This window comes from Azolla caroliniana, unplaced genomic scaffold (assembly GCF_043228905.1).
Source record: "Azolla caroliniana isolate FFs.n. ecotype wild unplaced genomic scaffold, voAzoCaro1.0.p SCAF_16, whole genome shotgun sequence".
NCBI lineage: Eukaryota > Viridiplantae > Streptophyta > Polypodiopsida > Salviniales > Salviniaceae > Azolla > Azolla caroliniana.
Genome location: NW_028230451.1, coordinates 12,798,800 through 12,859,747, shown reverse-complemented (window position 1 = coordinate 12,859,747; position 60,948 = coordinate 12,798,800). Strand labels below are relative to the sequence as shown.

General features: G+C 41.7%; 3 non-coding genes across 3 annotated transcripts; all 3 read left to right on the top strand.

Annotated features, from left to right (window-relative positions):
- Positions 1 to 8,080: 8,080 nt before the first annotated feature.
- On the top strand, positions 8,081 to 8,154 carry TRNAV-UAC (transfer RNA valine (anticodon UAC)). Its single transcript has one exon. It is a non-coding gene; the product is annotated as a tRNA-Val (tRNA).
- Positions 8,155 to 28,432: 20,278 nt separating this feature from the next.
- On the top strand, positions 28,433 to 28,506 carry TRNAV-CAC (transfer RNA valine (anticodon CAC)). Its single transcript has one exon. It is a non-coding gene; the product is annotated as a tRNA-Val (tRNA).
- Positions 28,507 to 45,314: 16,808 nt separating this feature from the next.
- TRNAV-UAC (transfer RNA valine (anticodon UAC)) lies at positions 45,315 to 45,388 on the top strand. Its single transcript has one exon. It is a non-coding gene; the product is annotated as a tRNA-Val (tRNA).
- The last annotated feature ends 15,560 nt before the right edge of the window (positions 45,389 to 60,948 follow it).

The window sequence follows — 60,948 nt, the reverse complement described above, 5'->3', positions numbered from 1 at the left end:
ACGACTATAGCCGGCACACGTGGATCTACCTCATCGAAAGGAAGAGCGAAGTCTTCGAATGTTTCCGGAACTTTCAAAGCTTAGTTGAACGGGAAACGAAGAGGAAGGACAAATGCTTACGGTCGGATGGTGGAAAAGAATACTTACCGGCCAATTCAACAGTTATCTGCAACAGAACGGAATTCGGAGAGAATTCAGCTGCAGATACACGCCGAAGCAAAACGGTGTGGCCGAAAGGAAGAACCGGTCGATTGTCGACGCGGCAAGGGAAATACTGGAGGAGAAGAGCATGCCCCAATTCTACTTGGCTAAGGCGGTCTGGATGGCTATGTACATCCAAAACCGGATTGGAGACAAGGTTTCATCACATGAGCTGTATTTTGGGCGGAAGCCAAATTTGAGACACCTTCGGATATTCGGTAGCATAGCATATGTGCATGTACGGGATGAGAAGCGGAAGAAGCTAGATCCGAAGTCGGAGAAATGCATCCTAGTCAGCTACTTGCATGAGCAGAAGGGGTATAAGTGCTATAACCCCCGGACTAAGTAGGTTTGAGCAAGCCGAGATGTCGGGTTTGATGAGAGGGCATCAAGGTACTCCTTACCGACTCCAACTCCCGACGAAGACTTGATTCCGGAAGATGAGGCTAGTGAGCCCGAAGAGTTCCAAGTAGAAAATGAAGACTTTGGCACTCTAGAAGAGAGTCTGACATCATTCCGGCTCAGTGGACCGAATGAGAGGCTGAGTCGAGATGACTAGTCGGATGAAGAACTGGCGAGTAGTGGAAACTCTGTCGTGCTCTCCCCACGCAAGGAACCGAGGAGACGGTTCACGCGCAAAGACAAGGGGCAGAAGAAGATGCCGGAATACGAAACTGGCAATGTTGAGTCGGATCGGAGCGAATCCAACTCTAGAAAGGATGAAGGCGGATCTTCAGGAATGAAATCTGAACCAGCCAAGAAGGGCCCCAAACCGGGTGATGACAAGTTACGCTGGTCTTCCCGCCTGAAGAACCCTGTTACGCGGTACGGGTACAATGAGTACATAGCGCATCACTATGTGTACATGACCAATGTGGCGGAAGTGCGTAAGCTGGAGAGCTACGTAGAAGCGGCAAAGGACGCAAATTGGCGTGCCTCTATTGAAGAAGAAATGCAGGCAATCGATGCCAACAACACATGGGACCTCGTTCACCCTCCTTGACACTGTAAACCGATAGGTTGCAAATGGGTTCACAAGGTAAAAGTACAATGCCGACGGTTCAGTTAATGTTACCCGTAAGAATATAAGGGGAGCCATTCTAGGCTTCACCCCCCACCCCGACAACACTTTTGGCACGCTTGAACAGACGACCCTCCTTTGAGAAGAGGTCATTCTAGCGCTCCCTCACTCCCCATCTTTGTATGTCTATTAGTCTCTGTGTTAGAGAGTGTGTTCTTGTGTGTGGACTCATTGTATAGTGAGCCATTTTGATTAGATGTTTTTGGTGAAAGACTCTCTACATGATACGATGAGAGGTTTTTGATGAGATCAGAGACTTTTGATGAAGACATGGAGAACATCCTATCATAGAAGAGTGAGAGGATTGAAGTTGAAAGGAAATCTACAGCCATGGCTGAATATCGTCTTCAATCCATCAGCTCTATGGTGGAAGATCTACAGAATACTATCGGTCTTCTTGCAGCTAAAGCAACTAAACTAAGAGGGGAAGCAGAAGTTTCCATGGGTGAGAAGAAAAATTGATGCATATGATTCTGGGAGAAAAGGATTCTAGAAGATGTGGCCCAGAGTTGGGCCTTGGTGAAAAGGCTATCAATAGAGGTCTCGCAGAAACAGACGCAGAGAAAAATGATTTGGAAGCAGACAACTAACCTTCTCCCTCTCTCTCCTGCCTTCCTCATTCCCTTTGCCCTTGGTGGAGGTAGTGACTCGTGGGCGGTTTTACAGATACTCAGACACACCCACAGGATGACAGAGAATCAACAGTAGGAGGGGGAGGAACGTGATGGTGACCTTGCATATGCTTGTGATGCCTTTACCATCGCATCTCCAACCATCATCAGCCCCTCTCTACATTCATCATCCCCTCCTCTCTGCATGTCTGTTTTTCTGTCCCAAGGACTCTTCACAGCTATGACAACTATCATCACTCCCCATTCCATCGCTTCCATCCAAGCTTTCCTATAGCAACTCTGAGCTCGAGTCAGAATCTAAATTAGAGCTATGGTGGGATGAGTAGCAATGCGAACCAGGGATCACATGGCTCTAGAAGTAATGTGCCTTGTGGAAATGTATCTCCATCTACAATGAGCGCTTATGGGAACTCTACATCTGGCTCAAATATTGGGGTGAGACCTAGTTCACCAGTACCACCATCTCCTCACCCTGATGCTGCCAATACTGGATATGGTGGTTATTTGGATCCAAGTTATGGTGGTGGCTCAATCCCAAGTGGGGCCAATCGAAGCTATTTCGTTCCTGGTTCAGGACCGTAGATGGCGCTGAACAAACACCAATCGGTGGATGACAGAGACAGTCGACGGCCAACCAAACAACCAATGAACAGAGCTGGCTATCGGACAGCCAACCGAGACACGGCCAGCCGGTGGAAGTACAGCCAAACAGACGGCAGACGTCCGACAAAGCCGACAAACGGCAACAGACGGTCCGACAGAGCCCGAATGGACAATCGGCCATCAACGAACGGCGACGGACGACGTCCGACATTTGTCCTGCGAACAGACATGGCCGGCTGACAGATGGACGACGACGGCCAACCGGACAAAGACGGCCAAGTGAGTGACAACCGTAGGAAAGAGCCGGTTTGACAACCGACAGACGGCGGCAGCCGGACAGAGCTGGCCAGACGACTGGGTTGAGAATCGACTGAGACAGAAGCATCAGCCAAGAGCCTGTCCTTCGACATCCGACGGAGCGGATGAACGAAGATCGATGGCGGTAGAACCCGCCTAACAGTAGCGGCCGAGCCGACGACCGATAGAGTCGGCCGGACAGATGATGACAAATAGCGACCATACAAAGAAATGGCTAACAAATGGCTGGTTCAGCAGCCGACCGACAGCCAAGAGATGGCGACGGCCGAGAACGGAGATGGCCGGGGACACGAGAGACTCGGCCCAGCACAAAGGCACGGAGATGACTGATGTCGCTACAGACGCGCGACCGAGAGCACCGCCGAGATGCGTGGCCGAGAGCACGACCGAGACGCGTGGCCAAGAATACAGCCGAGACGCGTGGTCAAGAGTACAGCCGAGAAGCACGGTTGAGATGCATGGTCGAGACTACGACCGAGATGCGTGGTCGAAAAGACAGCTGAGACACGCAGCCAAGACGTGGAGTCGAGAGTGCGGCCCAAATACGCGACCAAGAGTACGACCAAGTGAGAACCAAGCAAAAGACGAAGACATAAGAAGGAAACGAAGGAAACGAAGGAAGAGAAGAGGGGTATGAAGAGAAAACTTCAGAAACATAAGGGTAGAAGAGAGAATTTCGAAAACACAAGGGCCAAAAATAAAATTTCAAAAAATTTGAGGGTAAAAATTGTAAAGACCAAAGGGTAAAAAATATAAAACTCACTTCACATGATGAGAGGAAGAATACACAAATGCACAACACGATTTCAAGACCCATGCCACATTGAACTAGTTGATTGGTGTATGATCCAATCATGACTTGTGTTGACCGAACGAGAAGGTTCGAGTCAAGCAAAGCTCCGATCGAAGTTATCAATCGTAGAGCAGTGATCCGGTCGAGGGATTTCCGACCGTTGAGAAGACCGATTAGAGTTCCGGTCGAGAAGAGTTGCCATGGCGAGTGGGTTCACCATGCATAGCACTGTCCCATTGGCATGCCATGTGTTACCCGTAAGAATATACGGGGAAGCATAAGGGTATGTGTAATGATGTGGTTGATGTGTATGTGTAAAGTAAACGAGTATGTGAGGATGAGTATGTGTGAGCACATGCAAAATTATGTGCATGTGACAAGAATGTAACGGTCTTCTTTTTGTAACAGTCATATTATTAACCATTACACTATGTACTATATAAACCCCCTAATGGGGCGTGTAATCGAATAAACATTTTTCCCCTCTCATTTTGTGTCATTTTCAATTTGTCTTTCTCTCTAGCTCTCTCACTATCGTAAGCCATTCTAGGCTTCACCCCCCACCCCGACAATAGTTAACCGGTACAAGGCCCGGTTAGTGGTGAAGGGATACGGACAGACCCACGGAATCGACTACGACGAGACCTTCGCTCCGGTAGCGAAGATGATGACGGTTCGCGTGGTACTGGCAGTTGTTGCGGCAAGGGGATGGAATCTTCACCAAATGGACATGATGAATCCGTTTGTTCAAGGTGACGTTGAAGAACAGGTCTATATGATCCAGCCCCCCGGTTTTCAGTCGGAGATGAACAAGTCGGCGGTGTCGGCTTAAGAAGTCACTTTATGGTCTAAAACAAACCCCCCAAGCTTGGAATGCGAAGATGACGCATCAGTTGTGTAAGATGGGGTTTGTGACCTCTAAATCCGACTCCTTGTTCTTCATCCGGCAAGGTCCGTACGGTCCGGTTTGCATCTTACTTTATGTAGATGATTTAGTCATCACCGGATCCGGCCTCGTTGAAATCGGCTGAGTGAAGTCCCAACTGTCGGATGCATTTGAAATGAAGAACCTGGGGGACCTTCATTATTTTCTTGGGATCGAGGTGATCCAAACCCACGACGGCATATTGCTCTCACAATGACACTATGTGTTGAATATGTTGTACAAGTTCAACATGACGGAATGCCGACCTGTCTCCACACCCCTGGACCAGAACCAAAAGCTCTGTCCCAACTCCGAACCGACCTGCGATGAGAAATAGTTCTGACAAATTGTCAGAAGCCTCATATACCTGACAATCAGTCGACCCGACCTCAGTTATTCGGTCAGAGTGATCAGCCAGTTCATGTAGAAGTCGACCGTCGAGCACCTTCAGTGCACACATCGGATACTCCGATATGTTAGCGGCATGAATGATCGAGGACTATTATACCGACACGGTACAGCTGGGAAGCTAATCGGATATAACGATGCGAACTGGGCTGGTGATGCATCAGATCACCGATCCACCTCTGGTTACATGTTTTCTCTGTAGCACGGCTGTTGCGTGGAGCAGCAAGAAGCGGCCAACAATAGCTTTGTCGAGCACTGAGGCTGAATACCAGGGCGCTACCAATGCCACCTGAACAAGGTAACTTGGAAGTGATAGCTGGAGATTGGCTTTTTGAGATCAATGCATGTAAGGAAGCATTGGTAAGTGCCAAGTTGCAGTGTATGAAGTTGTTCGTGCAAGATTTGTGTTTTGGATTTGCATTGAGTAGCAACAAAGTTATGTGGGCATCAACTCTTCAACAACAATTTGATCAAGAGCCAAGACAATTACTTGTAATGCATGATTGGAGTATCATGAACTTATCACCGTCAAAGGATTCACCACAACTAATCAAATGTATAAAGGAGAAGGAATCATCTATCGACAATGGCAAGCAAGAAGAGGAAAGCGTAACAATTGATGAATATTCGTGGGATAGGGAGAACAAATCATTAGTGGGATAGGGAGAACAAATCTAAGGAGGAAGAAGAAGTCATTGATGAGAAAAGTATCATCACCCGAAAGGGAAAAAAGAAGACGCTTTCTAACGATGTCCAAGGAGAAGAGGATCTAAGGTTTATTTCTCTTTTTCTTAAGTTTCCAAAGTTATTCATAAATGACTATTCACAAATAAGAGTAGAAGGCATCATGCACCACATCAAGTTAGAGGATTTGAAGTTTGTCTCACCTACTATTGTGGTTCCAAAGGAGAAAGACATCAACTTCCAAACCTTGAATGATTCAACCAAACGAGATATACTTTTGCTTCCTTTTCGAGATGAGATTATAGATGAAATGGTCAAACATACAAAACAAGCTAGTGTGGAGAATGTCATGTGCCAAGAAGGAATTCACGTGGAATCAAAGATCAAAGTAATTCAAAAGGTGACAACTCCAACAAGTCTCAAAGCTTTAAAGGTGTTTGTGCGAAAGGTTCGCTCGCTCAAAAGGTTTATTCATATGTTGACATGCGTACTTGTGTTTTGAGAGTTGACAAAGACATAGTAATTGTGGTAACCTCTTTCTTTGTGCTGACCAGGAGAAAGATGCCGGTGGCAATTATCAATGTGTATGTGGGTGTGTGTCTAGGAGTGTGATGTTTTTCCTAGTGACTAGCTGGGGTTTTACTCACATAATTTGTTTTATTTATTCTCTCCTTCTTTGTCTATAGCCATGAATAAGGCGAAGGAGAATTTTTGGTTTTATTAGTAGCTTAGGGTTCACCAAAAAGCAAGGGGGAGGGCTAAATGTGAAAGTGTTTTTAGAATTCAAGGTATTTAAGTCTACAAGAATATAATTTATGGTGTATTCATATCCGGAGAGCAAGATCACGAACCAAGGTTTCAAGGATAAGTCAAACTAAAAGGAAGAAAGATGGAGAAAAGTAAAAGAAGAAAAAAAGGGGTCACCAAAACACAGTCTACAACAAACGCTCATAACTCATTCTTTTGGAAGACAAATATCATGTTCAAATTTGGGTTAGAAAGCTTGCGAATCGATCCATATAATTTTAAAGCTCTAAATTTGGAGCTTGGACCAGGGAGATATGACAATTTGAAGATTGCTATGTCATAGATAAGAATAGGATTGGATGGAAAAACTCTAATAAAATAATAAAAAAGAAAGCAAGGGAAATTTATCTAGTGGAAGAGAACTTTATATAAAGCAAGAAAAGTAAGGTGGTAAGGGGTCTCTTTCTTGTGGTGATTTCTTTACAATTTATGGAGTGTTGGTTATATCATTAGATACTTGTAGTTGTATCTTCTTTCTATCTTCCTTCTTTCATGATCAATAGATCTTTGTAGTTTTAGATTTATATATATTCTTTATCTTTTCTTTCTGTCTTCACTCTATCAATAAGATATATCGATCCAAAACAACATAGATTTATTGATAACAAATGATTATGGTATAATGAATGAGTTATGAGTGTTCGTTTCAGACTGTATTTTGTTCTTTTACTTTTATCCATCCTTCTTGCTTTCAGTTTGACTTATTCTTGAAACCTTGCTTCGTGACAAATGGGTCCAGAGGGTGGAGTTGATTATCACACTAGTCTCACACACTAGAATAATAGATATCGTTGATATGTTTAGATGGTGTAGTTGATTTCCGTAGCACTCTAACACATTAGAGGTCTCCGGTTACAGTCTACGTTTGGACAAGAGAAGTGCTATTTAGACTAACAAAAATTATAACTATTATTCTTTGCATGGTTGCCTGATTGTAATGATGTCGATATAGTCAAGTATTATGTTAAACTAAATACAAGTCTTGCACATGTATTATGCAAAGCAGAAAGAATTCTTCATCTCTTGCTTACATTGGTGCTATCTTTTATAATTTAAATCGTATGTAGTCGTCAGAAAGACTTCTATAAGGTAAATCTTACTACCACTTGGAAAACTTACATTGTTGTTATGCCAATGTCAGTGTTACATGCCAATCACTTGGTCTAATTAAGAAATACATGTCAAACTATTAAACTAGTAATGGCAAGTCGGTCCAATGGTGTAGTTGGTTATCACGCTAGTCTCACACACTAGAGGTGTCCGGTTCGAGTTTGGGTTTGGACAAGAAAACATGCTAGTTATTCTCAATATTTCCAAATAATGTAGTTGGTTATCACGCAAGTCTAACACACCAGAGGTCTCCGGTTCAAGTCCGGTTTGGACAAGAAAAGATGCTACATTGAATGAGTAGAATAATGGGTATCCTTCTTGAGAAAAATACAATATAACCAAGAAAATAAACATCTACATTTTTGAGTCAAATAGTGCTATCTGTTTCTGACATGTTTGACCTAAATCACATTACCACATGGGGTACGTTGAAACGCGTGATGTCCATGTGGGTGTGACATCACATCCGTCAAAGTAACAAATTCCTTTGAATCTATGAAATTGGATTTTACAACTATGTCCAAATAGTGTAGTTGGTTATCACACTAGTCTTACACACTAGAGGTCTTCGGTTCGACTCCGTGTTTGGACAACAAAAATTGTTACATAGAATGAGTTGAAGAATTAGTATATATGAATATATTTAGTTGAACTAAGTGGATCTTATGCGCATACCTTAAGATAAGAATATCGACGTGTTCATTTCTTGTGTCAATTACGGCTCTATGTTTCTTTCTAGAGACTTGTTTGAGCTTAATGCCACTACCACATGGGATACAGTGAAACTCAACTCGTAATAGCCATGTAGTTTTGACATCGGTTCAGTGAAAGTATCCAATTCATTTATATCTATGAAATTGATCTTCACAATTAGGTCTAGATAATGTAGTTAGTTGGTTATCACGCTAGTCTTACACACTAGAGGTCTTCGGTTCGACTTCGGGTTTGGACCATAGAAAATGTTACATAGAATGAGTAGAAGAATTAGTATATATATGAATATATTTAGTGGAACTAAGTGAATCTCATGCACATACCTTAAGCCAAGAAAATGGACGTGTTCATTTCTTGTTTCAATTACGGCTATATGTTTCTTTCTAGAGTTTTGTTTGAGCTAAACGCTACTACCACATGGGATGCATTGAAACTCATAATAACATGTAGTTTTGACATCAGTTCAGTGAAGTATCCAATTCATCTAAATCCATGAAATTGATCTTCACCATTAGGTCCAGATAATGTAGTTGGTTATCACGCTAGTCTTACACATTAGAGATCTTCGGGTCGAGTCCGGGTTTGGACAATAAAAATGTTACATAGAATGACTAGAAGAGTTGGTATCTAGAATATATTTAGTGAAACTAAGTGGAATTCATGCGTGTACCTTAAGCCAAGAAAATATACGTGCTGATTTCTTTTGTCAATTAGTGATGGTTCTTTCTAGAGACTTTTTTCACCTAAATGCGACAACTACATGGGATGCATTGAAACTTATGATGGCCATGTAGTTGTGACATCGTTTCAATGAGAGTATCAAATTTATCAGAATGCATGACATTGAGCGATGTTCACAATCTCTTTTAGATAGTGTAGATGGTTATAACCCTAGACCTCCAGACTAAAGGTCTTCAGTTTGAGTCCAGGTTTATTTATATGTTTTGAACTATACTTTTACGCAGAAATGATATGTTGAAATTCCTCTAAGAACACTCCATTCTTCAATCGTTATTGCACCAAGATTAATTAAGATAGACAAATATATATCGTTGATATGTTTAGATGGTGTAGTTTATTTTCATGCTACTCTAAGACATTAGAAGTCTCCGGTTACTGTCTACGTTTGGACAAGAGAAGTGTTATTTAGACTAACTAAAATTATAACTATTGTTCTATCTATGGTTGGCTAATTGTATTGATGTCAATATAGTCAAGTATTATGTTAAACTAACTGCAAGTCCTGCACATATATTATTTCGAAGTGAAAAGAATTATTTATCTCTTGCTTACATTGGTGCTATCTTTTAGAATTGAAATCATATGTAGTCAGAAAGACTTCTATAAGGTAAATCTTACTACCACTTGGAAAACTTACATTGTCGTTATTGCAATGTTAGTGTTACATTCCAATCGCTTGGTCTAATTAACAAATACATGTTAAACTATTAAATTAGTAATGGCAAATCGATCCAGATGGTGTACTTGGCTATCCCGCTAGTCTCACACACTAGCGGTCCCCGGTTTGAATCCGGCTTTGGACACATAATATTGTCGATTACAACAACAATAATGTTTCCTACTTATTCTTTTCGAATTGACATATGGAATTTCCATCGAGCTTAGTCCTTTATTAATTGATCCAAGCTTATTTTTCTTAATATGTCCAGATGGTGTAGTTGGTTATAACGCTAGTCTAATACACTAGAGGTCTCCGGTTCAAGTATTGGTATGAACAGGAAAAGAAGCTACATAGAATGAATAGAATACTTGGTATTCGTCTTTAGAAAAATACAATATACGCCAGAAAATCAACGTCTACATAGTTCAGGAAAAGAAGCTACATAGAATGAATAGAATACTTGGTATTCGTCTTTAGAAAAATACAATATACGCCAGAAAATCAACGTCTACATAGTTCGTGAAATAGTGTTATCTGCTTCTGACATGTTTCAACTAAATGCCACTACCACATGGGCTATATTAAAACTCGTGATGGTCATTTTTTGTAACATAATTTTAATCCTTTGACCTTTAATTAAGGGGAAAGTACTTGGATACCCCTGGAAGTTCGTCTATTTACCAGAATACCCCTGGAAGTTCCAAATTTACCAAACTACCCCTATGTCCAAAAAATTACACTTTATAAAGTAATTATACACTCAAATCTACAAGCCCTATTTACCAAATATGGAAGAAATGGACCCGAACTAGCCCTATTTACCAAAAATTTGAGCGTATAATTACTTTATATAGTGTAATTTTTTGAACGTTGTCGCGAAAATACGACGAGGATATGTGAACGTTGAGGCAAGACCCCAGGGCCTTTGACTAGAGGATATCAAATTCGTGTATTTATGTACTAAGAATTAACCGAAATGAAAAAGATTAACAAATTTCATAAACAAGTAGAAAGAAAGATTACAATTAATCCCGAGATTGGGATTACAAAAAGTTTGCTAATGGAGATGGCTAGAGTAATAGATTAGAGGAAATTAAGATATAAATTCTATAGAAAATTAGGGTTTTTGGCTTTGATAACAGATTATGGTTTTATGAGTTGATTAGCTTCCGTATGGAAATTTAGAGTTATGAGTAAGATATGGCTTCCATAAGGAAATTCGGGTTTTACTTGAGAGATATGGCTTCGATAAGATAGGGGAGCTCAAAGAAAAGAAAAAAAATTAAGATCATATGGAGAGTGAGTCCTCGTGTAGGAAAAAAAATCGAATATATATGGAGTTCTCCCTTGATCATAGCCTTTCCACTTTTTGTTGCATGGCCTCTACTTTTAGTTGCTTAGCTTTTTCTTTTAGTTGCATCTATTTTTAGTTGCATGGCTTTTTCTTTTAGTTGCATGTGACTGTCCACATGACCTTTACTTTTTGTATGCACTCAAACTTTAGTTGCTTGCGTCCACATGGCCTTTACTTTAGTTCTCTTCACTTTACTTTAGTTTGTTGCATGATCCAATCTTCTGTCTGTCCGCGTTGTCGTGCCTTTCGGCTCCGGATCGTTTCGTGAGTCGGGTGGGAACCGCTGGGGTTTTGGACTAGGAAGAGGAGAGTTTTAAGGCTAATAAGAATATAAATATGTTGTAAGAAAGAGTTATAGCAAACTCGTGAATCCCACGAGTGTATTGTATTAGATTAATCAATATGAATATAAGAATATAAACTTCGGTTGAAAGAGAATGATATAGAATTCTCATGAATCCCACGAGTATAGTTTATTAATTGGTGTTTTTTAGAAACATATCTAGTTTCCAAATATTTTTCACACACAATTACATTGTGCTTCCCATCCTTATGTAGTGATGAAGAAGTCTTAGTAATCCATGCTTTTTCTCTAACTATAGACCCCATGCTTTTCCTATAGATAGACTATATGCTTTATCTAAAGTGATCATGCTTTTTCTAACTTGTGCGTTTTTTTATCATGCACGCTAGATGTGTATGTGTAGCTTTTTCTTTTGTTATGCGTTTTTCTAATGTTTATCCTAGCGTGAATTTACCTTTCTATGTGGGACATCTATGCTTTAACACTAATGAAATGTTAGTGTAATGGTAAGACATTACATTATTAACATGGAGGTGCAAGGTTCGAATCTTGCCCTATGCATGTTCCATTTATTTTGCTATTTTCTTCTATTTCTTCATTTTTTATTGAATCTAATACTATATACGTTTTTCACGTAGTGTACAAAATACACTACGACACTCACCCCCTCCAAACCCGCACATCCTCCGGTATGTGCCGAAGTTGTTGGTGTTTGTTAGTCTCCTCCTTCATCCTCCGTTTGTCCCGCTATGTCAACTTTGTCTCTCCATTTTGAGTAGACCCATTCTTTCCACCCGAACCATTGTCGACATCCGATCCACCATAGTCTTCGTTCGCTTTTTGCATGGCCCGCTTGGTCCTTGTCATCCGCGGTAGTATCTTTTCTTGCCCTCTTTCTTTTCTTCATCAATCTCGACTTCTTTTCGGATTTTCGGTTTAGTCGGATTAGCTTACTTCCGATTCGGTCTCGTCGGATCGTCTTTCGTTTAGTTCGGCTTCCTTTCCGATTTGTATTCGGTCGATCCGGACTCGGTTGATCGGTTTTTACCGATTCAGTGCTCTTTCGGGTCGGTTTCTTTTCTTTTCTTTTCGTCCGGATTTGCTTTCTTTTCTTCGTTTTCACCTGCCTTGTCCGGTTCGACTTTCGGCACTTCTTTCCGTTGTTCGCTACGTAGGTCCTCCGATATGTGCTCGTTGTTCGGTCCTCGTGTGGTTGTAATGCATGCTTCTTTTCTCGCCGTAGCGCGTGCTTCTTTATTCGCCATAACACGCGTTTCTTTATTTGCCGTAGAGCGTGCTCTGTATTACGCGCTTCTCCCGTCGTAGACCCGACCTCCGCATTGTCGCACTTTCTTTTAGATTGGAATTTCGGATGGATCATTTTCCATCCGAACCGACTTCCGACTTTACTTTCCTCGCCGCCATCTCCCGTCTCTTCGGTCTCACGTTGGTTCTCGGACACAACCGCCGAAGTCTCTAGATATTGTTGGCATGAATCCTCGGTATTACCTTCTTTCGTAGTTTCACCCTTAGCATTCTTCTCGGCTATCTCTTCATCATATTCGTCGGCTTCGACATTCGTTTTCTCTCCGCCACCTTCCGTCTCTTCGGTCTCACGTTGCCTTTCGATCGCAACCGCCGGAGTCTCTAGAATTAGTGGTGGGGAAGTCTCGATATGGCCATCCGCCATTGATTCGTCCATAGCCACCTCCGATTCGATTTTGTCTTTTGTGGCTACCTCCTTAATCACATCCGCTTCACACTCTTTATCTGCATCAATTATGCAAACATCTATTATGCTTACCCCTTTTTGACCCGATGTCTCGGGCACTTGTATCCCGAAATTTCCTTCTACACTTGAATTATCGGCCTTATCCTTCGCCATCGTTCTTTCACAAGACGAGTGGGTGTCTTGTTCCACTCTTTCTCCCGTGGTACCATCATGTTGTATTTCGGCCTTCATATTGGCTTCATCGTTTTTCCTCAATCGACCATCCTTCATCGGCCATGTCGTTGTTGACGAGATTCTTAGCTTCCTTTCATCATGTCTTCGGCATACCCTTTCGACTTTGGCCCAATCCTCGGTAAGGCCGTTCGCACCGTCATCATCTTCGAGTTCGATCCCAATGTCCATCCTTTCTTTCCGATCGATCGATCTTACGAACATTAAGACTTTATCTTCTCCCACCAATCTTCGTTCCCGCTCCGAGAGTCGAGCAAAACGATGCTCGAACTCTAGGAACGCTTGCGTTGCACTTCGGTGAGTCTTCTCCGACGCCACCCATTCGTCGAATTCTCGTCGATCTCGTCCCGTCCATCTCTCATAGTCATATGCCTCCCGTAAAGCTTCTTCAAAGGACTCCCATGTCGAGTTTTGTTGTTGTATCTTGTGGATTCTCTCTTGTAGTTCGTCCGAGGCCACCCGACTAAAGGATATCACTTGCAATCCTTCCGGTATCCGATATTGCATCATCTCCGCCTTATATTCACGTAGGTAGCGTGACACACCCTTACCGTTGAATTCCCCGTTTCGTCGCAGAAGCCGCTCTACTGCCGCCTTCATCTCCGACATCGCACGTTGTTCTTGTTGCATCCGCTCAAACATTATCATCATCATGTTCATCGCCTCTTGTTGATTCTCCATCTCCTTGCCACCCGTCTTCACGTCGGGTTCACCAACTGTGTCGTGCCTTTCGGCTTCGGATCGTTGCGTGAGTCGGGTGGGAACCGCAGAGGTTTTGGACTAGGAGGAAGAAAAATACAAATAAGGCTAGTAAAGAATAGGTATAAAGAGTTATAAGATAAGAATCTCGTGAATCCCACGAGTTTAGTATATTTAGTCAATATTTAGGTTGTAAGAGAGAATTATTTTTAGCAAATTCGTGAATCCCACGAATATTTTAGATTGATTGATCATTATAGAAAAATAATCAACAAAAACTACAATGTGCTCCCCATCCTTATATAGTGATGGGAGAGACTAAGCATAGCTACATGCTTTTTCTAATACGTTCATGCACACTAAATGTGCATGTAATGCTTTTCTAATCCTTGCTTTTATTTGCTAAATATAGTGCTCATGCACGCTAGATGTGCATGAGTCACTTTTTAGTTGCTTGCGTTTTTCTATAAAATATTCACGCACTCTAAAAATACATGATTTACCTTTTAATAAAGGTAGGCGCAAATAAAGCACTTATAGTTATTAAATCTATTTATAGAACACTAAGGATAAGGTAGCATAATGGTAAAGTTGAGGTTTGGCTACGTGGAGGTACAAGGTTCGAATCTTGCCCTATGCACGTGATAAATATCTTGATATTCTTATTTTATTTATTTATATGTAATTAAATCGGTTATATTATTTTTACTTTTTCACGTAGTGTACGAAATACACTACGACAGCGTCCAACCTCGTCTGGTAGCCGGTTCCGCCCGATCGCCGAATCCCTCGCCGGTCTGTTCCATTTTGCTTGTCGGTTGCGGTTCCGGTTTTGCTTGCCGGACGGTTCCGGTTCCGGTTCCGGTTCCGGTTTTGCTTGCCGGCCGGTTCTAGTTCCGGTTTGCTTACCGATTCCGGTTTGCTTGCCGATTCCGATTTCCAGTTTTGTTTGCCGACCGGTTTTGGTTTTGCTTACCGGCCGGTTCCGGTGCCGGTTTGCTTGCCAGTTCCGGTTCCAGTTTTGCTTACCAGCCGGTTTCTGGTTTGCATACCAGCCAGTTTCCGGATTTGCTTAACAGACCGGTTTCCGGATTTGCTTACCAGCCAGTTTCCGAATTTGCTTACCGGCCGGTTTTCGGTTTTAGGGAATCTGGCCACCATCATCCATTAAGACAAAGTGGCCAAAGTGCTCTTAGCACAAATGAAAAATGAGGGAGCTCAAGGTGCTTATATAGCCAGGGCCTTATCTTTCCTATCTATGTGGGATAGTTCTAATTTCCCTATCTTCTCAAACTTTATTTTCACATAACTTGATATGTATTTCTCCATTTTGTATATAGTAAAATACGTTTTGAAGCTCTTGAGTATATCCATCTTTCTATAGTAAGCTACTAATCTAATCTATAATAATTATTTCATTATTTTTTACATAGTGTGTGAAGATTCACACGACAACGTAGGGGTAGTTTGGTAAATTTGGAACTTCCAGGGGCATTCTGGTAAATAGATGAACTTCCAAGGGTATCCTGGTACTTTTCCCTTTAATTTATAAGGAATCCTGTTTGAAAAGTATTTCTCTTACTAATAAAGTTAATTTGAACTACTATTTTACTTCTTTTCGAGGGTGGTTTCACACTATGTGTGGAAAACATCACGACATCGACATGTCCACACGTACTTCCGCACACATACTCATCAACTAGTTATCCACCCATCATTTTTTGGCATGAAACTGACACAACAAAAGTCGACAATGTGTTCGTGACCGTTGCCCATTTACAACAATCTAAGATTGATGGTTTGTTGCAACCACATTATTTATGGCATTATATGATGTCCAACATTTATCAATCACTATCACATTTGGCCTCACCATAGGCATCCTTGCAAACATGACTCTCAAGCAAGTTTCTAATGCAACTTGCTTATGGTTTGATCCCTTATTATAACTACAAAGTATGTACCATAAGGGCATCCCAATTCCCATGTGTTGGGGGAAACAACTGCATATAATGATAGCCAAATTGATTTGTTTTATATGTTGAGTCGATTGCCCAAGAGTTGTTTAGAGTCAACTGCTCACACATTTCCAACATCCATTGATCTTGAAGTATCAAGATAAATGGTTGTCTAGTGGGAGATCCTGGTGCACCAGGTAGGTAAGGTTGAACATGATCCACTTTCCAAAGATCTCAGAGTGCATAGGCATCTTACATCATCAAAGATCAATCAACCTCTGACATGGCGCTGCTGATTTTTAACTTATTTGTCATGTTATGGACCTCCTTTGGTATTGTAAACGATTACTTGCGGACGCGTTAGAAGCATTAGAAAATAGAGAAGGTAGGGAATACACAGAGTACACGTGAGAGACAGAGAGAGCAGAACCTCAAATCTATATTCAAAAATATATAAAAACACTCTGTACATACAACTATGCTTAGTAGCATCATTTATACAAGTCCTCGTGGGACTGACATAAGTACCGCGTATTTCAATGCTCACACGAGCATCTGACACTTACTACAAGACTATAATTGCCTAGTAGTCTACACTAATACTAGGCTTCCGGTTATTGATTGGATCCGGCTAACCGGCTCCCCAGCTCACCGGCTCTGTTGCTTGCCGGTTCGGTTGCTCACAACTTACCGATCTGTCTCGCTTGCCGGCTTAGGCTTATTCAGCCAATCCAGCTCCAGTTGAGCTTGCCGCTCTACACTCCCCCTCAAGCTCAACTTGAGGTTGGATCCTAGTGTCAGCCTCTGTGGCAGTCGGTTTTTCCAACCGACTTCTCCTGGCGTCGCTCCGCATTGCTCGCGCTCCTCGTCCGATCCGGTTTTGTTTGCCGCGACCCCTCTTGTTCTGCGCGCCTCAATCTTCTTGGTCGGTATGTCTACTCAATAGGCCCCTCTCAGCTCCTTCGCTGCTATGACTCCGGTGCTTGCCGATCTGTCGGTTCCTCCGCGATGGCATCGACTCCCACTGCATCCGTGTCTGCTTGGCCTTGAATTGATCCGGTTCTTCCGAATCTACTATCTCCGATTCGTTCCAGCTCTTGTCCGAATCGGTTGCTCCGGATTCGTCTTTTGGTTCCAAGCCCTTCACCACATCGGACCATGTTCGGGTCTTGGCCTTCTTCCTTCGGTCGGCTCTGTCCTTGTTGACTCTGCCACCCCCTGTTCTTCCCTCACCGACGCAATCGGCAGTCTCTTTGCCTTTGCCCATTCCAGTGTCTTTGCTCGTTCTCCCCCTCAAGTGTGGCACGTCAAGATGCTGAACACCAAGAATTTCGGTGAAGTGTTGCAACTTGTCCGATCCGAGCGGCTTGGTGAAGATATCGGCAATTTGCCGATCTGTGTGAACATACCGTAGTTCGACTTCACCGCTCAGGACCCACTCACGCACAAAGTGATAGTGCACTTCGATGTGCTTTGTGCGAGCATGGAATACGGGGTTCTTGGCGAGTTGCATACTGCTTATGTTGTTGCAGTAGACCAGAATCGGGGTCGGTACCTCGATCTGTAGGTCTTGTAGCAGTCGCCGAAGCCAAATGGCTTCACAGGTGGCGCCAAATGGTAGCGCCTTGATACTCAACCTCAGTGCTCGATAAAGCAATTGTTGGCTGCTTTTTGCAGCTCCACGCCACAACCGCGCTACCTAGGGAAAACATGTAACCGGAGGTTGATCGGCGATCTGATGCATCGCCGGCCCAGTCGGCATCCGTGTAACCGGCGAGCTCTTCGGGTATACCACGCCGGTATAACAGTCCCCAGTCCTTCGTGCTGCTGACATACCGCAATATCCTTTGCGCGCACTGACGGTGCTCCACGGTCGGCTTCTGCAGGAACTGACTTATCATTCCGACTGGATAGCTGATGTCGGGTCGCGTGATAGTCAAGTAAATAAGGCTTCTGACAATTTGTCGGAACCGTTGCTCGTTGCAGGCCGGTCCGGAGTTGGGACGAAGCTTCTAGTTTCGGTCCAAGGGTGTGGATACAGGTCGGCATTTTGTCATGCCGAACTTGTACAACATATTCAAGAAGTAATGTCGTTGTGAGAGCAATATGCCGTTCGGGGTTCGGATCACCTCGATCCCTAGAAGATAATGAAGGTCCCCTAGATCCTTCATCTCAAATGCGTCCGACAACTGGGACTTGACGCGGTTGATTTCGGGAACACCCGGTCCGGTGATGACTAGATCATCAACATACAACAGTATACATACCGGGCCAACGGAGCCTTTCCGGATGAACAACGAAGAGTCCGATTTGGAGGCCACAAACCCCATCTTACGCAACCGGTGCGTGATCTTCGCATTCCAAGCTCGAGGGGCTTGCTTCAAGCCGTACAACGATTTCTTCAGCCGGCATACCGCCGACTTGTTCATATCCGATTGAAAGCTAGGGGGCTGAGTCATAAAGACTTCTTCTTCAAGATCACCTTGAAGAAACGCATTCTTCACATCCATCTGGTGAAGATGCCACCCCCTTGTTGCAGCAACCGCCAGCACCACACGAACCGTCGTCATCTTCGCTACCGGAGCGAAGGTCTCGTCGTAGTCGATTCCGTGGGTCTACGCGTATCCCTTCACCACTACCCAGGCTTTATACCGGTTAACAGAACCGTCGGCGTTGTACTTTACCTTGTATATCCACTTGCATCCGATCGGTTTACAGTGACGAGGAGGGTCAACTAGGTCCCATGTCTTGTTGAAATCAAGTGCCCACATTTCTTCTTTCATAGCGGCACGCCAATTTGCGTCCTTGGCCGCTTCTGCGTTGCTCTCTGGCTCACGCATTTCCGCCACCTTAGTCATGTACGCATAGTGATGGACCATGTACTCATTGTACCCGTACCGCTTGACGGGATCCTTCTAGCGGGTGGACCGACGTAACTCATTGTTACCCAGTTTGAGGCCCTTCTCCTTGCCGGAGTTGGATGCACACTGATCCGACTCATCGTTGCCGGTTTCGAATTCCGGCATCTTCTTCTTCCCCTTCTCTTTCCGCGTGAACCGTCACCTCGGTTCATCGCGTGGGGAGTGCACGACAGAGTCTCTACTACTCGCCGGTTCCTCATCAGACTGGTCAGATTGACTCAATCTCCCGTTTGGCCTGCTCAACTGAAACGATTTCGGACTCTCATCCTGAGTCCACGTTTCATCATCCTCTACCTAGGCCGGTTGAAGCTCACTAGCCTCCTCCACTGGCACCAGGTCGGATTCGGAAGTCGGAGCCGGTAAGGAGTACCACGATGCCGATTCATCCAACCCGACATCTTGACTAACTTGGACCTGCTTTGTCCGGGGGTTATAACACTTATAACCCTTCAGCTCTTGACCATAGCCGATTAGGATGCATTTTTCTTATTTTGCATCTAGCTTCCTCCGCTTGTCTTCTGGTACATGCACATATGCAATGCTACCGAAGATCTTAAGGTGTCTCAAATTCGACTTGCGTCCGAAATATAGCTCGTGAGCTGACACCTTCTCACCGATCCGGTTCTAGATGTAGACAGTTGTTCGGACTGCCTCTGCCCAGTAGAATTTGGGCATGCTCTTCTCCTCCAGCATTGCCCTTGTCGCATCAATAAGCGACCGGTTCTTCCTTTCGGCAACACCTTTTTGTTGCGGTGTGTATCTGCAGCTGAGCTCTTGCCGAATTCCCTTTTGCTACAGATAACTATTGAATTGGCTGGAAAAGTACTCTTTTCCGCCATCCAACTGCAGGCATTTGATCTTTCTCTCCGATTCCCGTTCCGACGATCACGATCTGTCCGACCGACACCAGGTTCTTCGTGATCGTCGGAACGTGTGATACGTTCATCAGCTTCCCTTTCTGTCTGACGTGACTCAAAGGGACTTCTCCGACGTGCACAATTGGGTGAGGAGTGTCGTCTCCGGTTTCGACTACTCCTGGTTGATCCAGTTTCTCCAAAAAGGAGAACCACTCTTTGTGGTTCGTCATGTGGTTCGACGCACCGGAATCAACATACCACACTTCCTCCGATTTGGAAGTGTTCTTCTTCATCAAGTTCGCCTCGTGCTTTAGCACCAAGGCTGGCCCGTTACCGTTCTTGGATCCTCCTGATCCCTTCCCGTAGTGTGAGCTTTGCCGGCCATCCTTGTCGGCCTTGCCGGATCCGGATTTGTCCGAATTGGCGCGTTTTCTCCAACACTTGCTTTCTCTGTGGCCCTTTTTGCCACAGTACCAACATTCCATTGCCGATTTGTCTTGCCGGCCTCCGGCACCGCCTTGACTCCCCCTGCCTGTGGAATTCCCAGAACTGTTGTCGGCACGTTCTCTGTGCCTTCGTTCTTGCTCTTGCCGGCCACCTCCATTGCGTGCCGACCCGCCTCATCAACCACGCCCACAGGACCGATCCGCTTCCGTGTACAGCATCCGGCTGTCAATGGGTGCGCTAGTTGACGCACCGGCGTGGTTCTCCTCTACAAGGAGCATCGATTGTAAGTCGAAAAATGATGGCATATTCTCCCTTGTACATACCGTCGTTCGGAATGCTCTGAACTTAGACGCCAGGCCCCCAAGACAGACCTATACCATCTCATCTTCCTCTACGGTAACGTTGATAGAGGCAAGCGAGTCACAAATCTCTTTGATCCGGGCCGTGTAATCCGCCACGGACATGTCCTTCTGTCGGACATTGCTTAACTCCTGTCGGAGTTGCAGCTTCCGGGCTGTAGTGCTCGCGGCGAAAGCCTTCTTCAGGTTTCCCCAAGCCTCCTTCGGCGTCTTGGCATCTCGGATTTGGCTCAGCAACTGGTCTCCGACACTGGACGCGAAGTAGTACATCACTCTGCTTGCCGATTGTTCCCACACTGGGAAGTCCTTATGTGCCGCATCAGGTGTTGTTTCGTTGGCTCCTTCGACGAAACTCCAGTAGCCATGCCCAAGCAGGTACTGGTGCATCTTATATGACCAAGATGCATAGTTGGATCAATCGAGTTTCTCCACAGGGAGCGAGTTACCGATCCTTCTATCCATCACTTCTCTGTCTTCTGTTTTACGACCTGTTGGGGTTTGCTTTCAAGCGTTTGTCGGTTGCAGAGGAGGTTCTCAACCCTCGCGCTCTAATATCATGTAAACGATTACTTGCGGAAGCGTTAGAAGCGTTAGAAAATAGAGAAGGTAGGGAATCCATAGAGTACACGGGAGAGACAAAGAGAGCAGAACCTCAAATCTATATTCAAAAATATATAAAAACACTCTGTACATACAATTATGCTCAGTAGCATCATTTATACAAGTCCTCGTGGGACTGATAGAAGTACCGCGTACTTCAATGCTCACACGAGCATCTGACACTTACTACAAGACTATAATTACCTAGTAGTCTACACTAATACTTGGCTTCCGGTTACTGATTGGATCCGGCTAACCAGCTTCCCAGCTCGGTTGCTCACAGCTTACCGATCTGTCTTGCTTGCCGGCTCAAGCTTATTCAGCCGATCCGGCTCCAGTTGAGCTTGCCGCTCAACAAGTATCATAAAGAACCTATAGCTAACAAGCTCTAATGGACTAGCCTTGGACTTATGATATGCTTCCTTTAGGCATGCTCATTCATGCCACATGCATTGCACACCCAACATCAAATAGGTTATCTTTGCAACAACTTATGACATTGGGGTGTGTTGGCAAATGGTACACATCCGATGTACTACCTAGTACTTGACCACTATGAGGTCCATATATTGAAATGATCAGTGTCTCATTATCAACCCTGTCATTCATTCTAATGTCCACATGGAATGTACACCCACATCGGGGTGTGCCCCTGTGTCGTCGAGTGGAATTAGACATAAGTCGAGATGTCACCGCATGATGACAACTATACCTAGTCACACACATACCCACATTGACTCCTTTCCTTGTGTGTGAAACTTGGTTTGCAAATCCTGAGCGCATCATCTAACTGGTGGGTTTCTACCTTGATCACTTCTATGGGTGGGGTCTTCTTATATTTGGCCATGCTCACTCCCAACACGTTGTTTGGGTCAAGCTTTAACACCATTCGGCAACCACAACTTCTAATGAGTGCTTTTGCGTACTCCGGTGTAATGCCATAATCACATACATCAGTCGGGTAACCCCGCTTTAACTCTTTAAGAGTCTTTCAAAATGTGTGATGGGTTGCGTCACCATGTGATGCTAACACTACCTCCCGCCATTTCTTGACATATATTACTTGAAGATTAGGTAATGACTTAAGGTAAATTGCACTTTCATTCTTGAGTATGAGATGACTCTTCATGCGCCTCCATGCATGTAGATTTAGAAATGCACCCCTTGTGAGATCACGTAATGCTTCCAATGTACCTTTGTTTTTCCAAAACAAAATATCCTTCCATTAGTTGTATAGAAAGGGTCATAACGGCTACAACATACAAAGTTTTCCCCCCCGAGCCTGTCTTGTGTAAGACACTGGTTGTGGAAACAAATCCTAAGTAGAGAAAAAAATCCACTAATTGCAACCTATTCCTTAGACACAATGCAAGGTATCATATCCATAGACAACAACCAAAGTACTTATATTCGGAAACAACCCTCGCAAGTCATAGTTATGAACCTTTCAATACTTCTTCAACCTGCTCTTGTTCAACATAATCTTTATCCAAAAAACCCCTAATGCTACTAGAAACCTTCAAAGTAGATAACAGTGTATTCCATGCCTGTATATCATAGATTTGAAGGCAATCCAATACATTATACTATCAACTCAACAAATATGCTTCCTCTTTCCACATCAACCATCTCGCGGGTTACCACCAACTTCCTATACATCACAGATTTGAAGGCGATCCAAAACATTATATTGTCAACTCAACAACTATGCTTCCTCTTTCCACATCAACCATCTCACCAGTTACCACCAACTTCCTATACATCGGAGATTTGAAGGCGATCCAATACATTATACTGTCAACTCAACAAATATGCTTAATCTTTCCACATCCACCATATCACCGGTTACCACCAACTTCCTATCATACACCAACACATTCAAACAATTTTCTCCTTTCCTCATGAGCTTATGCTTCGGCCCCACACAATCATCACTCATCCTTATAAAAGACATACAAATTGCTTCGTGAAGTCCACATCAACCATCTCGCCGATTACCACCAAATTGTTAGGAAACAGGTCCCTCCGGATGGGAAGTGAGAAGAACCGTGTTGATGAGAAATCGTGGAGATAGCCAACACGGAAGGCTAAGTTTGTAAATAGTCGAAAGGTTACATTGGTATATAAGTACTTAGGGCAATCATGTTAGAGGTGTGCGTGTTTGTAAAGTTATTGTTGACGAGGTTGTTGCCTCTGTAACTGTGAGAGTGAACGAGTGTGAGTGGAAGCGTGTAAGCCCCATAGCCGCTTGTTGGCGAAGCAGGATCTTGAGGTCGTTGCCTCTAAGATCTCTAATTGTATTCCTTTCTCTCATAGTGTTCTGTTTCGGAGTTTGTGGACTCCACGTGGTTTTTTCCAAGTTTGGGTTTCCACAATAAAATCTCTGTCATTCTCAGTTTTTGTATTTTGTTTTTCCTTTCCATTAGATTGACTAATATTCCGCACATGTACAACCAGTTGTGGCCGGCAACGATTTTTAACTTCACAAATTCCTCCACATAGACAATAACATGAGTTTAAATTCCTCATCTTCTCATGAGAATATGCTTCGGCCTCCACACCATCATCACTCATCCTTATCCAAACCATCTTCGTTAAGTCCACATCAATCATCTCGCTGAATACCACCAAAATCGTGCACATACAACAATACAATGAGTCTTGTTTCCTCATCTCCTCTTGAGAATTTGCTTCACCTCCCACACCCTCATCACTCATCCTTATAAAAAACATACATTCTTCTTCATCAAGTCCACATCAAACATCTCGCCGATTATCACCAAAATCGTCTACATACAAACAATAAATGAGTTCACTGTTCTCAAGAGATTATGCTTCAAACCCCACACCACCATCACTAATCCTTATAAAAAAAATGAATTGTCCTTCATAAATCGACATCAACCATCTCACTCACGCTGATTTACCACCAAAATCGTGTACATACAAAAAGAAAGTGACACTACTCTCCTCGTCTGCTCATTAAATCTTGTTCCAACCCTCAACACTTTCATCACTCTTCCTTATCCAAAATTAGAAGATGCTTCATATTCCACATCCAACATCTCATCGCTATCACTCCACATGATTGCCCTATCAAATCTGCCTCTTTTATGTCCTTCCTGTCAAACTGTTAAGCTCAAAATTCCTGACAATTATCTTTAAAATAAGAAAGGACTAGGAAAAGGGAATAGCCAACGTGGTAGAGCATAATTCCAATGATCTTCATGTGATTCATCTAGCTAGAGAGGTATTGGCCACCATATTTTACGAAGTTTTCGTCTTTTCTTATGCACCTTTTCCGGGGTTCAACACCGTGTCATTTGGAATAGGTAATATGTCGCAATTTAAGAATAGTCTGTCAAAAAAATACACAAATTCTGTCATTTCACAAAAAGAACCATCGCATGCGTAAAGGTTTTTGAAAATTGAATCAAAATATATTCATTTATACCATGTCTAAAAACTAAGGGCTTTTAAAAAATGTCTAAATAATTGACAGGTGAAATTGAGAAGAAAACATACAAAATTTACAAAATGACTAACACCTATATTTATACATATTTGTGAATTGCCATATTCATGTAACAAACAACATTTACATTTCCTATATGACATCAATCACTACCTAGAGATACGCCTTTACCATCAAACCTAGTCTAACACAGAAGAGGTCTCGAGTTCAAGTCTGGGTTTGGACAAGAAAAGATGATGCATAGAATGAGTAGAATAATTGGTATTTATTTTTAGAAAAATACAATATAACCAAGAAAATCAACGTCTACATTATTGCGTCAAATAGTGTTATCTGTTTCTGACATGTTTGACTCTAGTCTTACACACTAGAGGTCTTCGGTTTGACTCCATGTTTGGAAAACTAAAAATGTTACATAGAATGAGTAGAAGAATTACTACATATAAATATATTTAGTGGAACTAAGTGGATGTCATGCATATACATTAAGCCAAGAAAATCGACATGTTCATTTCTTGTGTCAATTACGGCTATATGTTTCTTTCTAGAGACTTGTTTGACCTAAATGCCACTACCACATGGGATACATTGAAACTCGTAATAGCCATGTCGTTTTGATGTCGGTTCACTGACAGTATCCAATTCATCTAAATCCATGAAATTAATCTTCAGAATTGGGTCTCGATAATGTAGTTGGCTATCACGTTAGTCTTACACACTAAAGGTCTTCGGGTCGGGTCCGGGTTTGGACAACAAAAAATGTTACATAGAATGACTAGAAGAATTCCTTGCTATGTTTATAGAACTAGAATATATTTAGTGAAACTAAGTGGAACTCATGCATGTACCTTAAAATCGTCATCTTGATTGTGTGAATTAGTGCTATTTCTTTCTAGAGACTTGTTTCACCTAAATGCCACAACGACATGGGATACATTGAAACTCGTGATGGCCATGTAGTTGTGACATCATTTCAGTGAGAGTATCAAATTCATCAGAATGCATGAAATTGAGCGATATTCACAATCTCTTCTAGATAGTGTAGATGGTTATAACGCTGGATTTCCACACGAGAGGTCTTCAGTTTGAGTCCGGGTTTATTTGTATATTTTGAACTATTTTTTTACGAAGAAATGATATCTTGAAATTCCTCTAAGAACTCTCCATTCTTCAATCGTTATTGCACCAAGATTAATTACGATAGACAAACAGATATCGTTGATACGTTTAGATGTTGTAGTTGATTTGCATACTACTCTAACACATTAGAGGTCTCCAGTTCCAGTCTATGTTTGCACAAGAGAAGTGTTATTTAGACTGACTAAAATTATAACTGTTGTTCTTTGCATGGTTGGCTGATTGCATTGATGTCGATATAGTCAAGTATTATGTTAAACAAACTGCATGTCCTGCACATATATTATGCAAAGCAAAAAGAATTCTTCATCTCTTGCTTACATTGGTACTATCTTTTATAATTTAAATCGTATGTAGTCAAAAAGATTTCTATAAGGTAAATCTTACTACCACTTGGAAAACTTACATTGTCATTAGTACAATGTCAATGTTATATGCCAATCGCTTGGTCTAATTAACAAATACCTGTCAGATATTAAATTAGTAATGCCTAATCGTCCAGATGGTGTAGGTGGTTATCACGTTAGTTTCACACACTAGAGGTCTCCGGTTCGAGTTCGGCTTTGCACACATAATCTTGTTGACTACAACAACTATAATGTTTTAAATTACTCTTTTCAAATTGGCATATGGAATTTCCATCGAGATTAGTCTTTTACTCATCCATCCAAGCTAGTCATTCTCAATATTTGCAGATAGTGTAGTTGGTTATCACACTAGTCTAACACACTAGAGGTCTCTGGTTCAAGTTTGGGTTTGGAATAGAAAAGATGCTAAATAGAATGAGTAGAATAATTGGTATCTGTCTTTAGAAAAATACAATCTACCAAGAAAATAAACGTGTACATTTATGCGTCAAATAGTACTATCTGTTTTGGACATGTTTGACCTGAATCACACTGCCACATCGGCTACGTTGAAACTCGAGATGGTCATGTGGCTATGACATCACATCCGTCAAAGTAACAAATTCCTTTGATTCCATGAAATTGGTTTTTATAATTGTGTCCAAATTTTGTAGTTGGTTATCACGCTAGTCTTACACACTAGAGGTCTTCGGTTCGACTTAGTGTTTGGACAACAAAAATGTTACATAGAATGAGTAGAAGAATTAGTATATATATGAGTATGTTTAGTGGAACTAAGTGGATCTCATGCACATACCTTAAGCCAAGAGAATCGACGTGTTCATTTCTTGTGTCAATTGCGGATATATGTTTCTTTCTAGAGACTTGTTTGAGCTTAATGTCACTACCACATGGGATACATTAATACTCAACTCGTAATAGCCATGTAATTTGGACATCGGTTCAGTGAAAGTATCCAATTCATCTCTATCTATGAAATAGATCTTTACAATTAGCTCCAAATAGTGTAGTTGGTTATAACGGTAGTCTTACATACTAGACGTCTTCGGTTTGACTCCATGTTTGGAAAATGAAAAATATTACAGAGAATTAGTAGAACAATTAGTATATATAAATATATTTAGTGGAACTAAGTGGATCTCATGCATGTACATTAAGCCAAGAAAATCAACGTGTTCATTTCTTGTTTCAATTACGGCTATATGTTTCTTTCTAGAGACTTGTTTGAGCTTAATGCCACTACCACATGGGATACATTGAAACTCAACTCGTAAGAGCCATGTAGTTTTGACATTGGTTTAGTGAAAGTATCCAATTCCTCTATATCTATGAAATTGATCTTCACAATTAGGTCCAGATAATGTAGTTGTTTATCATGCTAGTCTTACACACTAGAGATCTTCGCATCGGGTCCGAGTTTGGACAACAAAAAATGTTACATAGAATGACTAGAAGAATTGGTATCTATCTTTATAGAACTAGAATATATTTAGTGAAACTCAGTGGAACTCATCCATGTACCTTAAGCCAAGAACATCGTCATTTTTATTGTGTCCATTAGTGCTATTTCTTTCTAGAAACTTGTTTCACCTAAATGCCACAACCACAGGGGATACATTAAAACTCATGATGCCCATGTAGTTGTGACATCATTTCAGTGAGAGTATCAAATTCATCAGAATGCATGAAATTGAGCGATATTCACAATTTCTTCTAGATAGTGTTGGTTATAACGATGGACTTCCACACTAGAGGTCTTTAGTTTGAGTCTAGGTTTATTTGTATGTTTTGAACTATTCTTTTACGAAGAAATGATATCTTGAAATTCCTCTAAGAACACTCTATTCTTCAATGGTTATTGCATGAAGATTAATTAACAAAGACAAATAGATATCGCTGATATGTTAAGATGGTGTAGTTGATTTTCATGGTACTCTAACACATTAGAGGTCTCCGGTTGCAGTCTATGTTTGGACAAGAGAGTGTTATTTAGACTCACTAAAATTATCACTATTGTTCTTTGGATGGTTGCTTGATTGTAATGATGTGGATATAGTCAAGTATTATGTTAAACTAACTACAAGTCCTGCACATATATTATGCAAAGCAAAAAGAATTCTTCATCTCTTGCTTACATTGGTGCTATCTTTTATAGCTTAAATCATATGTAGTCAGAAAGACGTCTATAAGGTAAATCTTACTACCACTTGGAAAACTTTCATTGTCGTTACGGCAATGTCAGTGTTACATGCCAATCACTTGGTCTAATTAACAAATGCATGTCGAACTATTAAATTAGTAATGGCAAATCGGTCCAGATGGTGTAGTTGGTTATCACGCTAGTCTCACACACTAGAGGTCTCCGGTTCGAGTCCGGGTTTGGACACATAATCTTGTTGACTACAACAACAATATTGTTTTAAGTTACTCTTTTTGAATTGGCATATAGCATTTCTACTGAGATTAGTCTTTTATTCATCGATCCAAACTAGTTATTTTTAATATTTGCAGATAGTGTAGTTGGTTATCACTGTAGTCTAAGACAGTTTTCGGTTCAAGTCCAGGTTGGGACAAGAAAAGATGCTACATAGAATTAGTAGAATAATTGGTATCCGTCTTTAGAAAAAAACAATATTAAACAAGAAAATAAATTTCTACATTTTTGCTTTAAATAGTGTTATCTGGTTTATGACATGTTTGACCTAAATCACACTACCACCTGGACTACGTTGAAACTCATGATATCCATGTGGTTGTGACATCGCATCCGTCAAAGTAACAAATTCCTCTGAATCCATGAAATTGGTATTTACAATTGTGTCCAAATAGTGTAGTTGGTTATCATGCTAGTCTTACACAGGAGAGCTCTTCGGTTCGACTCTGTGTTTGGACAACAAAAATTGTTACATTGAATGAGTAGAAGAATTAGCATATATGAATATATTTAGTGGAACTAAGTGCATCTCATGCACATACCTTAAGCCAAGAAAATCGACGTGTTCATTTCTTGTGTCAATTACGACTCTATGTTTCTTGCTAGAGATTTGTTTGAGCTTAATGCCACTACCACATGGGATACATTGAAACTCAACTCGTAATAACTATGTAGTTTTGACATCGGTTCAGTGAAAGTATCCAATTCATCTAAATCCATGAAATTGATCTTCACAATTAGGTCCAGATAATGTAGTTGGTTATGACGCTAGTTTTACAAAGTAGAGATCTTTGCATCGCGTCCAGGTTTGGACAACAAAAAATGTTACATAGAATGACTGGAAGAATTGGTATCTATCTGTATAGAACTAGAATATATTTAGTGAAACTAAGTGGAACTCATGCATGTACCTTAAGCCAAGAAAATCGTCATTTTTATTGTGTCAATCAGTGTCATTTCTTTCTAGAGACTTGTTTTTACAATTGTGTTCAAAGAGTGTAGTTGGTTATCACTCTAGTCTTACACACTAGAGGTCTTCGGTTTGACTCCATGTTTGGACAACAAAAATTGTTACATAGATATGAATATATTTAGTGGAACTCAGTGGATCTCATGCACATACCTTAAGCCAAGAAAATCAACATGTTCATTTCTTGTGTCAATTACGGCTATATGTTTCTTTAAGCCAAGAAAATCAACATGTTCATTTCTTGTGTCAATTACGGCTATATGTTTCTTTCTAGAGTCTTGTTTGAGCTAAATGCCACTACGACAAGGGATACATTGAGACTTGTAATACCTATGTAGTTTTGACATCGGTTCAGTGAAAGTATCAAATTCATCTAAATCCATGAAATTGATCTTCAGAATTGGGTCTAGATAATGTAGTTGGTTATCACGCTAGTTTTACACACTAGAGGTCTTCGTTTCGAGTCTGTGTTTAGGCAACAAAAAATGTGACATAGCATGAGTAGAAGAATTCTTATGTGTCTTTAGCGAACTAGAATATAATTATAGAAGCTAGGTGGAACTCATGCATGTACATTAATCCAAGAAAATCGTCGTGTTGATTACTAGTGTCAATTAGGGCGATATGTTTCTTCCTAGAGACTTGTTTGAACTAAATGCCACAAGCAAATGGGATATACTGAAACTAATGATTCCCAAGTTGACATCACTTCAGTGAAAGTATCAAATTCATCAGAATGCATGAAATTGAGCAATATTTACAATTGTATTTAGATAGTGTAGTTGGTTATCACGCAAGACTTCCAGACTAGAGGTCTTCGGTCTGAGTTCTAGTTTATTTGCATATTTTGAACTATTCTTTTATGAATAAATGATATCTTCAAATTCATCTAAGAACACTCTATTTTTCAATCGTTATTGCACCAAGATTAATTAAGATAGACAAATAGATATCATTCATATGTTTAGATGCTGTAGATGATTTTCATGCTTCTCTAACACATTAGAGGTCTCCGGTTATAGTCTACATTTGGACAAGAGAAGTGCTATTTAGACCAACTAGAATCATAGCTATTCTTCTTTGCATGGTTGCCTGATTGTAATTATGTTGATATAGTCAAGTATTATGTTTAACTTAAACTAACTGTAACTCCTCGTCAATATAGTGTATTTGGTTATCACGTTAGTCTCACACACTCGAGGTCTCTGGTTTGAATCAGGGTTTGGACACATAATCTTGTCGATTTCAACAACAATAATGTTTTAACTTATTCTTTTCGAATTGACATATGGAATTTCCACTGAGATTAGTCTTTTATTCATCGATCCAAGCTAGTTATTTTTAATAATTGCAGATAGTGTAGTTGGTTATCACGCTAGTCTAATACAATATATGTCCACAATTCAAGTCCGGGTTTGGACAAAAAAAGATGCTACGTAGAATGAGTAGAATAATTGGTATACGTCTTTAGAAAAGTAGAAGAATTGGTATATAAAATTCATTAGAATGCATGAAATTGAGCGATATTCACAATTGCGTCTAGATAGTGTAGTTGGTTATCACGCTAGGCGTCCACACTATACGTCTTCGGTTTGAGTCCGGGTTTATTTGCATCTTTTGAACTATTCTTTTACGAATAAATGATATCTTGAAACTCATCTAAGAACACTCTATTGTTCAATCGTTATTGCACCAACATTAATTAAGATAGAAAAATAGATATCATTCATATGTTTAGATGGTGTAATTGATTTTCATGCAACTCTAACACAATAGAGGTCTCCGGTTACAATCTACCTTTGAACAAGAAAAGTGCTATTTAGACTGACTAGAGTCAAAGCTATCGTTCTTTGCATGGGTGGTTGATTGTAATTATGTTGATATAGTCAAGTATTATGTTAAACGAACTTCCAGTCCTGAATATATATTAAGTAAAGAAAAAAGAATTCTTCATTTCTAGCTTCCATTGGTGCTATCTTTTTCAATCTAAATGGTACGTAGTCACAAAGACTTCTATAAGGTAAATCTTACCTGCCACTTGGCATACTTACAAAATCGTTATGTCAATGTGATTGTGACATGCCATTGGCTTGGTCTAATTAAAAAATTTATGTCATTTCAAACTATGAAATTAGTAATGACAAATGGGTCTAGATGGTGTAGTTGGTTATCACGCTAGTCTCACACACTAGAGGTCTTCGGGTCGAAAACGGTTTTGGGCACATAATCTTGTCGATTACAACAACAACAATGTTTTAATTTATTCATTTCGAATTGACAGATGAAATATTTATTGAGATTAGTCTTTTATTCATCGATCCAAGCTAGTTATTCTCAATATGTCCAGATGGTGTAGTTGGCTATCACGCTCCTCTAACACACTAGGTCTCTGGTTCAAGTCTAGGTTTATACAAGAAAAGATGCTACATAGAATGAGTAGATTAGAAAAATACATGTTTGATCTGTAATTGCTATCCGTGTTTAGAAAAATACAATATAGCCAAGAATATCTACATTTTTGCGTCAAATAGTGGTATCTGTTTCTGACATGTTTGATGTAAATGCCACTAGCGCATAGGCTATATTGACACTTGTAAAGGAATACGTCCAGAAATGTGTGCGTAAAAGACACATACTAATGAAGGTCCCCTAGATCCTTCATGTTGAATGATGCCGCGAGCTGAGATTTTATGCCGCCGATTTCATCTAGGTCGGTAGTGGCGATGTTCCAGTCAGATTGAAATCCAGGGGGTTGTACCATGTACACTTGTTCCTCAAGATCACCTTGCAGGAACACATTCTTTACATCCATCTGATGTAAGTGGCACCCCTTCGCCGCTGCTACGGCCAGTAGAACACAAATAGTGGTCATCTTCGTGACAAGTGCGAAGGTCTCATCGTAATCAACAACGTCCTTCTACGCGTAGCCTTTCGCCACTAACCGGGTCTTGTATCGGTTAACTGAACCATCGGTGTTGTACTTCACCTTGTACACCCATTTTCATCCGATCGGCTTCACACCTTTAGGTGCGTCAACTAGGTCCCAAGTCTCATTGTCTGATAACGCATGCATCTCTTTCTTCATCACGGCACGTTAGTTCGCGTCCTTCGCCACTTCTACATAGCTCTCTGGCTCACGCACTTCTGCCACTCGCGTCATGCATGCATAATGATGTGTCATGTACTCATTGTATCTGCAACACACCACAAGGTTCTTCTAGTGGGTGGAGCGGTGTAATTGCTCATTAGCCGATTTTGAGGCCCTCTTGGCCCACACGAACTTCGTTTCCGAAGGTCCATCTTCGTTCTTCTCGGAGTTGGATTCTCTTTGATCCGACTCTTCCCTATTAATGCCATAGTCCAACATCTTCTTCTTTCCTTTCTCTTCGCACGTAAGCCCTGTCCTCGGCTTCTTGTGTGGGGAATGCACGGCTGATTCACCACTACTCATCGGCTATATGCCTAATTGGTCATGCCGACTCAGTCGCTCGTTCGGCCCACTTACCCTGAATGAGATTAGACTCTCTTCAGGAGCTCCGATGTCTCCTTGTTCCCGAGGCATTTCAGCCTCGCTGACCTCTTCGTTAGTGATCGGAATGGAGTCGTCAGTGGTTGGAGGCGAAGGCAAGTACCACGACCCGGACTCGTCAAACACATCACAACTTATAACAACTTGTTTGCTTCGGGGGTTATAAAACTTATAACCCTTTTGGTCGTCCGAGTAGCCAACCAAGATACACTTCTCAGCTTTGGCATCCATCTTTTCGCCGTTTCTCCTTCAGCACATGCACATACAGGATGCTACCGAAAACCCTCAAGTGTGCCAAGTTCGGCTTCTTCTTGGAGTACAATTCATGTGGCAATACTCCTCCATTAGTAGAAGTCTGATTCTGCAAGTAAACAACTATCATTACTGCTTCAGCCCAGTAAAATTTTGGCATATGCTTATGTTCGAACATTGCCCTGACCGCCTCTTCGATCGTACATTTTTTTTTCTCTGCCACGCCATTCTGCTGCGGGGTGTATCTGGAGGAGAAGTACTCTGAAATCCTCCGTCTTGCAGATAATTCGAGAACTGGTCGGAGAAGTATTCCTTCCCATCATCGGACCTTAGGCACTTGATCTTTCATCCGGTTTGCCTTTCCGCAAAGCTCTTTCCACAAGACTTACCTCTTTTCACAATCAAGCATGCCCAACTGTGCCGACAGAAGTCATCGATGAAAGTCACAAAATATTGGCTTCCACCGAGACTCACGTTTTGTACCGATCCCCATATATCCGAATGGATCACATCGAGCAGATTTTGATTGCGGTTATGTTCATTGGGGAATCAAAGTCAGTGACGCTTTCCCAGCTGCCAAGCTTCGCAAACTTGGCCCTTTTGAACACTGAATTTCGGCAAGCCGAAAACGATGTATTTCGTCTGCATTTCTTGACGCTTCGGGAAATTTACGTGGCCGAACTGCTTGTGCCACAGGTCAATATCCAATTTGACCTTTTGCCCTTTCATGAACATAGCGGTGCCTACGTCGTTGGTCTCGAGGATAAACATCCTCGCTTAACGACACCCTTGTGTGATTATCTTGCCTTCTTCTTCGATGTAGCAAACAAACTTGCAATCCCTAGTCGATGATCTGTCCGACCAACACCAGGTTCTCGGTTATTGTCGGGACATGTAACATCTTCATGAGTTTCCCTTTTTGCCGAACGTGGCTGAGGGGAACTTCTCCAACATGTTCAATGGTATGCGGAGTGTCGTCTCCTGTTTTGACCACTCCTTGCTTTTCCGGTTTCTCCCGAGTACAAAAACCATTCTTCGTGCCACATCATATGATTTGATGCTCCAGAGTCAACATACCACACCTCGTTCAGTTTTGAGGTATTTATTGCCGTCGAATTGGCCTTGTCCTTCATTACGAAGGCTGGGCCCAATCCATTTTCAACTCAGTTGGAGCCCTCAGTGTAGTGCGATCGCTGCTGATTTATTTGTTCGGTCCGCCTGGATCCGGATGTGGTTTTCTCCGAATCGACACATTTCTTCCAGCCACAGTACCAGCATTCCACCGCAGGTTTCCCTTGCCGGTTTCTGGCAGGCGCATTGACTCCCCTTGCTTTCGGAGGGATCCGAAACTACTGTTAGCATTACGACCATGCCTTCCATCTTGCTCCTGTCGGCCGCCTCCATTGTCCGCCGACTCACCTCGTCCACCACAACCACGGGGCCTATTTTCCTATGTGTACAACATCTTGTTGTCGGCGTGTGTACACGTTGACGCACCCGTGTGGTTCTCCTCTACTAGGAGCATCGACTGTAAGTCGAAAAACGACGGCATATTCTCCTTCCTACAGACTATGGTTCAGAAAGCTCCGAACATCAACCCTAACCTGTCATGAAGACATACATCTTGGCTTATCATGACATTCATCTTGGCGAACCAGGAATCGAACCCATAACCTCTTGGTTTACATATTGTACTTTAACCATTGTAATAACATATGTGAGATGTAATCATAATAATTATATGTTTAGTTATTACGAGATATTTAGAACATTCTAGATTATTCTAGAATGTTCTTGAATATTTCATGATTATATTTATTATTATTATTATTCATAAATATCTAAAATATTCTAGAACATTCTAGAATACTCCATAAGGGCCTATAAATAAGAGTCCATACACTCATCACAACTCATTCGGTTCAACACCAGTCTTTAGCCCTTAGCCTACTCCTTGTAATCTTCTTTCTCATAATATAATCGCATTCCCATTTCTTATCTCTCACTTATACTTTTCTCTCTCTCGCACTCTCTCCCTCTTTCACTCTCTTTTGCTATCACTATCGCTATCTCTACCGCTCTCGCCATCTCTATCGTTATCGTTATCTCTATCGCCATCGCTCTCTCTCTGCTTCCTACTCAAGAGTCACGACAGTTTGAACCGAATATTTCTTTTCCCTTTCTCCAATAACCCTAGCAAGCTTTCTTCTTTATCCTTCTTTCTTTTTCCCCCGCGGTTATGGAGTCGGTCAGCAAGCAAGAGTATATGCGTGTCCTTTCGGAGCTCGATATGCTCACCACTAAGTTTGTGGCATTAGAGCAAGAAAATCAAAGGCTACTCGGGGATCTTCAACAAGTCAGTACTGAGAAAGCTCATCAATATGAGGAGTTATCACAACGGGTTCTTCAACTTGAGGCTACTATATTAACATTACGAGAACAAGCGGCGGGGGTTCAAAACTCCCCAAGGGAACCAAAGATTAGCCTCCCTGCCAAGTTTGATGGTACCAGATCTCTCTTTCGAGGTTTCCTGAATCAAGTTCGTTTGGTGATTCAGTTACATCCCAATCGGTATCCAACTGATGCTGCCCATGTGGGATTAATAGGAACCTTGCTAAGCGGTACAGCGTTAGCATGGTTTGCACCACTTCTTGAGAAGAAATCACCATTACTGGAGGATTTCGAGGCATTCGTTAAGGAGTTTCAAGCTAGTTTTGGAGATACGGATAGCACTAGGACTGCAATAAACAAGATTCGAAGACTCCGACAAGGAGATCGTCCCGCTTCAGCTTATGCCGCAGATTTCCGTCTCTTGGCATGCGACATCCCTTGGGATGAGGCAGCCTTAATGGATCAATTCCGTCAGGGTTTGCGTAACGATGTCAAAGATCTTCTTCTTACCTTCCATGAAGATCCAAAGTCTCTTACTGAAGCTATTAGCCGAGCTGTGCGATGTGATAATCGCCTATTTGAGCGACGTTCTGAACGTCAACAAATGTTACGCCGCCAACCGGAACAGACATACGCTTCTATAGTCGCCACACCGCCACAAGGTTCTAGACCCGTTACGAGGGATGGTCCCACTCCGATGGAAATAGAGTCGACACAACGTCGAGGGCCCTTATCAGATGCTGAGAAACAACGACGTCGGGCGCATCGCCTATGCCTCTACTGTGGTGGTCCAGGACATATAGCTGTGAATTGTCCACATAAACCCAGGCGTCAAGTTTACCAAGTAAGTGCACATGACAACCCTACATCAAGTTCTACTATCACTTCTAATAACTTAAGTACTAAGCCTAATAGCCCATGCCATGAGAATAGATTTGATGTCTTGAGCCAATTAGAGGATGTGTTAAACGAATAAGTCCGGCCAAAATAGGAGCCATTTGGTTGGACCATCCTAGTTATGTAGAGTCAGTACCTAGTTGTGGTTCCATTTCATCAAATCAAGTTAGTAGAGTTTTTTCTGCACAAGTCGAGCTTAGCACATCTACAGGTCATCGCGCCCTAGCCTCTGCCCTCCTAGATTCCGGAGCCAATTCCTGTTTCATGGATCGCGAGTTTGCATTGACTCAAAACATCATCTTGAAAAAACTCCCAAACCCAGTAGCTGTAGGAGTCATCGATGGTCGCCCTATAGCATCGGGAGATATAGTTGAAGAGTCTGAACCAATTCGTGTAGTCCTAGGTAATTTGGCTAGTGTCATCTCATTTAACATCATTAGTAGTCCGGAGCACTCTCTAGTTCTTGGTCTTCCTTGGTTTGAGTTACATAACCCAACCATTGATTGGAGAAAAAGAACTATTGAAGAGGTCACCGTACAATCCAAGTCTCTTGAAGCTCCAACTAAGGATCTAGGATCCCCCACAATTTCAACAATCTCTATACATCAATTACGAGAGGATGGAAGAAAGGAAGACATGATGGTATTTGCGGTTTTAGCAACTCCCTCATCTAGCTCACAAGAATTGGGGGTCCAACTACCAAAGAAGTACATAGAATTCTCCGATGTGTTCGATAAGGTGAAGGCTAATAGACTACCAGAGCATCGACCATATGATTGCCCAATTGATTTGCAGCCAGGAAAAGAGCCTCCATGGGGACCAATTTATAATCTTTCGCCCACGGAGTTAGAGGTTCTTCGAGAATATATCAATGAGAACTTGGCAAATGGTTTTATCCAACATTCAAAATCTCCTGCTGGTGCACCCATCTTTTTCGTTAAGAAGAAAGATGGTACGCTTCGTATGGTCGTGGATTATCGAGGCTTGAATAAAGTGACCGTTAGAAACCGATATGCTCTCCCATTGATCTCAAGCCTTCTAGAACGCCTCAGTGAAGCAAAGTATTTCACGAAGTTAGATCTTCGAGGTGCCTACAACCTTGTTCGAATTCGTCCTGGGGATGAATGGAAGACGGCGTTCCGCACTCGCTATGGTCATTTTGAGTACACAGTGATGCCTTTTGGCCTCACGAATGCACCAGCAGTCTTCCAACATATGGCGAATGATATTTTTCGAGACTTCCTCGATATCTTCATCATTGTTTACCTGGATGATATCTTGATCTACTCAAAAACTCAAGAAGAACATGATATACATGTTCGCCAAGTTTTGCAACGGCTACGAGAGTATGGTCTCTATGCAAAATTGGAGAAGTGTAGTTTCGACCAATGTCAAGTGGAGTTTTTGGGGTACATAGTCTCTTCAAATGGCATCTCTATGGATCCATCAAAGGTTCAAACAATTTTGGATTGGCAAACACCACAGTCCGTGCGAGATGTGCAATGTTTTTTGGGGTTCGCAAACTTTTATCGCAAGTTCATCAAAGATTATTCAAAAATTGTGTTGCCCCTCACTCAACTGACGCACAAGAATCGATCATTTGTATGGAGTATAGATGCGAACTCTGCATTTGAGGGTTTAAAGCAAGCATTTACATCCGCACCAATCTTAATCCATGTCGATCCAATGAGGCGCTTTATACTTGAAGCTGATGCATCGGATTTCGCACTCGGAAGTGTACTATCCCAAATTGGTGATGATGGTGAACTGCACCCGGTGGCTTTTCACTCACGAAAATTTGAAGCCGCAGAAATCAACTATGAGATTCACGACAAAGAGCTTCTTGCCATTGTGGATTCTTTTCAACAATGGCGTCATTTTCTGGAGGGTTCTTCTCAGCAGATTATTGTCTACAATGATCATAAAAATCTAACATACTTTCAAAGTGCTCGAGTCTTGAATCGACGACAAGCTCGTTGGGCGCAGTTCTTAACTCGTTTCGATTTTGTAATTCTATATCGCCCTAGGATGCAACAAGGAAAAGCAGATGCTTTATCTAGACGTTCGTATATGGAACTTCAACCTGGAGAGGCCGCATTTGAAAGCCAAAAGCAAATCCTCTTAGGTCCTGATCGTCTACGAATAATGGCAATACATACCATCAACACACCGGGAGATTCAAGGCTTCTTGATTCCATTCGTGAGCAGATTGCGACTGATGCGTTCGCCCAAGAGGTTTTGAGCCATATTATCCCAAATCGTGCATCTAGCTCCCAAACTCAAAATCCTCGTCTAGACTACACCCAGTTTAGTTGGCATGATGGGTTACTTTTTCGACAAACTCTCTTGTATGTGCCTGACGGTCCTTCTCGACTCAAAGTCATGCAACAATGTCATGACACACGAATGGCGGGACACTTCGGCATCCACAAGACTTTTGAGTTGATTTCTCGCCGATATTGGTGGCCACGGCTTCGCCATTTTGTTACGGATTATGTTCGTAGCTGTGATACATGTTGCCGATCAAAAAAGCCTCGACATCATCCATATGGCTTATTACAGCCAATGCCTATTCCGGAGAGCCCATGGAAATCTATTTCCTTGGACTTTATTACGGATCTTCCACCTTCCAAGGGATTTGATTCGATTCTCACGGTTGTCGATCGTTTTACGAAGATGGCACATTTCCTTCCATGCACAAAGACCATTACTAGTCAAGAGACAGCTGATTTACTCATGCGGGAGGTGTTTCGCCATCATGGTCTTCCGGATGATATTATCAGTGATCGGGGTCCCCAATTCATCTCGAAATTTTGGCGGCACATGTTCAAACTCTTACATACTTCTTGTAAACTCTCTTCCGGCTACCATCCAGAGACTAATGGGCAGAGTGAGCGCACCAACCAAACAGTCGAGCAATATCTACGTTGTTTTGTCAACTATCAACAAGATGATTGGGTGGATTTACTACCTTTGGCAGAATTTGCTTATAACAACTCCGAGCATTCTTCTACTGGATATTCCCCATTTTTTGCAAACATTGGGTACCATCCTCGTTGGACGATGCTTGAACATCCTGAACTCCCAAAAAACCCAACTGCTGAAGATCGGCTCACTCGACTCCAAGAAGTTCAGGATATGCTTTTGCATCATTTATGTGAAGCCCAAAACACTCAAAAGAAGATTGCTGACCGTCATCGGCGTGATTCATCGACTACATTTCAAGTAGGCGATCGTGTATGGCTCTTACAAGGTAGCATTAAAACGACCCGACCTTGCTACAAATTGGATTATCAACGTTTTGGCCCATATGTCATAAGTGGTAAGATCAATGATGTGACATTTCGTCTTGATCTTCCTCCTCATATGCGTCTTCACCCGGTCTTCCATGTTTCACTTTTGGAGCCCTACACAACGAGCTCTATTCCGGGTCGTGTTACACCTCCCCCACCTCCAATTGACGTTTCCAATGGCTCTGAATATGAGGTTGCCGCTATCCTCGACTCCAAGATCATTCGCAACAAACTATACTACTTGGTTGATTGGTTAGGCTATACACCTAATGATCGAACATGGGAGCCTGCCGAACATCTTGCCAATGCCTCCGACATGGTTGTTGCATTTCACAACCAATATCCTCATAAACCAAGTCTGAACTCTTTTCTTCCGACTCGTGCAACTCGTCATCGAAAAGGGGGGATAATGTCATGAAGACATACATCTTGGCTTATCATGACATTCATCTTGGCGAACCAGGAATCGAACCCATAACCTCTTGGTTTACATATTGTACTTTAACCATTGTAATAACATATGTGAGATGTAATCATAATAATTATATGTTTAGTTATTACGAGATATTTAGAACATTCTAGATTATTCTAGAATGTTCTTGAATATTTCATGATTATATTTATTATTATTATTATTCATAAATATCTAAAATATTCTAGAACATTCTAGAATACTCCATAAGGGCCTATAAATAAGAGTCCATACACTCATCACAACTCATTCGGTTCAACACCAGTCTTTAGCCCTTAGCCTACTCCTTGTAATCTTCTTTCTCATAATATAATCGCATTCCCATTTCTTATCTCTCACTTATACTTTTCTCTCTCTCGCACTCTCTCCCTCTTTCACTCTCTTTTGCTATCACTATCGCTATCTCTACCGCTCTCGCCATCTCTATCGTTATCGTTATCTCTATTGTTATCGTTATCTCTATCGCCATCGCTCTCTCTCTGCTTCCTACTCAAGAGTCACGACATAACCTACGAGGCAAACCTACACCATTTCGTCCTCCTCGACGTTTACAATGACGGAGGCGAGAGAGTCACAGATGTCCTTTATCTTGGAGGTGTAGTCAACCATCAACATATCTCGTTGTCGAACATTGCTCAACTCTTACCTGAGTTGGAGCTTTCTGGTTGTGCTGCTCGCAGCGAAAATCTTTTTCAGATTTCCCCAAGCATCCTTTGACGTCTTCACATCCCAAATGTAGCTTAGAAGTTGACCACTCACAACGGATGCGAAGTAGTAGAGAACTCTGCTTGCCGCCTGTTACATGGAAGGGTGTGCGTAAAAGACACAGAGTACAGAGTTCGGAAATATGACAGTTCGGTGAAATACAACAAACACAGAGAGAAGAAGAAGAGGGAAAGACAGAGAGAGATTAGACAATAATTCTATTCCAAGAAAATAAGACTTTGTACATAGGATGTGCTTAGAGAGCCCTTTTATACAAGTCCATACGGACTAACAGAAGTACTGACACATACTTCAATGCTCATCAATGAGCCCCTACACGAAGTCCCCAAATATATTCCTCCGCGGAATATCTTTCCGACGGCCTACTAGTTTATGCACAGCTACGACCTCTCATTGCGCACCCGGTTTACGCACCCAACCTACGGACTAGTTTACGAACCAGTTTACCCACCCAATGTTGACCTTGTATCACAAAAAAACTCTTGATGGACATATAGTTGTCACATCGCATCAGTCAAAGTAACAAATTCATTTGAATCCATGAATTTGGTTTTCACAATTAGGTCCAAATAGTGTAGTTGGTTATTACGCTAGTCTTACACACTAGAGGTTTTCTGTTCGAGTCTAAGTTTAATCCTTATTGCACCAAGATTAATTAAGATAGACAAATAGATATCGTGGATATGTTTCGATGGTGTCGTTGATTTTCATGCTACTCTCACACATTAGACATCTCCGGTTACAGTGTACGTTTGGACAAGAGAAGTGCTATTTAGACTAATTGTTCTTTCCACAGTAGTCTGATTGTAATGATGTTGATAGAGTCAAGTATTAAGTTAAACTAACTACAAGTCCTTGACATATATTAAGCAAAGAAAAAACAATTCTTTATTTCATGCTTTCATTCGTGCTACCTTTTCAATCTAAATGCTATGTAGTAAAAAGACTTCTATAACGTAAATCTTACTACCACTTAGCAAACTTACAAAGTCGTTATGTCAATGTCAGTATGACATGCCGATCGCTTGGTCTAATTAACAAATTCGTGTGAAACTATTAAATTAGTAATGATGAATGGGTCAAAATGGTGTGGTTGGTTATCACGCTAGTCTCACACACTAGAGGTCTGAGATTCGAAACCGGGTTTCCACACATAATCTTGTCGATTACAATAACAATAATATTTTAACTTATTTTTTTCGAATTCACATATGGAATTTCTATTGAGATTAGTCTTCTATTTATCGATCCAAGTTAGTTATTCTCAATGTGTCCAGATGGTGTAGTTGGTTATCACGCTAGTCTAACACACTAGAGGTCTCCGGTCAAGTCCGGGTATGGACAAGAAAAGATACAACATAGAATCAATAGAATAATTGGTATACGTAAAAATACAATATTGCCAAGGAAATCAACATCTACATTAGTGTGTCAAATAGTGTTATATGTTTCTAACACTAAATGCCAGTATCACATGGGCTACATCGAAACTCGTGATGGCCATGTAGTTGTGACATCGAATCCATTTAAGTAACAAATTCATTTGAATCCATCACATTGGTTTTTACAATTGGGTCGAAATAGTGTAGTTGGTTATGTTTGAGTCCATGTTTGGACAACAAAAAATATTACATAGATTCAGTAGAAGAATTGGTATATATGAATATATTTAGTGAACTAAGTGGTTCTCATGCATGTACCTTAAGTGAAGAAAATCGACGTATTCATTTCTTGTGTCAATTAGGGCTATATGTTTCTTTCTAGACACTTGTTTGAGCTAAATGCCACTACCACATGGGATACATTGAAACTCATAATACCCATGTAGTTTTGACATCGTTTCAGTGAAAGTATCCAATTCAACTAAATCCATGAAATTGATCTCCACAATTAGGTCCATATAGTGTAGTTGGTTATCACACTAAACTTCCACAATAGACGTCTTCGGTTTGAGTCTGGGTTTATTGGTATGTTTTGAACTATTCTTTTACGAATAAATGATATCTTGAAATTTTTCTAATCTTGAACACTGTATTGTTCAATCGTTATTGCACCAAGATTAATTAAGTTAGACAAATAGATATTGTGGATATGTTTAGATGTTGTAGTTGATTTTCATGCTAGTCTAACACATTGGATGTCTTTGGTTACAATCTACGTTTGGACAAGAGATGTGCTATTTAGAATGACTAGAATCATAACTATTATTCTTTGTATGGTTGGCTGATTCCAATTATTTCGATATAGTCAAGTGTTAAGTTAAACTAACTGCAAGTCGTGCACATATATTAAGCAAAGCAAAAACAATTCCTCATTTCTTGCTTCCATTGGTGCTATCTTTTTTAATCTAAATGGTATGTAGTTAGAAAGATTTCTATAAGGTAAATCTTACTACCACTTGGCAAACTTACAAAGTTGTTATGTCAATGTCAGTTTGACATGCTAATCGTTTGGTCTAATTATTAAATTCATGTGAAACTATTAAATTTGTAATGACAAATAGGTCTAGATGGTGTAGTTGGTTATCACGCAATTCTCACACAGTAGAGGTCTCTGGTTTGAAGCACGGTTTTGACACATAATATTGTCGATTACAACAACAATAATGTTTTAACTTATTCTTTTCGAATTGACATATGGAATTTCCATCGAGCTTAGAGTTTTAATGGTCAATCCAAGCTAATTATTCTCAATATGTCTAGATGGTGTAGTTGGTTATCACGCTAGTCTAACACACTAGACGTCTTCGGTTCATTCAAGTACGGGTATGGACCAGACATGATGCTATCTAGAATGAATAGAATAATTGGTATCCGTTTTAACTCTTTAAGAGTCTTCGAAAATGTGTGATGAGATGCGTCACCATGTGATGCTAACACTACCTCCCCCCATCTCTTGATATATATTACTTGAAGATTAGGTAATGACTTAAGGTATATTGCACTCTCATTCTTGAGTATGAGACGACTCTTCATGCGCCTCCAGGCATGGAGATTTAGAGATGCACCCCTTGCGACATCACGTAATGCTTCTAATGTACCTTTGTTTCTCCAAAACAAAATATCATTCCATTAGTCCATCCAAAAAAGATACAAAAAGGACCATCACATTTGTAAAGGTTTTTGGAAATTGAATCAAAATATATTGATTTATACCATGTCCAAAAATTTAGGGTTTTCAAAAAATGTCTAAATAATCGAAACGTGAGATTTAGAAGAAAACATACAAAATTTACAAAATGACTAACACCTATATTTATACATATTTGTGAATCGCCATATTGATGTAACATACAATATTTACATTTCATATATGAGATCCATAACTACCTTGAGATACACCTTTCCCGTCAAACCCACCCGATGATGCTACTCTAACACATTAGAGGTCTCTTGTTACAGTCTATGTTTGGACAAGAGAAGTGCTATTTAGACTGACTAAAATCATAGCATTGTTTGTTGCATGGTTGGCTGATTGTAATGATGTAGATATAGTCAAGTATTAAGTAAAAGTAATTGCAACTCCTGCACATATATTAAGCAAACAAAAGGAATTCTTCATTTCTTGCTTCTATTCGTGCTATCTCTTTCAATCTAATTGATATGTAGTCAAAAGGACTTCTATAAGGTAAATCTTACTACCACTTGACAAACTTCAATGTGACACGCCAGTCGCTTGGTCTAATTAACAAAATCATTTCAAACTATTAAATTAGTAATGAGAAATGGGTCTAGATGGTGGGGTTGATTAATCTCACACACTAGAGCTCTCCGGTTCGAAACTGGGTTTGCATAGTTAATCTTGTCGATTACAACAACAATAATGTTTTAACTTAGTCTTTTCGAATTGACATATGGAATTTACATCAAGCTTAGTGTTTTATTCATCGATCCAAGCTAGGTATTTTCCATATGTTCAGATAGTGTAGTTGGTTATCACACTACTCTAACACACTAGAGGTCTTTGCTTCAAGTCCGGGTTTGGACAAGAAATGATGCTACATGAATGAGTAGTATAATTGGTATCTGTCTTTAGAAAAATACTATATCGCCAAGAAAATGAACGTTTACATTTTTGTGTCAAATAGTGCTATTTGTTTCTGACATGTTTGAGCTAAATTCCACTACCACATTGGGTACAATGAAACTCGTGATGGCCATGTAGTTGTGACGTCGCATCTGTCAAAGTAACAAATTCATTTGAATCCATGAAATTGGTATTTACAATTGTGTCCAAATAGTGTAGTTGGTTATCACGCTAGTCTTACACACTAGAGCTCTTCGGTTCGACTCCGTGTTTGGACAACAAAAATTGTTACATTGAATGAGTAGAAGAATTAGTATATATGAATATATTTAGTGGAACTAAGTGGATCTCATGCACATACCTTAAGCCAAGAAAATCGATGAGAAGATCAACGTCAAATAGTGCTATCTGTTTCTGACATGTTTGAGATAAATGCCACTACCACATGGGCTACATTGAAACTTGTGATGACCATGTGGTTGTGACATCGCATCAGTCAAAGTAACAAATTCATTTCAATCCATGAAATGGGTTTTCACAATTGGGTTCAAATAGTGTAGTTGATTATCACACTAGTCTTACACACTAGAGGTCTTTGGTTCGAGTCCGTGTTTGGACAACAAAAAATGATCTTTGTTTATAGATCTACAATATATTTAGTGAAACTAAGTGGACCTCATGTATGCCAAGAAAATCTATGTGTTAATTTCTTGTATCAATTACTCCTATTTCTTTCTAGAGACTTGTTTCACCTAACTGCCACAACCACATGGGATACATTGAAACTAATGATGGCCATGTTGAAGTTGCTTTAGTGAAAGTATCAAATTCATCAAAATGCATGAAATTGGGTGATATTCACAATTGCATCTAGATAGTGTAGTTGGTTATCACACTAGACTTCCACACTAGACGTCTTCGGTATGAGTCCGGGTTTATTTGCATCTTTTGAACTATTCTTTTACAAGTAAATGATATCTTGAAACTCATCTAAGAACACTCTATTGTTCAATAGTTATTGCACCAAGATTAACTAAGATAGACAAATAGATATCATTCATATGTTTAAATGGTGTAGTTGATTTTCATGCAAATCTAACACATTAGAGGTCTCCGGTTACAGTCTACGTTTGGATAAGAAAAGTGCTATTTAGACTGACTAGAATCATAGCTATTGTTCTTTGCACGGTTGACTGATTGTAATTATCTTGATATAGTCAAGTATTATGTTAAACTAACTGCATGTCCTGCACATATATTAAGTAAAGGAAAAAGAATTCTTCATTTCTTGCTTCCATTCGTACTATCTTTTTTAATCTAAATGGTATGTAGTCACAAAGACTTCTATAACGTAAATCTTACTACCACTTGGCAAACTTACAAAGTCGTTATGTCAATATCAGTGTGATATGCCAATGTCTTGGTCTAATTAAAAAATTCATGTGAAACTATGAAATTAGTAATGACAAATGGGTCCAGATGGTGTAGTTGGTTATCACGTTAGTCCATCAAGCTTACTTTTACCCTTTATACACAAATAACTCCATCAAGCTTACTATTCAAACTTCCCCCTTTAGGCTACCTTTTTTAGACATATGGATCAACCTCAAAAACTCATCTTTTTCATTCAATTGTTTTCAAAAACCTCTCAATTCATACCAATACTTGCCGTTTTCATCGGATCATCCTTCCTGTCACAACTAGACTCGAACCCATAACCTTTTGTTACACGGGTCGAGACTTTACCATTAGGTTATGAATTGTAATTTGAAGGATATTATTTTCATTTAGGTTTTATTGGGAAATTGATGTATATTCCAGATTTCTCTGGAACATTCTAGAAACTTCAGGAGTATTCCTGAAGACACTATAAAAGGAGGCGCAAGGCATTAGTTCGAACCAAATCGGTTCAACGCCAGTCTTAAGCCTTCTAACTACTGTTGTATATCTTCCTTCATATAATACATATACCTTTCGCATCATCATTCTCTCTCTCTCTCTCTCTCTCTCTCTCACTCACCCATTCCTTCTCTCAAAGTTCGACACCTCTCATAGTACTAATCCTTCTCTGTCTTAGTACTATTTCCCGACAATAGTACTAATCCTTCTTTTAGTACTAATTCCTTCTCTGCCTTAATAGAGTTCCTGACAGTTTGAACCGATTTTTCGGTGCCTGTCTGGTCTTTTCTCTCCCTCTTCCTTCTGTCTCCCTCCTTTCCTATTAGTCTCTTATTTCCCTTTTCCTTCATCCCATGGCCACCGTTAGCGCTGAAGAGTATCAATCCGTTTTCTCGGAATTTCAATGCTTGAAAGAGAAGTTTCATGCTTTGGAACAAGAAAATCAACGCTTGTTGGGGGATCTTCAGCAAATTTCCTTAGAAAAGCAGCAAACGCAACAACAGCATGGGGAACTTGCGTTACGCGTGCAACAACTCGAAGCAACCATCGTAGCAATGCAACAACAAGGGCACGGAGCACAAGGGATTCATAAAGAACCCAAGATTGGCCTTCCCACGAAGTTCGATGGAACGCGATCGCAGTTTAGAGGGTTTCTTAACCAGGTACGGTTAGTTATTCAAATGCATCCGTCCCGATATCCCACCGATGCATCACGAGTGGGTTTAGTAGGCACGTTGTTAAATGGCTCAGCATTAGCATGGTTCGCTCCGCTACTAGAAAAGGAATCTCCAGTACTAAATAATTTTGAAGAATTCATAAGTGAGTTTAAAGCATGTTTTGGAGATACTGACAGCATAAGGACTGCAATCAACAAAATCCGGCGATTACGCCAAGGTGACCGTCCAGCCTCCGCATATGCTGCAGATTTCCGCCTACTCGCCGCCGATATCCCCTGGGATGATCAAGCATTGATGGAGCAGTTCCGCTATGGTCTACGCAACGATGTCAAGGATTTACTCTTGACTTTCCCTGAAGAGCCAAAATCATTAACAGAAGCAATCAGTCGAGCGGTCAGATGTGACAACCGCCTCTTCGAGCGACGTTCGGAACGACAATTTCAGATGCCGAGGGCAAGATCCGAGCCTACCTATGCCTCAGTGGTAGCAAAACCTTTTCAAAGGGAGTCACATAATGCGCCTCCAGTAAGTACTCCAACTCCAATGGAAATTGACACTACACGTCGTCGTGGGCCGCTATCGGAGGAGGAAAAGCAACGACGCCGAACAAACCGATTATGCCTTTATTGCGGTGGACCAGGGCATATCGCGATAAACTGTCCCCATAGACCAAGAAGGCAGGTAAACCAAGTCATTGTTAGTTCTGATTATACTAAACCCGAGTCTATTTCAGTAGGAATCTCTGATAGTCCTCATAGTCATAATAGTCCTAATAGTACTAATAGTCCGAATCTCGCAAACAAATTTGATGTCCTTAGCCAATTAGAAGAAGAGTTAAACGACTAAGTCCAGCCAAAATAGGAGCCGTTTGGTTGGACAGCCCTAGATCTGTGCAGCCCATTAGTGGTTCCATTCCCTCTAAGCAAGTTAGTGATGTGTTCGTAGCCCAAGTAGCAGTTAGTACTAAAAGTACCCCTCCAGTACATACCTTAGCCCTTCTAGATTCCGGAGCTAATTCTTGCTTCATGGATAGGAATTTTGCCCGAGCTCATCAGATATCTCTCAGAAAGCTCCCATGTCCAGCCTCAGTAGTAGTCATTGATGGTCGTCCCATTGCTTCTGGTAATATCATAGAAGAGTCGGAACCCGTTAATATTGTCCTAGATAACTTAACATGTGTAGTATCATTTAATATTATTAGTATTCCAGAACATCCCATAGTTTTAGGATTACCATGGTTCGAGTTACATAACCCAGACATAGATTGGAGGACAAGGGAAATCCGGTTGCGACAAACCCAAGGATCTACCCAGAAGGTTGCAACCATTTCGCTACGTCAGTTGCATGAGGAAGGGCGCAAGGAGGAAATGTTTCTCTTCGCAATATCAGTACAACCCTCCAGTACCACCAAAGAGGAGTCCACCGTTCAACTTCCCGAGAAGTATCGTCAGTATGCTGATGTGTTCGATAAAGTACAAGCCAACACACTTCCTCATCATCGGCCGTACGATTGCGCCATCGACTTACAACCGGGAAAAGAGCCGCCATGGGGGCCGATCTACAATTTGTCACCAACCGAGCTAGAAGTCCTTCGAGCCTATATAGAGGAGAATTTGGAGAACGGTTTCATTCGGCATTCGAAATCTCCAGCCGGCGCACCCATTTTCTTCGTCAAGAAAAAAGATGGCTCGCTTCGACTCGTTGTAGATTACCGTGGCTTGAATAAGGTCACAGTAAGAAATAGGTATGCTCTTCCCCTTATCTCAAGTCTTTTAGAACGGATCAACGGTGCCAGGTTCTTCACGAAGATCGACTTACGAGGAGCCTATAACCTCGTACGGATCCGACCAGGAGATGAATGGAAGACCGCGTTTCGCACCAGATATGGGCACTTCGAGTATACGGTCATGCCGTTCGGACTCACTAATGCGCCGGCAGTCTTCCAGCACATGGCGAATGATATATTTCGAGATCTCTTGGATGATTTTTTGATCATCTATTTGGATGATCTACTGGTTTATTCAAAGACCCAAGAAGAACATGATTCTCATGTACTATTAGTACTAAAACGACTTCGAGAACATGGTCTGTATGCAAAGTTAGAGAAATGTAGTTTCGGGTGCAACCAAGTGGAGTTTCTCGGCTATGTCATCTCCTCAGAAGGCATATCTATGGATCCAGCCAAGGTCAAAACGGTGATAGAATGGCACACTCCGCGTTCGGTGCGGGATGTGCAATGCTTCCTAGGCTTTGCAAATTTTTACCGGAAGTTCATACAAAATTACTCAAAAATTGTGCTGCCTCTCACACAGCTCACCAGGAAGGGACAATCATTCATTTGGTCTAAAGAGACGGACATGGCTTTCGAGAGTCTTAAGAAGGCGTTTACATCAGCTCCAATTTTAGGTCATGTGGATCCGGAAAAACCATTCATTATCGAAGCTGACGCATCGGATTTCGCATTGGGGAGCATTCTGTCACAACAGGGTAACGACGAGAAGCTACATCCTGTGGCTTTCCACTCCCGTAAGTTTGACGCCGCCGAAATCAACTACGAAATTCATGATAAAGAGCTATTAGCAATAGTTGATTCTTTTATGCAATGGAGGCATTTCCTGGAGGGATCTCCTCATCAGGTCACTGTATTCAGTGACCACAAGAACCTTGCCTACTTTCAAGATGCTCGTGTACTGAATCGACGTCAAGCTCGGTGGGCCCACTTCCTCACACGCTTCGACTTCAAAATTACATATCGTCCGGGGAAGCACCAAGGGAAGGCAGATGCATTATCACGGCGTTCGTATCTAACACCACGTCCCGGTGAGCCAGCTTTCGATAACCAGAAGCAAGTAATCTTGGGTCCAGCACGACTGCAAGCAGCACAGGTCTTTGACATGCCCGTGGATTCCGACATTACCAATACTATACGTAAGGACTTGAAGACTGACGCTTTCGCCCAAGCTATACTAGCACAAATTGACCCCTCTCGAGCGTCATGTTCACAATCACAATCACCAGGTACGGATTATCGGCAATTCAAATACTGTGATGGATTACTCTTCTTTAAAGAACTTTTGTATGTTCCTAATGGTTCTTGCCGCCTTCGAGTAGTACAAAACTGCCATGACACATATACAGCAGGACATTTTGGTAGTACTAAAACATTAGATTTAGTACAACGATCATTCTGGTGGCCCCGTATGCGACAATTTGTCGAAGATTTTGTTCGGACTTGCGATACATGCTGCAGAGCGAAAATGCCAAGACATCATCCATATGGTTTATTAGAACCATTACCAATTCCAAGCAAGCCATGGCAATCCATTGCTCTTGACTTCATTACAGATCTTCCAGTCTCTAAGGGATTCAGTGCGATTCTCACAGTGGTGGATCGATATACAAAGATGGCTCATTTCTTACCATGTACTAAAGAAATATCTAGTGAAGACACCGCCGAAATTGTCATGCGGGAAGTATGTCGGCATCATGGACTCCCTGATAATATCATCAGCGATCGTGGACCCCAGTTTGTGTCAAAATTCTGGAAGCACCTTTTTAAAATGCTGAAGGTCACTTGTCACCTCTCCTCCGGCTACCACCCACAAACCGACGGTCAAGCTGAACGAACAAATCAAACACTGGAGCAGTATCTGCGGTGCTTTCTCAACTATCATCAGAATGACTGGGCAGATATTCTTCAGTTCGCCGAATTTGCCTATAATAACGCTATCCACGCATCGACTAAAGTCACGCCATTCTACGCTTATACTGGATATCATCCCCGGTGGTGTGTCCTTGAAACCCCAGAAGTGTCCACAAATCCTTGCGCGGAGGATCGTTTGGAGCGGTTACGCAAGATACAAGCGGATTTATCTACTCAACTCCAGCAAGCTCAACAATCACACAAGGACTACGCAGATCGTCATCGACTTCCATCCAGTTTTAACATTGGAGATCGGGTGTGGCTGCTACGACGACACATCAAGACTACTCGCCCATGTGAGAAGTTGGATTATCGGCGATTAGGTCCTTTCCGTATTATCGGGAAGATTAATGATGTCGCTTTTCGTCTCGAGCTACCTCCGCAACTTCGGATACATCCGGTGTTTCATAGTTCTCTCCTCGAACCCTATCACGAGAGCACTATCCCAGGACGTACTATACAACCACCACCTCCTATCGAGCTCGAAGATGGACCTGAGTATGAGGTCGCTGCCATCCTCGATTCCAAGATTGTTCGCAACAAGCTCTACTATCTAGTCGATTGGCTAGGATATAGTCCCAGCGAGCGTACTTGGGAACCGATCGAGAATGTGACCAATGCTCGTGCTCTTCTAGAAGACTTCCATCGACGATATCCCGAGAAACCGGGTCCTCAATCCAAAACGACTCGTGGAACTCGTCGTTTTAAAGGGGGGATAGTGTCATAACTAGACTCGAACCCATAACCTTTTGTTACACGGGTCGAGACTTTACCATTAGGTTATGAATTGTAATTTGAAGGATATTATTTTCATTTAGGTTTTATTGGGAAATTGATGTATATTCCAGATTTCTCTGGAACATTCTAGAAACTTCAGGAGTATTCCTGAAGACACTATAAAAGGAGGCGCAAGGCATTAGTTCGAACCAAATCGGTTCAACGCCAGTCTTAAGCCTTCTAACTACTGTTGTATATCTTCCTTCATATAATACATATACCTTTCGCATCATCATTCTCTCTCTCTCTCTCTCTCTCTCTCTCTCTCTCTCTCACTCACCCATTCCTTCTCTCAAAGTTCGACACCTCTCATAGTACTAATCCTTCTCTGTCTTAGTACTATTTCCCGACAATAGTACTAATCCTTCTTTTAGTACTAATTCCTTCTCTGCCTTAATAGAGTTCCTGACACTTCCCATACAAAACAACACTTTATCACTAATGAAGTGAGGAGATATATCATTAGAGAAAGCACCCCATAGGGTTTCTACCAAATGTAAAAAATCTTTTTCAATAGACTAGTTAACTGTGATTACCCTACTTCCTTTATACTAAAAAGGTATAAGAAAATACCTTTTAATCTTAGAAAAACACTCCTATATCAACCCAAAACTACTACCTCCCTTAACCCCACAATCTTTAAACTTAGATACACCAAACATACCCCAAAACTAGGCATTCATAGTTTTCTAAAAAATCTCTATAATGACTTAATGTTAGATCCCGAGCTTACTAGCATCTCACGCCCCTTCATATGTTGGACAAAATCTAAGTCCATACATGCCCTCCTAATTAAGACTAAGTTTTCAAAAAATCCAATGAAATCCCCCACTTCAAACTAAGTTTTCAAACAATCCACCCAAATCCCCCACTTAAGACTAAATTTTCAAACAATCCACCCAAATCCCCCATTTAACACTAAGTTTTCAAATAATTCACCCACATCCCCCACTTAATATTATACCGCCATCCTAAATCCCCCTTTTTCATCACATTAAGAACTCCCCCCTTACCATCATCATTACATTCATTCCCCATCTCTCACTCCCTATCACTTTCATACACACATTTCTCTCTCTCTCATCACCACATCCTATTCTATCTCATCTACTACAAAAATTAAATCCTCCCCATTCCTCTCTCACTCCCTCTTCCATCCCACCCCTTTATTAATGACATTCTCTTGTTGTAATGGTCTTTGCACTGAAGAGCTCCACTATGGACAGACACTAGTTTGCCTAAACCCACCACCCTCTTTGAATTAAAACATCTCTCTCTCTCTCTCTCTCATTAGTGTATGTTGCCTACTTTCTCTTGTTTAGCTTAAGCACCCTCTAATTGTCGTGTGCCTATCCCTACGCACTCCTTGTTCCGACCATTTGGTCCTAGTTAGATTGAAAAAGATAGCATGAATGGAAGCAAAAAATGAAGAATTCTTTTTGCTTTGCTTAATATATCTGCACGACTTGTAGTTAATTAAACTTAATACTTGACTATATCGAAATCATTAGAATCAAGCAACCGTGCAAAGAACAATAGCTATGATTTTAGTCAATCTAAATAGCACTTCTCTTGTCTAAATTTAGACTGTAATCAGAGACCTCTAATGTGTTATAGTAGCATAAAAACCAACTACACCATCTAAACATATCGACGATGTCTATTTAGCTATCTTAATTAATCTTGGTGCAATAACGATTGAAACATAGAGTCTTCTTAGATAAATTTCAAGATATTATTTATTCGTAAAAGAATAGTTCAAAACATGCAAATAAACCCGGACTCAAATTGAAGACCTCTAGTGTGGAAGTCTAGCGAGATAACCAACTAGACTATCTAGACGCAATTGTTAATATCGCTCAATTTCATGCATTCTAATGAATTTGATAATTTCACTGAAACGATGTCACAACTACATGGGCATCATGAGTTTCAATGTATCCCATGTGGTTGTGGCATTTAGGTGAAACAAGTCTCTAGAAAGATATAACACTAATTGACACAAGAAATCAACATGGCAATTTTCTAGGGTTAAGCTATATGGATCAGTTCCACTTACTTTCACTAAATATATTCTAGTTCTATAGTGACAAGAGACCAATTCTTCTACTTATTCTATATACCAATTTTTTTGTGCAAACCCGGTTTCGAACCGCAAACTTCTAGTGTGTGAGACTAGCGTGATAACCAACCACACCATATGGACCCATTTTGAGATTACTAATGTAATAGTTTCACATGAATTTGTTAATTAGACCAAGTGATCGGCATGTCATACCGACATTGACATAACGACTTTGTAAGTTTGCCAAGTGGTAGTAAGATTCACCTTATAGAAGTCTTTCTGACTACATACCATTTAGATTGAAAAAGCTATCACGAATGGATTCAGCAAGAAATGAGGAATTCTTTTTGCTTTGCTTAATATATGTGCACGACTTGCAGTTAGTTTAACATAATACTTGACTATATCGACATAATTGGAATCAGCCAACTATGCAAACAATAAATTATAGTTATTATTCTAGTCAGTCTAAATAGCACGTCTCTTGTCCAAACGTAGACTGTGACCGGAGACGTCTAATGTGTTACAGTAGCATGAAAATCAACTACACCATCTCAACATATCCATGATATCTATTTGTCTATCTTAATTAATCTTGGTGCAATAATGATTCAACAATAGAGTGTTCTTAGATGAAATTCAAAATATCATTTATTCGTAAAAGAATAGTTGAAAACATGCAAATAAACCCAAACTCAAACCGAACACCTCTAGTGCAGAAGTCTAGCATTATAACCAACTACACTATCTAAACGCAATTGTAAATATCGCTCAATTTTATGCATTTTGATGAATTTGATACTTTGGCGTTTCTCGATCCATTTGTCCCTCTGTGTCAGTGTGGACATTTGATGCCTCCTCATCTATTTGGCCTTCTGTTGAGTCGACTCCTCTGAATCAAACTCCTCTTCAGAATCGGCTAGCTCCAATTCGTTCCAAATCTTGTCTGGAATTGGCCGTCTCCAATTTTTCTTTAACCTTAGGGCCCTTCACCATGTCGGACCAAGTCTGGGTCTTGCCTTCTTATTCTGGTTGGCTCTGTCCTTCTTGACTCTGCCTCCGTCGCCGCTTGTTCCGACTTTATCATATGTGCCGACTTCTTCAGTCGACTCGCCTTCCTTTTTCTTCTTGTCTCCCCCTGTTTCGGTTGTTTCCTTCAGTCCGGATGCTGGTCTAATGCCTTTGCCTGTTTTCCTGGTTTCCATACCTGTTTCCTCCTTTCTCCCCCTCAAGTGCAGCATGTCGAGATGCCGAACCCAAGCATCTCCGAAAAATATTGCAATTTGTTCGGGTTGGGAGGTTTGGTGAAGATGTCGGCAATCTGGCGATTGGTAAGTCATGCACAAAGTGGTAATGCACTTCTATTTGCTTCATCCAAGCGCATGTCGAGATGCTGAAGACCAAGCATCTCTGAAAAATGTTGCAACTTGTCCAAGCCGAGAGCTTTGTTGAAGATGTCGGCAGTCTGCCGATCTACATACTATTTAGATTGAAAAAGATAGCACGAATGGTAGCAAGAAATGAAGAATTCTTTTTGCTTTGCTTAATATATGTGTAGGACTTGGTGTTAGTTTAACTTAATACTTGACTATATCGACTAAATTACAAACAACCAACTATGCAAAGAACAATAGTTATGATTCTAGTCAATCTAAATAGCACTTCTCTTGTCCAAACATAGACTGAAACGGGAGACCTCTAATGTTGTAGAGTAGTATGAAAATCAACTACACCATCTAAACATATCAACGATGTCTATTTGTCTATCTTAATTAATAGTGGTTCAATAATGATTGAACAATATCAGATTGCTAATTTGCGTCGAGCATTGGCTGCAACACAAAAGTTATTGGAAAGATACCCAACCTTACTGATATTACTATCATATTTACAACAAGTAAAAAGTAATTTTAAAGAAAAGCAACAGGCGAGAGGATTGTATTTCTATCAACGTAATATAGCTTCTTGGTTACAGAAGCGGGATAGGGTAAATAGGGAATTCTTCAGTCAATTTAAATAGAAGTATAAAACACTATCTATCAAAACCCTAAAACGACTTGATGGCTCTTACACAATGTATGATTCGGAGATGCGAGACATAGCTACGACATATTACCATCAATTTTTATCTGCTAAATCCTTCTCAGAGGAGGACCTTTATAAGAGACAACTTGTACTAGAAACAGTACAACAAAAGGTCACTCATGTAATGGTTTCCCAGTTGCTTCAACCATTTACAGACACTGAAGTTTGGACAACGGCTAAATCCCTGGGAGAAAATGTGTGTCCAGGAAAGGATGCCATAGGAGTGGTATTCTATTTGCACTACTGGGACTTATTGGGGCCTACTCTTATTGGAGCAGTTAATTTAATTTTCTCAACAGGGAATATGCCCGAAGAATGGACGGAAGGAATCATATACATGATCCCGAAATCAGATGCTCAATGTAATGAAATATCAAAATGGCATCGAATAACTTTGCTTAACGACATCTATAAAATAGTAGCAAAAACTATAGCCAATAGAATGCGACAGTTGCTTCCCTCGATTATACATGATACACAATCAAGATTCCTTCAAGATGGAAGCATCTTTGACAATATCTTCCTTCTTTGGGAGATGATTGCATTGGCTTAACATCACAAACAGTCCCTTGCGATACTATTATTAGATTTTGAGAAAGCGTATGATAAAGTGGATTGGGACTTTCTGGAGGCGGTTCTATCAAGATTAGGGTTTCCAAGTGCATGGATAAAAGGGGTGTCTGCGTTATATCGACACGCGTCTAGCTCCGTTTTATTTTCTAGAGGCAATGGTTGTTGTTCGCCGGAATAGTAACCGACGGACAAGAGTGTAGGAATAAGAAATAATATAAGATCATAACGCATGTAACGGTTCACGCAGGAAGCGTGAACGGCGAAATAGTCCATGTGTATATAAAGGGAAGAAAACCTCTGATAGAGGGAGCGTGTAATTTTGAATTGTAAAGAAGCGTATCATAATAGAATTCTATCTTCTCTGAAAGTTTGTGTATAGCTACGACTAATCTACTGTGTGTCTGGAATACCAGAGCGTGTAAAAACGTAAGTGTAACCATTGCTAAGGAGTTGGTTGTAGCCGTGTCCCTTATACGTTGATAGGTTACGAGGAACATTCCCCTACGCATTACGCATAGACACCCCATTCATTGTTCGACAACCACTTGGAGATCTAGGTCGAAGGATTGACCGTAGACCGTGTTCCTAATCAGTAACACTTTTGGCACGCTTGGTGATTTGTGTCTTCTCACAGATGAGCAACGACGAATGGATGTTTAGCCGCAGACGCCCCAAAGAACCAACACGACAAGACCGACCAATCACATGGTGCGTCACACGCCAAGCAGAAGAACGTGCACGGCAAAAGCCTCACCTCAGCAACCTCAGTACTACCTGTTGTGATTACAAAGGTGATTCTTCACTCTCCAAATACCTCGATGATACACGGGGAGTACGCTCAACACAACCACCCTCTGATCTTTCCCGACCTACCGTAGCCCCCAGCATGGCCTTTGCCTATCCCTGCTTTAACGGCGAAACCGACGCCGCAACCCATATTCGCATGTTCCTTAATGTCTGGAATGCGAACCACATGGCGTAGAGCCTTTCGGAGGCGGTAGCGCACTAGTTGAAAATGACGGAGTTCGGGTTAACATTGGATGGGTGAGTGGCGTTTTGGCATTCACAGATGGATTTACCAACGATCACAACCTTCGATCAGCTGCAGTTCGCTTTCTTGCGGTTCTTCTATCGAAGGGTTCCACAACGCGAAATCCTCGGACAGTTCTACACATTTAAGCAACTGTCAACCGAGACGATCGCAAACTTCAGCTTACGTTTCCAAAATTTACGGTGGAAACTAGAACAGAGCACCGCGGAGGACGAGGCTCGAGAGACATTTCTGGCAGCATTACGCCGACCCATCCGGGCAACGCTCAACAACAATAGCGTGAAAGGGGAAACAACGGATATGGTCATTGAACGAGCGTTACAACTCGAGTTGGACGAGGAGGAGGAAAGGTTTTCTATGTCCTCCTTACGACAATCGTTACCCCAGGACGAGAAACACCACTTTCATCAAGCAATCCAGTGCACGATTTGCTTGAACTCGGGGCATTCCGCAGGGGAGTGCAATATGCGAATCCACTGCCCAATCTGCCACTCGAAGGCTAACACAGTCGAACAATGCGAATACAATATGTTGAACAGAGCCTCTTGCATAGTCCGCAGCATGGACACCCAGCGTCCCCCACGCCATATTGAACAAAGGAGGCAAGAAGACCAACCAAGGTATATGGATCGCAACCCATGGGACAACCGGCATGACCGGAATCCCGAAATCACAATGATTCCGAGGAAGACGAACCAGAGAACGAGGATTATCGTGGACATCTGAGTTATGCTAAAGGGGGCTGGCGCTACGAGAATCACCAGCCGACAAACAAATGTGGCGGCTTCAATGGTTATCGTGGTAAGCCGCGCCAATATCGAGATCATCGGCGTTACGACGAAAGCTCGGGAGATGAGCGACACCAGGAACAACGACGGGACCAACAACAACCACCGCGTGCGTTCCGACAAACGAGGCCGGATCGTGAAGAGCAAGTCGCACCAGGTGATCGGCACACACCACCAGGAGCCGAGAAGGGTGAATCAAGCATCCATTGTTTTATTTGTCAGCAGCCTGGACATTATGCCACGCAATGCCCAGCACGCAAGGGCAAGGTGCCCGCCGTCAATACGATTACGGCGTAAGTGCAGCAAGTCACGACACGCCAGCAAACTAAAACGGCTAATTGGGCTGCGCAAGATGAGATACGACGACAAGCCTAGGCATGGGTGGAGAAAGCAAATGCGACCAATACAGAGCGCATGCGGAAGGAGTCAGTGAATGCGAGGGAGCGAGCAGAGGACGAAGGACAGGTCCTGAACCCCGTTTGGCATGCATTAGCGGGCTGCGAGATAACGTTAACCATGGAGAAGCTACTGCATCTAGTCCCACACTTCTGCCAGACCATGGAAGAATGGGTGACGGGCATACCCAGGGTGAGCGTCGCTACAAACCTTACAGACGTTAGCGACAGACCGTCGATAGTGGATCAGCACAACCCGGCTATTACATTAATATTACACGGACAGGAAATTCCTGGATGCGTAATCGATGGCGGCTCAGGTGTCAATGTAATTAGCGCGAAAACTTGCGAGCAATTAGGCATTTCAGAATGGGAGGCTTGCCCATTCTGGCTCCGAATGGCAGATACCCGCTCAGTACGACCATTGGGGTAAATTCGCAAGATAGGCATTATCTCGGTAGTCGTCCTCGCCTTGGACGCCCCAGGGGCGTACCCAGTGCTTTTGGGCAGACCATGGCTTCGGGCAGCAAATATCAAGCAGAGCTGGCAACACAAATGTATCAGTTTCCGACACGGATGCACCAAGGTTCGCGTACCTACGGAAGGAAGTACACCACAACCCAAGGGTATAACACCATTATATGCAAAAGATATAAATATGCTGGCTGGGGTGGAGGATGCAGAATTAGAGGCATACCTAGATGAGCACCCACGAATCATTCCGCTGTTCAAAATCAACGTCATCGCAACCGCGGCAGAATACGCCACGACCACTACTCACCACAACGAGGCTTACGAACCAAACCCAGAGTCCATATTGGAACTCAGCAGAGCAAGGACGACATTTGGAAGGGAAATGGAAATTTCACGACGAGTCACCGCTTCCGCCCTAGAAGAAGTAAATGTGGGTACGGAGTCGAAACCCCATTTTCTCTCCATCGCAAAGGAATTAAGGCCGGACCAGAGAAACACGATGATCACACTACTCAAGAAATATAAAGATGTGTTCGCTTGGGCTCACGAGGAAATGAAGGGATTAGATCCCAAGTTCTATCAGCATAAGATCAATTTAGCAACCGACGCAAAACCCGTGTAGCAGCGCCGCTACCGCATGAACTCGAACTACGTGGCCCGCGTAAAAGACGAAATTGACAAACTCCTGAAGGCGGGGTTCATACGGCCAGTTAAACAAGACACATGGTTAAGCCCAATAGTGGTCGTTCCAAAGAAAAATGGCAAATTACGGGTATGCGTGGATTATCGAAAATTAAACATGGTAACCATTACGGACGCATTCCCTTTACCTTCACCAATAGCGTACTAGACAACGTCGCAGGACATGAGATGTACAGTTTTTTAGATGGCTTCAGTGGGTATAAGCAAGTACGCATGCATCCCGAGGACCAAGAAAAGACGGCATTTGTCACGGACTGGGGAGTCTATGTGGCAGTCGTCATGATGTTCGGGCTAAAGACGGCTCCGGCAACATTTCAACGGACAATTACGGAGATCTTTGGGGAATACATTCCGGCGTTCATGCAAGTTTTTTTAGACGACTTTGCAGTATATGGGAGAACAATAGAACATTTTACGCACCTGCAACTGTGCTTGGAACATTGCCGCACCGCAGGTTTAAGCCTGAATCCCGCGAAATGTGCTTTCGACGTGACCAGCGGGACTCTCCTGGGCCATATAGTAGTCAGCAAGGAGGGGATAGTGTTCGATCTGAACAAGATCTCCGCGATTACGCAAGCCAAAACTCTGACAAACGCGAAATCACTTGGTAGGTTTTTAGGACAAATACGGTGGCATAGTCGGATGATAC